Consider the following 60,948-nt stretch of genomic DNA (forward strand, 5'->3'; position numbering starts at 1 on the left):
CAGTACACCCCCGTCACATCACTGATACTTGAATGACTGACATAGGTAATTGCCTGGGCAATAAAATTAAATCTTTTTTGGTAAATAAAACTGAACTTGCATGGTAGCCAAATAAGCAAATGCAACCTGCTTAATAAATCCTGATGTTGCATATCTTAAGTTTCCCATATTATCTGAGCTTTAAAGAGATGTAATATATTTTTATCAAAACAGATATTTCTTCTTCATGGGTAAGACCTAGACATTTTGTAAAATTGTTTCTTGTAAAGTACAAGCTCTCAGATTCCCTAACTTACTTACTGGGGGAGGTAGGTATATTATCAGGTTTTGCTTCCATATGATTTAATGCAGTGAGAACAGTCTCTAAAGAAAATTCAAATACCAGATAGTAGTTTCACAAGACCATTATCTTTTGATTGCCAAACTTTAAAGTGTTTCCCAGACCGACTGATGAAGTAAATAATTGCTTATCCTCTATATTATTACTGCCACCCTGGATCTCTGTGGGGGACTAAAGGGAAACAGAATTTTCTTAGGGTGAATTTTATGAACAGAAAGATATTTGTCTAGTGCTTAGCCAAGAAAACTGAATCACTGAAGGAACTATTTACTCCTAATTTTTCTGTTATTGTTACAAAGCCTTTATTCCACTTTCTTCTTTTCTCCCCATTATCTTTCCTCAGGTTTCTTTAGAGAAAACAAAGAAACAATAAAAAGAAAAAAAAAAAAAAAAGAAAAGTTCAGGAACAAAATTAAAATTATAAAATGCAATCGACAGTTGAAGAAAAGAGTTGGTACAAACCCATATTTAAAACTTTCTCACATAATCTCTGGATATTTCTTGCATGGGAATTGAGAAAAAAAACTATGCCTTAAGTGTAGTAAAATAACAGTAGCCTGTTTCTCCTGCATGAAACATCCATTGCCCTTTACCTTACAGTCCAAATGAGTATCCATTGGCATGACAGTGTAACTGGGTACCTGGCCCTGCATAAAGATTCTTTCTGAGAGCTAACTGACCCTCAGAAGCCAGGTAAAGAATGTCAACAGACCTAATCTAGCACCATACCTGATTTAAAGGATGCACAAACAGGTTCAAGGGAGCATAAGAAAAGAAAGGAGATCCAAGAACAGTAGGTCTCAAGCATTTCAGATTAACCGTCAACAGTCAGAATTTCTCAGTGCTCACCATGTACTTATAATTGTATCTTTAACTGAAACCTCTCCAAGTGTTTGCATTTACTCTGGCCTTACACACTTATGGATGACATCTGACAACTGCAACCTTAGAAAAAGCTGTGCTCAGAATATAAAATGTTTAGTTGAGATTTTGGTTGTTGTTCTGAAGTTAATAATGAAAAAAATCCTGCCACAGATGTGAGAGCACATCCGCCTAATAAATTTAGGCTCATGTGCCATCTATGAATATGCTGAGAGCTGTATCAGGATCTAATAACAGACATTACTTGATGGACTTTTGTGTGAACTTAAGGCAATGGCTGAAGTACATGCTAACAGCAACTTAGACTCAACTTGACTCAGCTGAGTCAAGTTTACTCAGACCCACCACTGTATTCAGTCAGACACAACTTTGTGTGAACTCTGGTTAGAGACCAGATAAGGCATGAAACGCAGCTCATAAACTGACCTGAATGTGAGCTGGTCTGTGCAAAACAAGTTTACATATCCATTTGCTTGTAGCACAGTTATCAACAAACTAAATAATCTAACCCAAGGTAATGGAAAGATCATTTTAGTTTCATTCCCATAATTTTAGCCTTCCATCCAACAAGTATTCCACTTGTATGTTCACTGGGAACTGGAGTATATTCAGGCTATTGAAAAGACTATAGGGTTGTCAGTTATTGTAGGCCAGGATGATCTGTGAGTGTTGAATGACATGTTGGAATCAGTATTGCTTTAGTAAATGCTAGGTCTTTTTTATGTATGCTTTCTTTTTTTTGTCTTAGAAATGAGATGGAAAGATCATAAGAAATTACCTTCATCATGTTTTATGTAACTTGGTGTTTCAAATGAAAAACAAAGACTTCTAGGACTTAATTGAGATAATAGATCCAGAACAGATACCTTGACTACCATGGATTTTTAGGCTTGTTTGAACAAAAAGAATTAGTAGAAAGCGTTTACTTTTAATGCTGTATTCATAACTTCTTTTATAATATCTGTGGCAAAGCTGGATTATGTTTTGGTAAAATTTTATGCTCTGCATACAGTTGTTGTCAACATTAGTAAGGCCACATTTATTCCAACAATAGAATAATCATAACCAGCACTTCAAGTTTGGTTGGTTTTTTTTCTGAAGCATCAACTGGAAAGCAATCTCATACTTTTACTCCAGCAGAATCACTAGCCCACACCTGTGCATACAGCAGAGGAAGAACAGTAGTAACACTTCTCAGCTTTCAGTTGTCAGATCTGTTTTGCCAGTATTTTGCTGTTTCTTGTTTTATCTGTTTTTTTTATAATACATCTTGGTTCAAAACATATGCTATACTACACAGACATTGCATATAATCTGGGTACAGCTCTGACACCTTCTGAATTTGCAGTCATCTTACAATTTTTTTCTTTAGAACCATTCACTGGAGGTACAGAGTGGGTTTATGCTGTGCATTGTCCATTTCTTTTGACAGAAATAAATCAATATTTTTTTGCTTACTGAATTATCATAAGAAGCAGGTCAATCTCCAGTTTGCAAATCTACTTCCTAATATTAAGAAGCTGCTCATAATTTTCAATATCAACTTTTAGGTTTGCATTAGTATGTCAACTGACCAACTCCATATTTAGCTTTGTCTTAGGTAGTCTGGATAGTGTTTATGAGAGATACCAAAGGAGCACATTCATGTCAAAAGAGATATTAGATGCACAAAAAGAAGGTCCCATTAAACAGCCCTGAATGGTGTTCATTGCTTTGAAACACTTTGATGTCAGGAGCTGAAATAAGCTGCTTTCCACTCTGATTTATCAGCAATAACAACATTTGATGTAGCAAGCTCAAGTCACTTCCAGCTGGTTATGAGAAGAATAATGGTATGGCTGAAATTCTGGGACAAACTTCAGTAGCTGTAAAATTAGCATGCTGGAGAAAATGCAAATGCTGACAGTGCCTACACGTGCAACTGATGTGCACACTAAGTGGGATTTACAAATTAAGCTTGTTAGGCTCTAATTAGAGGTGTACACAGATTATTAGTCATTTTCTCATGGAAAATAAGCATCCCAGATGATGTAAATGCTAGCATGATGGAAGGCAGGTAAAGGAAACATTAAGCATCACAGAACATTGTCACATTGGGATGAAATACCACCACTGATGGCACAGTAGCCACACATGATCTTGGTCGTTGTGGTTTCACACATGGGAAGTGATTCTGCCCAGAGGAGTAGGTCTGTTCTGGGCTCTGTGGCTGGGTTTGTACCCTGCTCTTTATGAAAAGTAGCTACGAATAAGCCTGAGTGTCTGGGAATTCTTTTGTTGTGTGACTGAGTAGTGATGCCAGCTCCACCAATATGGCTCATCCTGTAGAAATGGCAGATTACAGATTGTATTAATAAAAGAGGACAACTTTTTCAAGAAATATCTTCATTTTTATCATTCCTCTAGGAAATTTTTCGGTCAGAGGAATCTTAAAAGCAGCAACAGGCAGAGCCAGAACCTCGAATCAGCCTAGGTCCCCAGTCACCTAAGACAACCGAAGGGGCATCTCAATGTTCTTCCTTTCACCTGAAAGCTTGCATAGTACAGTGTTTGGTCAAAACTTCAGTTATGCTGAGATTTTTTGTCAAAATGGGATCCCGGTTTTGTTTCTTCTCAGAAGCTTTTGTTTTTAATGTACTCAATTTGCAAGCGAAAGACACTTTATGCTATCTGCTAGTGCTACAGACATCCTAAAGTGAGTTCTGTAAGCCAGATTTTGTCATTATTTTCCCCCTGCGCAAGCCCATTGACTTCAAATTATGCCCTGAATAAGCTGAGTGCCGCTTGCAATTCATTCGATCCTTGTGGATTTCGTTTTAGAGGACTGAGGGGAGAAACAGAAAAAGCTCTGTGTTAGTGTCAGTCAGTATACATGACTCTTCAGTAACTTAAAGAAGCAAGATATATGAAGTGAGATATGTTTTCTTGACATCAGTTTTCAGTCAGTTTTCAGAACAAGTATTTTCAAGGGAAATTTTGGGCCTAATGCTGCATTATGCTTTGAAATTAGTACACTAAAATTATTTTAGTTGAACATAATTTTGTTTTAAATTGGATGGTTCATGAATAGTTTAATGAAACAAACCAAGCAAAGAAGCACACTCTTCTTGTTGCTTGTAATACTGTAAGTGGTATCATATTCATTTTCAGTAACTGTTGGTCTTCCAACATTAGATTTATCATTTCAGTAAATTTTTTCATGTGGTAATACTATCATAGTTTAACCTCAGTGACCTTCTTCTTTCTCTCCTGCATTACTAATTCATTTGGTCATTAGGTGGGAACAATCCTTTCAGATGAAAACACAGAAAACTGGAAAGATTTCCGTTAGGCTTTGCAGCCCTATGATCCTAAATGTACTGGCACTATTAACAGAAGTCATCTAAGAAAAGTCCTAGACTTGTGTTGTCCCTCTTTGTCAGATCCACAATTTATGAAGTAAGTTGATGATGTCTGCGTTCTAACAGATTTAATGTAACTTCTTTTCTTATCGTATCTTTCTTCTTGTCTTTTAATGTAGCAGCTATAGCTGAAGGCATTAAACATTTTGGTTTGCCTTAAGGATATAGAAAAGATTGGTGGAAAAGACCACTATTCCTCATATGATCAGCTTGTAAATCCCTTATTTATTTTCACAACAATTCCATGTTGGAAACTCTTGGGAGTTTGACAGTATTTCAGCATTTCAAAGGTGAAACAAGCCTTTTTTTACAAAGGAAGAACTGATGTGCTGAAGATCCAAGACATTATCAAATGTTATTTAGTATTTCCAAACGCAATGTAATAAAAAAAAATTTAAATTAATATTTTGTCTTTCCTCAGTAGACTATTGTTATAAAGAGCAAGGAATTAAAATTTAATATTGTCAACATGAAATTTCATTTTCAATAGCAGCAGGCTCCCCAAAGTGGGGAGTCATAAGAGCTACAAGCATGGGGAGCATTAGGTCAAAATATCTATGTCCAAAGAAGAGAGGATTGTAATCAGCATTTTACTGAAGTAACATTTCAGTCAGGTTATAATCAGGTCTAATCTACTCTCTCAGAAGCTCTAGTTTTCTCTGCATACAGCCAGTGACTTTCAGAAAGAAGGGGAATGCTTTCCTACCTTTGAAAACATAATAGGAAAATCAAAGAAATCAGGTCCAGTCTGACCCTTACAACCCAGTGTTCTGCTGATCGTTGTGTGTGAGCAGCAAACACAACAGCATCAATAGGAAATGGCTTTTGGAAAATAATCTTTGATCCTGAAATATGAATGAGCATGAGCATGATCAGTAAAACCAATTCTACTGTATGCATTTTTTTTTCTATAAATGTCTTAGAGAAAACTTTGGGTGCTGTATATTGGGTTCATAAAAGTCATGTTCCCAGCACAGCATGTTATAACTACATGCTTTCATCATCTGTCAGTTTTATAGCTCTGTGTTGTGTAGTATATAATTAGTGGTCATTGATCATAAACAAGTCATTATCCTTTGAATTACCTGGGACACAGCAATTGTACAATTTTCTAAATAATGTTTCTACCATTATCTGTGTCAATGAAATATCTGTACTCTAAGAAAAGTCAGGAATTATAGCCACTTTGAATTGAAAGTGATCTTTACTTGAAATTCTAAAAATTCCCTATAAAAACAATATAGAACAAGGTAATGAGAGGCAAACTGTTTAAATTTCAGTCATTCATCATTGTGGTCAATGGCTGCTTTGCTTTTGTTTTGAAAGGATGCAAGATAAACCTCGTGGATTAGTCTAGTGAAATGCTGAACACTGAGGTTGTATTCTAGCAAAGCCTAGGAAGAATACTTCTAGGGTTTCTGTTACAGTGAACACTGAGCACTGTATATTTGCATTATTGAATTGTGGCATTGTTGAAACATGCAGGTAACTGTGTTTAGCAAAGAGAGATGTGCAACAGCACAGATGGGTTAAGTTTGGAATTCTTTCATGGGAATAGCATCTAAAATATATATCTAAATGGTAAGATTTGTATTCCACTTTCAAAGACATTCAGGGATACAGAGTCTTGGATTGGCCATGTTCAGTCCATGAAAACAGTTTCACTCACGCCGTGTTATTAATCCTTCTCAAGCAAACATTTCTTAAAGGCACCTGTTTTTAGCAGTATCTTTCATCAGGGTCGTGTTCTAGAGAGTTGATGACCACAGTGGAGAGGAAATTAATTCTTATAGTAAGATGAAGAGAGAATTTATACTCAACCAGGCAATAGATGGCCCACTTGATTGGAGAGGTATTTGGGTTTAGGAAAAATGAGCAACAATATAGCTAATTAAGTTAGAATGGCTCATCCACAGATGAAGAGATAATTTGAAAAATCCTTTGTTGTAACCAACTTTTAGAGTTGCCATTCTACGATTTAGACTGACTCCTTAAAAACATGTTTTGACCTGCATCTGTTTACCAATCTACGTTTCTTTGTTTCAAATTTGGTATTAATATTTATATTTAATCTTATTTAAGACTATTCTAGGGAAATGTTGTGGATTATTCAGAGAAACAGTGGATGGCACTGTTCATTCGCTGCTTTAAAGTGGTAAGAAACACCAGCTTTTAAAAGGCTGCCTTTTAAAATAATAAGAAAAAAAAAAAGAAAGAAGTAATTGACTCCTCCAAATGCATATACACTGGGCTTAAGACTATTACATCTGTGCTGGCAATGTCATAACCAGATTGGGTTTTTAGAACAGGTGCTTTAAGGGATGCAGGGTTTTTGAGCAAAAGGTGATGAAGCGATTGAATTACATTCTGAATTCCAGTGGTTCAGCTACATCAGTCTTATTTATTTGAAATGATACTTCTGTTTTGGGGGGCTTCTACTATAATAGGACTTTTGCATTGATGTGACTCATCCTGAGGCACTTGAGGACAATACGGCTACCGCTGCAGCAGAATAGCTGGCATGCTTGTCCCAGATGGCTTCCTGTGAGATGACATTCAGACTGGGGAAAAGAGGGAACAATTTTTAAGGGCATTTGGAAGCCTTTTATGGTTTAGACTCACAAAGCAGATGTTGCTCTCTAGTGTTCACAGCCACCTTCTGTGTGAACGCTACACTTGTTTTAGCTGAGCAAAGCTTCACAATTACTAGAAAATGGAGACACTTTCCCCTCCCTCTCACCCCCTCCTGACACTTTCTCCCCTGCAGCATGTGGTGACATGGTGTGCATTAGATTTTTCAAAAGAAATGAAAGCTTTGATTTGTTTTTCTTTTCCTAACAAGGAAGACATTGAGGCATTTGATATGTTAAGCTGCAAGTGCTTTTTTACTACAGGTATTTTTTTAGTGTCATTCTAAACAGAACAGGAACTTGGAATAAGTAGAGTGCAGAGAATGGCATGCATCCCTAGCACAAGGACAGGAGCCTTCTGCTTTCATCCAGGAATGCTCCAAAGCTTTATGAACATGAATGAAATCCTGTAAGGCTGATCAGCTCAATGAGGTAGCAATATAGTGATGACAAGGGCTCTGATTCATGAGCTCTGGTAATTTATACAGGAATGATTTAAGAGGGTATTTTAACAGGCCCAGGGAACTACTAAGTCGACCTCTTCACTGGAAGTTACCCTCAGAGTAACAGAAAGGGCTGAACAGTGTGTTTGCTCCTGGGCTGCTAAGGTGCACATTCACAAGTAATAACTTAGGCCGCTAGTGACTTCATGTTATATTCAGTTATATTCATCTGCCAGGTAGCAACTTAAGAGCCTTCATTCATGATTTCTGACAGATTTCACTGTGCAGTGGCTGTGATTCTAGTTCCCTCTTCCATCAGTCCAGCTGAATTTGACAGGTCAGTGTCAGGTGAGCCAAGTTTCTTCCAAGTGTCCACGATATAATTCAAGCATTGATTACATAAGGTATTCACAAAGGCTAACTGTATGTAGGGAGAGGTTTGTGTCCTTAGACTCCTTCTAGAGTCAATGGAGCTCTTCCAGAATGATAGTGGGTTTAAGTTAGTTTCCTGCTTTTCTGTAAGCTACAAAGGAGCCTGGGAAAACTAGTTTTCAGTGCCTAAGGATAGCCTTCAGAAAAATGCCCTTAACTATATATGGAAAGGAACTGTATTACTTTGATTGTCATTGCCTTAAGACATTTGTATTAAGCGTTGTTCTCAACCCCCCCCATATTATTTCAAATTCTTATTTTATCCAGGTTATGCTATAAATACAAGGATAACTCTTCTGATGGAATCTTTCACAAAATGCTTTTTGATAACTTAAAAGCTGCTGCTCTTTCTGGTGACTTAAATGGTAGCAGCTCACATATATCAAAGGAAAAAAAAAAACAAAGAGAAGAAAAAAGACAAACAGAATCTTCAAAAAAGTACTGTTATTACAGACAATTTCCTATTTAATGCAAAGAAAAAATATGTATAGAAAGACTTTCAGATAGACTGAGGATACATGCTGGTTTTCTAATGGTAAGCACTGTTCTAGGCTGATCTCTCCTTTCAGAGAGATATATTCAAAATTGTACAACAATCAAAGCATTGCATCAAGAGAGCAAACACACATGGATCATTCATCAAAGAATCTAGGATGCAGGTAAAAATGGTTGAGCTCATATTACAGGCTCCACAAGGATTATATCTCACTGCACCATTCAAAAACTGGGGTTTTGCCCTCTAGATAACATCTGAAGAGTAAGCTTGTGACCCTCTGTAAAATCAGTGGGGCTCATTACTCAGGAGCCTAATTTGACTATTCTCAGAGGATCAGGAACTCAGGCACATCTGATGGCTGTGACTACTGCCTCCAACTGAACCAGTATCATTGATAGTGGCACCCAGGTTATGAAGATGTATGATTTACTGATTCTCCTCACTTTTTACTTTTGAATATATGTAAATGCATGCATAATCGGGGGGGGGGGGGAGAAACTTTTTGTAATGTGAGGTGTTTCTCTTAAAAAATATTTTTTTCTTGTATTTGCATGATAAACTACAAACTACATTTGTGGTCACACATGGGACACGTTTCCTTTCACTTGAACCTAGATAATTCTTTACTCTAGTATGTCCATGCTCACTGCCTGTCCTCCTCCACTTTTAGGCTGGTGTTCTGTTCCATGAAACAGAATGCCCTATGCAAAGCTCACATTTCTGTTAACAGCTCTCAAGACAGGAGCATGCCCTGTCTTGCCCCAGAGCCTCCTCAGACCTCTTTGTTTCCTCTTCGGTGATCTCACCTTTTTGTGTTTTTAAAGTCCTCATCTGAATCCCCTCCAGAACAACTCTAGGGATTGCCTTGTCTGTGCATTCACATGTCAGAACTGGCAGCTTATTCCTATGGCTCAGAAAGCCCATTTCTTTTGTCTCTCTTCTGTTGCCTCAGAGCATTGCCACAGGCTCTCCACACACCTCTCAAAAGAGGGCAGATGTTGCACGGACACCAAACATAGATATAAACAATGAACTCTGAGCTCTGATGCCGAGTATCAATTTCAGAACTGCTCTTAATACAACCTGCAGCAAAGCTCTCACAAAAATAATTTGTAGGCCCACCAGGACCTTCATGATTCTGTCATGAACACAGAGAAATTGCCAGTGGATATTTGGCATCTGAATCAGCAATAAGAGGCATAAAATGCCTGCCGAAGGACCCTGAGGAAGGACAGCTTGCATTCACCAAAATTCAGTTACCACTCTATCCAAGCCCTGCTTTAAATAGGCAAAACAGAGGAGGAGGAGGATGCTATCCATTTTCTGAAGGCCTCTCAGGCACTGCAACATCTTTCTGTCTCTCTTAGTGAGATCCTGGGGAGATATAACCTGCTGGGACATTTTATAAAAGACTACAATCTCCTTTACCTTCTTGCCAAGGTGACTATTGGCTATAAGGCCTTTAAACTGCTTTATGCACTGTGGTCAGTTGCTAGTGGCCAGTTTGTATCTATTAGAAGGAACTCAACTGTTTGGAAACGTTACCTGGCTACCTGCCAGCAATTCATGTGGGACAAGTTCTCAGCATATGGCTTGAGTTACTTTACTATGTCAGGCCCACACAGGAGGGAGACAATCCCTTGTTGCAGAAAGCTGCAAACATACCAAATCTGACCTTTCATTTATGCCATTTATTTACTACAAGAGCTATCGTTTTCGGCATTCTGACAAGCTTAAAACAGAACTTTTGGATGTTCAGCTTCTGAATTGGTTAGTATTTTCGAGCTATGTCAGATTAATTGCTCCTTCTGTAGCTATAATCAGTGCTTTACATCTCCCCAATTCCTCTTGTCCCAGTGATGTTCTGTGTTGGCCAAGTCAGTTCTGGTACTAACGCTTTCTAAGCCTTCTAGTCCAGAGTTCAAGACTTCTGCCCCTCCTGAAATTGCTGAAATGACACTTCAGTATCCTAATGAAACTTATTGTTACCGCTTTCCTGGTTATATAATGGCCGTGTGGCTCTCATTCTCTAGCGAGAATTTGTGATTAGTAATGAAGAAGAAAATAAGTCTCTAGGAAAGCAAGCCTGGTCTCTTTCTTACCAAAGTTATGATTTTGGACCAGTGATCTGCAGATGGAATCCTGTAAGCAATTTAACAGGTTGGGGTGGTTAAAGTGTTGCTACATGTGAAAGATCCTGTTCCACAATGGCATTCATCTTAATCCTCTGGACTTCTAGCAGACTGCATCTGTCTCTGAAACATTTTCCTAATTTGCTTTGTAAGACACAAGGAATTATCTAAGACTTATTTTTACTGAGGTTCAATTCCATTTCTACTGACAGACTATCAAAGCAGAGAGCTGGCAAGATGAAAAAAATGTAGATGATCCACCAGCATGGAATAGAGTCCTGTCCACAGGGGACATTACTCTGAACTCAAGATAAATCAGTGGTCTTTCTAATAAATATATCTCTGTCCCTAACATCTGCTGAGACACCATCTGGAGCTTTATCCATACCTTCAGCAAGCGTCCTGGCTGTTGAAGTAGACAGGTAAGGTTTGTCAGGCCTGAATGAAGAACTTTGCCACTCAGATCCAGTGAGATGGGAATGTGCAGGAAGTAGGGTTTGGTGTGTCACATAGTTGGTAAATGTACTGTGGCTTATTACCTGAAGGTAGAAAAATAACATAATTCTCATTGAGTACTTCAAGCTGGCAGCTGGGTAAGAGACAGTACATGGCTAGCCCAGTGAAGAACATACGCTGATTACTTGGCTATCTGGGAATGGATAGAAAAGGTAATGTCCCTCCCTTCCTAGCTAGGAGAATGAAGAGTCTCTCTCCTTTGCATGACTGTCAATTTCACAGAACTCGTAAGGGCTCTATCTGAAGACCCCCCACCCCTCTCAAGCTTGACTGAAATTGGTAGATGGACTCCAAATTTAGGGGGAAGGCTGACAGATGTGGATGAAAAGGCAGAGTGCATTACTCTTCTTTCCCTAAGAAACCAAGTTAAAAGTGGTGCTGGTTGGAGGGAAGTATAATTTGAAATATAAGCTTGCCTGAAATAAGGGTACATCTTGAGGATCCCTCGTGGCTCCAGTTTCTCTCAGCAGGCTTTGAACTCTTTGTGACTCTGTAATTACTGCCTGAAAGTAGGAATAGATTTCTCAGAAATATGTCAGTAACTCTCCCGTTCTTTTCCTTCCCTCTTTCTAAAGCTAGGTAGTGTGTTTGCTTTTCTGCATAAATTTGGGAGACAATTTTAGGCAGTTATTTAAGAACCAATACGAACACATTGTGATATTCTGTAGTTTGTTCTTCCCTTATTTTTTATTAGCATTCATTGTTTAAGCAATGAATACTAATATATTATGTATTATATGCATTATATACATACAGAATCATAGAACAGTTAGGGTTGGAAAGGACCTTAAGATCATCTAGTTCCAAGCCCCCTGCCATGAGCAGGGACACCTCACACTAAACCATGTCACCCAAGGCTCTGTCCAGCCTGGCCTTGAACACTGCCAGGGATGGAGCATTTACAACCTCCCTGGGCAAGCCATTCCAGTGCCTCACCACCCTTACAGTAAAGAACTTCTTCCTTATATCCAGTCTAAACTTCCCGTGTTTAAGTTTTAACTCATTACCCCTTGTCCTATCACTATAGTCCCTAATGAAGAGTCCCTCCCCAGCGTCCTTACAGGCCCCCTTCAGATACTGGAAGGCTGCCATGAGGTCTCCACGCAGCCTTCTCTTCTCCAGACTGAACAGCCCCAACTTTCTCAGCCTGTCTTCATACGGGAGGTGCTCCACTCCCTTGATCATCCTCGTGGCCCTTCTCTCAACTTGTTCCAACAGTTCCGTGTCCTTTTTATGTTGAGGACACCAGAACTGCACACAATACTCCAGGTGAGGTCTCACAAGAGCAGAGTAGAGGGGCAGGATCACCTCCTTCGACCTGCTGTTCACGCTCCTTTGGATGCAGCCCAGGATACGGTTGGCTTTCTGGGCTGCAAGCGCACACTGAAGCCAGCTCATGTTCATTTTCTCATCGACCAGAACCCCCAAGTCCTTCTCTGCAGGGCTGCTCTGAATCTCTTCTCTGCCCAACCTGTAGCTGTGCCTGGGATTGCTCTGACCCAGGTGTAGGACCTTGCACTTGGCATGGTTAAACTTCATGAGGTTGGCATCAGCCCACCTCGCAAGTGTGTCAAGGTCCCTCTGGATGGCATTCCTTCCCTCCAGCATATCAACCGAACCACACAGCTTGGTGCTACCAGCAAACTTGCTGAGGGTGCACTCAGTCCCACTGTCTATATATATATGTTATATATATATGATAATACTAATATATATATATGTTGTATGTTACTGTTCATCCAAGACCAATACAAAAAGAGGCTTTAGGTGCTTCATCATCCTAATTGAAATCTGTTAATATATTTCCTTTTCTGTTCAACAGAAAGATAATTTTTTTCTTGATCCCTCTTCTGTTACTGAAGCATCTCTTGAGTGATTTCTCACTACTCTTAATATTTTTTATACCGAATCTCACATTGTGTTGTGGCCTTTCAGATTTTGGATGTATATACTCACACTTCTCTCTTCTACTGTGACAGCATGTTTCACTGATGCACTGCCAGCTCTCCTTAAGTTATTTTCCCTTTTAGATCCATTTCCCATAAGACTTTAGTTCCTTGAAAAGGTAGAAATCTACCTTTTTTCACTATTCTATTACATTTCTTTTACAAGTGTCATAAACACTGTCATTCCATCAACATTCCTGCCTAAGCTGTATTTCACCTTTTCAAGAAGTTTCTCTGTGTTAATTAGGATAAAATTTAGAAAGACTTTCCCTTCACTAGATTTTGCAGCATCAACAGGATGACACATTCTGATAATCTGCCGGACAGCCTATGTTCTGCTGTAATCATTACCCAAACAATTACAACCAGCTTTCTCTTTTACCCTGGATGATTTTGCACTTTGTTTTGTTTTTTTTTTCTGCAGGCAAAAAACTCCAAATCTTCAAGAACTTCAAATCCAAATCCTGTTTTCCCTGTTGGGATATATATTAGGCATCTTACGATTGCAGCACATATTCTCAAGGGGTTTTATCAATAGAACTCAAATAGGGCTGAATTTATTGAAGTGTAAAAATCCAGGATCTTCCAAGAACCATAAGGATGTCCAGGTCCCTCTTTCTATACCATGTTTATTATATTCATGTACTGACAACCAGCACTTGATCCATTCTGTTTGGCTTTGTCTATTCTATGGCCCTGTAATGTATAACCCTATATCAAGTAATTTTAGGTCCTCAGCTGAGTGGATGTTAATACATTCCTGTGAGCTTTTATGTAAGCTCCTTCCTTCAATCTAGTCTAAGGCTTCCCTAGTATTTTATAAAGCTAGTAGATAAGGAGAGCTTTTTGTGAATAAACGCCTGACAGGGAAGATGGTCTTTTAGATGACATCCTTCAAGTAACCATTCATTTCCAGGACACAACCAGCCTTTGCTTCAGTCTTGAACTTCAATAAGGAGGGAGGATAAAAAGAACATTTGAGTTTATCTTCATCACCTGTCCTGTAATTACTTTTTCGTTTTCACAGGGTCATTCATGGCAAGCCCAGCGCTGATAGGCAGGAGAACACAATAATCAGTGCGATGGGACAGGTAAAGTTGGTGAAGTTTTGAAAACCTCTTGCATTCAGGCAAGATAACAGATATCAGAAGACCATGTGCCTTCAGCAGATGAGTCTATCTAAGAGCCTCAGAAGGGAGTTACCAGTCATTGTCATCTTTTGATCCTTTTGGGAAGGCTTAATATTCTGTGTGCTGCTCAGATCAAAGTAAAACTCCTTTCATTAGCATATTTTTAGAATAAGAGTTAAAATGCTAAGATTATCTTCAAGTTTAGGGAGAACTGTAAAACACACTTAGTAAATCTATAAAGTAAGACTGCTGAGTATTTCTGCATTTTGCATATATGGAAATACATCCTTTAAAATTTAATGAAAATAATTGTTCTAACTTTCATTTTCATGGGTTATAGTAAATCCATAGCAGATATAAAATAGGTACAAGTGGGATACATTACATGCCCTTTAATTTAAATTCTTTTCTGTCTTCAGAAATTATTAGATATTTAATTTTTATTTATTTTAATGTCTTATTGATGAAGGTTGTGGTATTTCAACAAGATGAATATATAGTCCATATCTATGGACTTTTTATAGGGCCCAAGAAAGAAAGGTATTTTTGCCATTCCTCCAAAGGGAAAAATTGTGGAAGCAATTTATTTGGAATCCAGAAAGAGAGAAAACATCTAAGAGATATTTTTCCTTTTAAAGTCAATGGAAAGATTTTCATTAACTTCTTTCATCTTAGCTTAGCCATCTCACATTAACTGAGGAGGTATTAAAGGACAATGGTGGCTCCTTAGCTGATGTAGAAACTTGGGCTCATTAGAAACTAAGCCTGTGATTTGGAGGTCAAGGATCTCTATTTTCAAACTAACAGTATCAGTCAATTTTTAGTTTTGGGTTGTCTAGGGGTTTTTCCCTTTTCTGTAAAGCAAGCAATACATAAGAAAGGTTTGCACAATATATAGAATCATAGAATAGTTAGGGTTGGAAGGGACCTTAAGATCTTCTAATTCCAACCCCCTGCCATGGGCAGGGACACCTTACACTAAACCTCTCACCCAAGGCTCTGTCCAGCCTGGCCTTGAACACTGCCAGGGATGGAGCATTCGCAACCTCCCTGGGCAACCCATTCCAGTGCCTCACCACCCTTACAGTGAAGAACTTCTTCCTTATATCCAATCTAAACTTCCCGTGTTTCAGTTTTAACTCATTACCCCTTGTCCTATCACTACAGTCCCTAATGAAGAGTCCCTCCCTGGCACCCTTCAGATACTGGAAGGCTGCTATGAGGTCTCCACGCAGCCTTCTCTTCTCCAGGCTGAACAGCCCCAACTTTCTCAGCCTGTCTTCATACGGGAGGTGCTCCACTCCCTTGATCATCCTTGTGCCTTTCCTCTGGACTTGTTCCAACAGTTCCATGTCCTTTCTATGTTGAGGACACCAGAACTGCACACAATACTCCAAGTGTGGTCTCACAAGAGCAGAGTAGAGGGGCAGGATCACCTCCTTCAACCTGCTGGTCACGCTCCTTTCGATGCAGCCCAGGATATGGTTGGCTTTCTGGGCTGCAGGCACACACTGCTGGCTCATGTTCATTTTCTCACTGACCAGCACCCCCAAGTCCTTCTCCACAGGCCTTGGAATATATCTCTTTCTACATGTAATTCATTATATATATTATATAATATGTTATATGTATAATAATAAATATTATATATATAATAGTATATACATATAATAATATATATAGGCCTTGGAATAACTATTTCTAACTTGACCAGCCTTTCACTTTGTTTTATGGCAAAGGAGTTTCTTCAATGTCTCTTGTTTGTCATTAAAGCAGTCTTCATTACTGCTGAATCAAATGTTTAAAACTACAAAAAATAAGTGACTTGTCTTCATGTACAATCTTTCAATTTTAGAATCAAGCAGATTGAAGATTAAACTAAAAAAATGCTCCCAGAATAGAACTGTTGATGAAGTAATTAGAAGGCTGAAGGACAGAGTGATACAACAAGCAGCAACTATTAAAGACAGTTTTTTTGCCTGTAACAAGCAATTACATGGGAAAATTAATAACACTGGCATGCAGAAGGTAAGGAAAGTGTTAGTTACTTTCCTCTCCCATAGTTTCCCAGAAAGATACTTCTTGTCTTGGCAATGTGCTTGCTCACATAGCTGGAGTTGAATCCTCTCGGATTGTTTCTGTTACTGATGAGCTAAGCAAGTATCATGCAGGTTGAATCCTCCAGAACTCATCATCAGTCACTGATGAGCTAAACAAGTCTTGTACAAGTTATTGTATGAGAAAGAATCTCAACTTGTCTTTAAAGATATAAAATTTTCATCCTGCAGCAGCACTACACCATGAAAGCTTCAACTGCTTCTAGTCGTTAAAAAGAACACGTATGAGTTGGGACTTGGTTTAATATCAACCAACAACACACCTCTTATGTGAAGTGAGTGGGCATACCTTAAAGAATCACCTAAGCCTTAACTCAGAGCCGGTAAACTGACTTTGAACCTCTGGAGTGGTAGCTGGTAGGAACTGGGTATAGGTAGGTGAAGAATAAGATTCTTAATAGATGCAGCATGATACTTCAGGGAGAATGACTGAAGCTAATTTTATACCATCGTTTAGAATGCTGAGCCTCAGCTTCCTCTGAACTGCTCTTGGACTGCAGTGTGGCTCGTAATCACGCTGGGTCTAGGGGGTACCCCTTGGGGTCCCCTGCTCTCTCCCTTGATCACTCTTGCTCTACTTTCAAAGAAACCTACAGTGATTGTTACAGGGAAATATCCTCCAGACATCCAGTAGCATTTCAGGGCATAGACTGGTCCCCAACAGGAGAGAGAAACTTTCTGTAGCTCTTACTTGAATTCAGTGAATTTGATCATGTTGCAAATTTCCAACACAATTATTTGATGTTAGGTAGTTTTTGAAACTGACTTAACTGATTTGGGTACAGCATCTCAGTGCTGAGAGGATCCACAATAATACAAATGTATTGAAATTGTATAGTTTTTACTTGCCAAGACTTCCAATTGAATTTTGTAGGTGCCTTTTTTGAGGTAGGGTTTTCTGAGGTATTCCCAGAGCACATTGCAGACTTGGTGGCTTATCTGAGTGCATGTTGTGCTTTGGATGCACTTGTGAGGTCACGGATTTGGGATTGTAGCTGTGATGCTGATGGCACTCAAAAGTACATTTGTTTCTTTTCACATTTCAAGCAAAATTCTTTGCTGAAAGTTGAGACTGGGCAGAAAAACAGACATAATGGCAGTAATATTTCCCTAGTCTTCCTCAGTGTGAGAGCTGCTGCTGAATAGTGTTATGACAGTAATGCATACTGTCATATGGTGCTGAAATAAAGTAAGAGTCAGCAAGGATTAAATCAGAACTGTACCTCTGAAAGTGGCCTGCATAGTCCCTTGAGAAAGTTTGTCCTAATCTGTTTTCACTTTGGTTCAGTAATAAACATAATCTCCCTTCCATGTACCATGGACTGTACAAGTTGTCACCAGCTACAACTGAGGGGCCGAATGAACTGACTGTAAGGAGATGACAAGCTGTTGTCTTCTATTCTCCCCTTCTCAACATAGACCCATGATGTATGCACTCCACATCACATGACAGGACGAACGCCTTTACTATAGAGCCTTCTACAAACACTATAGCTGCATTCAGGCACACATCTTTTTACCCTCAGGTGGATATCTTTCTGCAGCTGGTGCAGGAAGTGAAATTGCTTTGAAATGAAGGGGAGGGAAAGACAGAGGACAAAGCACATACAAAATTTTCCATTTTTCTTACTATTTTCTTGTTAACAATATTCTTATTAAGAATGTGTAAAGCTGCAACCCATCTTCCTATATAGATCTGACATCTGTGGCACTTACCTTTGGGATATTAGCTTTGGTTGCTGCAATTCACACTACAGTGTGATACCTAAGAGGCTTATACGTTGCCTGCAGCCAATGCACTAACATGCATTTTGTCAGCGTTAGGCAGAATAAACTCATTCTACCTGCTGCTTTTTCTTCTGCATTGGCTGTCTGTGTACAACTCACATTTAAGGTATTTGTATAGCACCAGAAGCTATTGAACAGTTAGTCTTTGTGATTTCATTATTCTTTTATTACACTACAGATGATGCATTTCTCAAGTTTTGGCAATGCACAAAAGATAAAATAATCACCATGTATCTGCAGCCAGGTATATGCATCACTGCATTGTGATGTTCTTGGACCCTGCAAGCTCAGCAGAGTCCAGCTGGGTGGAATATTGCCCTGCTGCTGCAGCTTATGATCATTCATAAAGGGCATGCTTCCCTGCTACAGTCTTCTTCTGCTCTGCCTTGTGCCGAGTGAAATAAGCCTAACCTGGCATGACTGAGGATGAGAGCTCTTTGCAGATAAGGAGGATTAAAAGGAATTCTTCATCAGAACTGAACTGACAGACAACCTATGTCTCTGGGAACTGATGGGCATATATGTTTGCAGACTGAAACTGAGTCTCCATCACTCATAGTCTGTAAAGATCTCTGCACCTTTTGCTAAAGAAAGGGTTTTTCCTCATCATCATATAGGTAGAATTCCAAGTTGGAGTTTTCATATTCTTCCTGCTTTAATTTCTGTGAAAATTCTACAAAGATGTACATCAATCCCTGCCCTGGGAGAATAGCTGCTTGTCATCCCAGATTTTATGGAGTCTCAGTGGTCGATAAAGAATATTTAGAAACGTGACAGGCATTGTGGAGAATCTACATTGTCTTCCAACTGTTGTTTCAGAAGGAAGTAGGATTCTCTGTATCACATCTGCCACCTGCATATAGAAGTTTCGGATATATTAGGTTATCGCAAATGATGCAGGCAATATGACATGTCCAAATGCATTTAGGTGGGTAGGTTGTGAGGTGTACTGAGGCGCCACTGAAGTTAAAGTGATCTACAGTGTTAGGCTCTTCTTTGGATCCTGACTTTGTAGCTGTAGGCAATGTCATTGCGCTCCTTATTGCGACTTTTTGACCTGCTACTCTGATCTACAGCTTCATTTATAGCAGCCAGGAAGCTACTGTACAACTGAGCAGAGTTGCTTGTCCTTAGAGGTGGAATAGGTTACTCAAACAGTAATAGTGTAGTGTGCCAGCAGTAAACATAAAAGCATACTTGATTTCTGATTTGTTATTTCAGGACAATCCATAGAAGTGGGAAAATCTATCTGCCCAACTTGGAACTGGATAAGCTCTGTTTATTTGTAAAATATTATGTTACAACAGCATTAAGGGCTGGGCAGAATGCACCCTTTCATTCCTGTGAAGGCTAATTGATCTTGCTGTTCCTGAACAACCAAAAAATGAAAACATAAAATCACCAGCGAACCTTTGCAGGGTTATACTAACACTGTTGGTTCTCTGTGTTCTTCTTTACAGCTTACAGCATAAGGACACCTTTTAGCTGCTTGCCTGTGGAATACCGAAGGTGTGAGGCAGGTGAGTGAAGGGGGATGCTGAACTCCACCTCCTTTACCAAAGAGTAACATAGTACTCTGGCTTCACTGTCTGGAACAGGGAGAGTAGGCACAGACCCTGCCTTTGCACTTTTGGACTGTCTAATTTTTATGATAGTTCAAAATCAGGAATATGGTAACTGAAGCTCTGTCAGGGGTCCAGAGGTAATATCCACAATTTGAGTGTGTGCCTTGGCTTTTGTGAAGGGTTATAGTATCTCCTCCATGTAAGGTTGTCATCAATCCTCATCCTTTAAATAAGACTTAGAAACTATGACTTTTGTGAGCCATTCAGCATAGGTCAGTGACCTAGTTGTTCAATTTAATATGACTTAATCTTGAATGCAGTTTTCACAGAGTTTTATCACTTTTTTCTCTAGATGAAAGTGCTAATAATTGAGACTGTAGCCACCAAAATTAGTATTATGACTAATTCTCTCCAGCTTTGATTAGATTTGTGCGGCCAGATTTCCTTATCGCTACTATTAAGCATTTGATCTGATGGTAAATACTTGTTCAACAGAACATAAAATGTACTTGCTTATTCAGAAGCTTTACATTCAGACAAAGGAATAATAATTTCCTAATTATTCTCACTTTTTTAACACTCCTTATGCTGTTCAGCTATTTAATGATTTTTTCTTTTAATCTGTACAATTAAATATAATGGCAAGAGGAACAGCTGTAGGAGCACTTGGAAAGTCAGGACAGAGTGGTGTAGGATAGTTACAAAGAAATACACCCAAATCAGGAGTTACAAAGCAGCTGAAGGAAATGAAAGGTTTGAAGAAGGCCCTCAGAAGCAGCAGGGGCTGCAACTACAACTGTTCAGGGAAACAGGAGGTGGGAGTAGAAGAAAACAAGGAACCCCTCCTCAGTTGACTGCCAGGTAATGGTAAGAGGACACAATGGAAGACTGCTGGTACTCTGTGGTGCTCCACCTCTTAGATACAGTGGGGTTAGAGGGTCTGCTAAAAAAACCCAGAAGGGAACATGGGAGCTCCCATGTGGGAAGATCAGAAAGTTCCTTGCCAAAATAGATTACCTAAAATGAATCCCCAAATCTGTTTTGAAGAGCAGCAATGAAGAATGAATTGTGCCTCCACCTTACTGCAGCTGTATGTGGTTCATGGGCCTGAATCCATTCTGCGGCATTTGTTGTCCAGCGGGTAGTTGTGGCAGGCTTCTGGGGAAAAGTGTTAGCAGCAAATTCTACAAACGACAGTTTTCCTCCAGTGTGCTAAATGAGCTAATGTCACTTTTTACTCTCCAGGTGAAGTTTAATCTTAGCCTGCCATTCGGTGGTTTTGCTTAAAATGTCTCAAAATATAGTCAAATTTTATTCCCTCTTTCAGTACAGAATTGAAGTTGTACAGAATAGATGGCTTACTATAAATGTAAGGAAGAGAGATCTATTTTCAGAGTAATTTCAAGTTCAGCCATAGGATAGAACACCCAGATATTAACTATTCAAAATGGTATATTAAGCAAGAAAATGTGCTATTTTATAACTTATTTTATTTCTCTTCTAACAGGTGTTGGAAGATCATGACATGCCAGTGGATGACAGTCAATTTAATCTACTAACAGAAAAGCTAGGGTTACCAGGTGGAGGGTTGAGTTATCTGGATTTTGTGGCAATACTGGAACATGAAGGATTTTTAACAGCATTAAAGCATGAAAAAAAACCTTTCCTGGAAGATCCAGAACTTTTCTCTTCCAAGGAAAGATTGCAAATGTAATTTGCTGATTGCTCTGTCTTGAGTAGATCCTTGTCCTCAGCATTTCTAACTCTTATTCACACTCTTGGAATTATGCTGTATCCTAGATTACAGTGGATGATTTTATAGTAGTGGTGTCCAGCAACTTTTTCTGTTGTGAGTAAAAAGCCAGAAGACAGCAATTAATCCTTTCAGGAAAGATAGATATGTTAGTAAGACATTAGTGATGAGTTTTAGTGGCAGTATATACAACTGGAGCTCTGTGGTGTGGTCTGGTTACTTATTGGTTTGTGGGTTTAATTTAAATTACTGCTTTTGAACGTTAAAGCTGTTAAGGGACATTGCTACTAGAGAACACTGAAATGTTGTTATCTATAATGTAATTGACATTTTTATTAGAGTATCAAGAATCCCAGTGAGAGAGCAAGGTTTGTTTCCATGTCCACCCACATAATGAGGATGTGGTCTTCAGTGATTTACTATTGTTGAGGAATGAATACCAAAGGAATATATTCATAATTTGGGAGTACAATTTTTTACTCAGCTACTTGCCTTACCCTATTTGTAATTTCACTGATTTCAAGGCACTGTAAGGGGTTTGATTTTCAACTCTTAAAAATGAAGCTGATGGAATATGAACTGATTGCATAGGGGGGAGCCCTGAGTGCAGACTAAAGCTAGTAAGTAATTATTCATTTCTCCTTTCTTTTATACTCATGTTTTAAGTCCAGATTTTACAGGTAAAATTCTGATGCCACTGAAGACAGTGGCAGTTTTGCCATTGGCTTCAAGGCCTATTTTAACTTCTATATTATGCCTCTTATTTTGACTCAGAGGTGCACATTTACCTTTCTCACACTGTTCCTATTATTTTCTGCTGCCATTATTTCTTTTAGAACTAAGACAAGAGAGAGAGCTGACTTGTGCCTGGCTGACATAATATTCATTTTTTTCTGTATTCAATCCTAGAAGCTTAGAAGCTTGTGAATATAGTCGGCTAATCATCTGTCCACCAAAATATGTGTGCCTTCATCCAATGGCCTAATAAAAGATGTTTAAAACAGGTTAACCTCAGGAGAAATGAGTGTGCCAGCTCTTTGATTTAAATCAAGAATCAACAGTATTTTGACTGTATTTAAAGTTTTTGCTTTTGCCAATTATGAGAATCACAGCTTTTCTTTTGACACATTACTATATCTCATAGCTGTAAAAGGAAGTGTGACCCACATTTAACATAAAGCAAGTCTCCAAAATCAGAAGGCAAAGAAAAAGCCTTGACTTCTATTTCCAGTGATTTGTGGTTCACTGGGGTGGAGGGTGGTCTGAGACCTGATTTTCTTCTTAAAAGCTTTAGTGGGAAGGCAACACGAGTACAAATTTTCTTGACTAGATTTCAATAGAAATTGAAATTTAAAAAAGGGAAGGACAGTGCATGTCTGTAGGGGGGAGTAGGACTTAAAGGGTAAAATCAGGAGAGATTGAAATGATGCAGTGAATACTATTTAGTGATTCTTCACAGTAGTTGCAAAGGCTCTTGTGTGTCACTATGTAAATCTTAAAAAGAGAATAATTTTTTCTTTAGAACAGGCCATTAGCTTTTTTTTTTAATCAATCAGCAGTAAGGTGTACTAAAATGTCAGTGTGTACATTTTTCCTTGCAAGTTTTTCCCATTTTAAAATCTGATGTCAATTTCTTCAGTACTCTATGGCTCATATGTTACAGAAAAAAATCTAAAATGCTCAAGAGGCTACAAAAGATGCTTAGTCTCTTTTCCCCCAGAAGCAAGACAAAATAGGTTCCTAGAGTATCACTGCACAATGAGCAGAAGGAATCAGATCTGTAACAGTGACCAAAATAGCTTTTCTATGGCCTAAAAGTAACTTAGCCCTTCAGGACTGGAAGTATATAATTGTCCTGCTGGGAAGCTGACTATCTCCCTTCCCTGATCCTGCTGGCCTTTGGGGTAAGAAACTTGTGACACTATGAAGCTGCTGTTTGTGCAGGGCTGAGTCTTGCCAGAACAGAACATCAGGCAAAACAGGTTCAGGGATGACGCTCTGTAAAGTCAGTGTGTTTTGATGGCAGATCTCCTGAAATAACTCGCATCGGTTCAGACTGGAGGAGGGCTTAGCCAGGATAGAATTGCTCCAGAGAATATGGTCTAGTGTGCAGCAGTTGTGCTGTAGAGTCAAAGATGTAACAAATTACTTTTGCTGACACTGTCTGCAATTCCTGTGTTCCCTGAGACAGAGGGGAGATATGACAGCAAGTCATGGCTTTCACAGGGCTCTTTTTCTCTTCCTCCAGTCTAATACCTCCCTTACTCAAAGCAGTCAGGCACCAGAGAAGGCTAAAGCAAAACAAAAAGGCCATGTCTTAAGCTGTGATTTCTTCAGTTGAGATTACCTTCTTTACCTTGTGCTGAGAAAACTATTGCAGCTGAGGCCATTATTGTAAATTCTGTGGACATCACTAATACTGCATACAGCTATTGGACTTCATCGTGTTTGGGCTGTAAAGAATACAAATGCAGGGTTTTTTTGTTTTATTTATGTTATACTACTGTGCTATTTTCAGATATTTTTAATATCATCTTTTTGATGTTTGCTATACTTTGATTTCATTATTGCAGATGCCGGTTTGAATGGGCCAGGAGCTGCGCTATATAACAGCCCAAGCCACAGAGTAAATGATGTTAAATTCACTACATGAGTGCTGAAGAATGTCTCAGTCAACTTAATGGTAAGCTGATGGAAGTCTATGGAGTAAATACATTGAGCCACAGTTTGCTTTTGGCAGTGAAGCTGGTTGTCATTTTGATACAAACATTTGCTGGTTTGGAGGAGCTGTCAGGAAAGTTCCTCTAAAATTATGCTGGATATCTTGTCTTCTGTTTTCTCAGAAACTTTCAGTTCAAATATATTCAGTTTTCAAGGCAAAAAGTTTGGTTTGTTTTGGGTTGTTTTTTTTCACTAATTGTCTTCTCTATAGCCTTCACCAGGAAAATAAGACCTTAGTTATTTTTTCCATTCTTTTGCGAGCATAGCTATTAAAGCTTCCACAATTAGAAAAGAATAACTGTGTTCTACTCAATCATGGAATGATCCACCTGTTCATGAGAATGATCTTTCAAGTTCTTAGTCCCTAAATTTTGCCACACAGTGATATTAATCAAGGTGGGGTTTTTTTGCAGTTTTTCTAAGTTTGCTCATTAGTTTCTGCAATTACCATTAGATTGTACTCCTTGAATTCCCATCGTGGGTACGTACAGAGTAAGAGAGATCACATTTTACAAAGCAGAGAAGACGCAGTCCTTACCCTTTTGCTCAGTCTATCCCATCCCTATTTCCTGGGAGAAGTGGAAAGATCAGCATTCAGGAATGGGATCCTCTGTGCAAACCAGCTTGGACACCCCTAGCGAAGCTGATCATATTGAGCAATACTACTTCAGATTTCTGAAGAACTACATCTTTTTTTTTTTTTTTTTATCACTTTGCAACTATTTTAATGGAAGAAACTTTGCAGCTGGTGCATCGATAGCTGTGAACTCTCTCTTCATTACAGGTTTTCTAAGGGTGCGCACAGGTTGAAATGAAGTACTTCTCAGTATAGTACTGATGGAAAGTGGAGGTTAATTTGCAAGTTTGCATGAGGGTGGCTTTTTGATGCTCTTACTTTTGCTTAGTTCTCTACGTGCTTGAGATGAAAGCAGAAAGACTGCAGTTTAACATGGACTTTCCCAAGTGTTTAGTAAGGCAGTATTATAAATGCTTTGTATTCTCAAATGGCATTAAAATATTTGCCTGTTGTCAAAACAAGTCTAGAACAAACATTTGTTATTTATGTTTAAAACCATGTAGTTTACATGTTAAATATATTTAGTTAAATATTCCTTGTTAGGACACCTATTCTGCCTTCCATAAGACAGACAGTACTCACGATGATATCAACATGCCTGACTTTCAGCAACTCTTGGGCAGCTTTCTGCTTCATCTTACAGATGAGGAATTCCTTTGCCTCCTTGGTGTGTCAGGAATGAACCTGACCTCCATGTTAAACTACCAAGAATGCTGTCAACTGTTCCACACCCAAGAAACTGTGGAGGAACCTCTTCAGCTCATGCCACCTCACAAGTAAGATAAAGTTGTGTAGTAATTAAAGTAATCTGAGAAATTAATATACTGTATGAAAATTTCTATTGGGTATAACTGAAAAAAAGATAGTAGTAAAATATGTCTTTATTAAGCTGAAGTTGGGTGGCTTTACCAAGCTCTCAGTGATTTCTGACTCCATTAAGCCAGATATTGAATCTACTACTGGGTTAAAATGCCTGAACTACCTCTGGGGACTGTTTAAGTCTGTAAGGTCAAACATGTATACTGGTTCTGGAGTTGGAGCCTTGGAGCTGAGTTAGCCTCCAAACTGGACAACTTGGCAGCACCTTCCAAGTAGCAGAACTGGGGACATGGTTTCAGAATCAGATGACTTTTTGGATCGAGGAGTAGCCAGGGTATTAGGTGTCTAGCACAATGTCTGTCAAATCTGAGACTAATGTTATCGGTGTACATTACAGTAGCCCCAAGCCTCATCGTCCAGACCTTTATACTGCCAGGGCACTGAGAGCAGACAGGCTCGGGGGGGTGCATAGAAGCACCAAGATACAGTGAATTGGGTGGAGGATAGAAGAAAAGTGCTGCAGCCTCCCTTCCTGTGAAAAGTGATCCTGCTTAAAATGTCTGGAACTTTAAAGTTTGAGCTCAACTTTAATGATAAACAGTGTTTAGGCACTAAAAAATTCATTATAAAAACTCAGTGTGAAATTCTGTTTAACTATGCAAACAGAGATAAATTCATAAAAATAATGACAAGATACAGCAGGACTGCAAAAAGCTCCCGATCAGCAACTCATCTCTGCTGTGTCAGTGAAGATGTGATATATATTGTCGTGGATTAAACCCTAGCCAGATAGCTTGTTCACTCACTCCCAGTGAGTGGTGCTGGGCTGAGAGCAACCGAGGCCCACCCCCGGGGCTCCCCCCAGGGCTCTCCCCTTCCCCGCTCCCAGAGGAATGGGGAGAAGGATCGAAAGAGTGCAACTCCTACAGGTTGAGACAAGAACAGTCCAGCAACCAATGTACAACACAAATCATCACCGCTACTACCAACGAAAACAATGATAAGAGAAAATAACAAGGGAAGAGAATACAATACCACCGGCCAAGAAACGAGTCCCACCCGGAAGCCCGTGTCCTTCCAGGTAACTCCCTCCCAGTTACTCCCCACCCCAGGCATGACGTGCTGTGGTATGGAATACCTCTTTGGCTAGCTTGGGTCAGGTGTCCTGTCTCTGCTTCCTCCCAGCTTCCCCTCCTCCCTGGCAGAGCATGAGGCTCACAAAGTCCTTGGCCAAACCAAAACATCATTGTTATCAGCTTTGTTCCCGAGCTGAAAGTCAAAACACTGCACTGTACCAGCTACCAAGAAGGAGAAAAATGACTGCTACTGCTGAATCCAGGACAATATACATAGGATTATTTCCCAGTTTTTATTAGTCTTTTACAGCATTGCTGTTGGCTCTGATGTTGGTAACATTTATCTGCTTGGTTTGTTTTTCTTTTTTCCTAAATTGGACAAGTTGGTGAATCAAGGATATCAGTCCAAAATAAGAAAGGAAACTGATGATGACTGAGTCCTGCTAACACTTGGAATCTGAGACCAATTACGGTTGCACTCTTACTTGTGTTTCGATTTGGACTTAGCAAAAAATTGAAACATTCTGAATACAGTTCCAGAATTTCCTCATTTCAAATACTATTACTTTTTCAGAAGTCCAGCAAAGAAAAAAGTGATTGATGCCTTAAGAGTGATTGCATTTCCCTGCAAAGTTTTTAGACTATTTTTGTTGATCAGTTGTTTAGGCTTATGGAATCTTCTCTCCAGCAGTGGGAGTGGGGAAAACTCAGAACGCCTATAAAAGAACAGTATGGCATTCATGTTTCTAAATCCAAAGGGAGCCTTCAGCAAAAGCTTTCAAGGCCCGGAGCCCTAGGAGCTCAGAAGTGCATGATTTTGCTGTGCTGAAGTTCTCCAGGACTTAAGTTCCTCTCTGCACATGCCAAGGGTGGTACAGGAACTCAATGGGTAGGTCAAATGTAGTTACCACATTTCGCCTGGTCTGCAGACCCTATATTCCTCTGCCTCTTATGTGACAATCTTTGTCAAGGAAACATATTCCTGGAGGGTGTCTGAACCAGGCTTTGAAGCCATTATGTCTGCACTGTTTCCTTGCAAAGCAATAGGTGGAGTAGAAACAGGTACTAGGATGTAGCATGATGAGGGCAGCTGTGTGTTAAGAGAAATAACGAGCCTTTCCTCAGTTTTCTAGCTGGAAGTGCTTTGAAAAGCTAAAGAGAATTGGGCACCAAAAGAAGGGCTGCTCTTCTCAGGTGAACGTAGGTGCACCATTGAGACGTAAGGTCCCCTTGATTCTCAAGAAGGCGTGTCCTTACATAGCACACGGTTTTAGTTAGCTTTCTGTGTACTGCAACAGCTATGCTGGCTCCTCATTTGAGGCACCCATATTCCTCTGCATGCTTGGACTCAATCAGAAGCACAAGGGCACCAAAAATTAGGCACTTGTAATGGTGGCTGGATTTGAAAATGTAGGTCTTACTCCCCAGACTCAAGCCATGCCTTGGTGACTCATAAAGATAGTTTTGATCTACATTATTGACGTAAATCAAGGATAATCTTGCTGGAGTCACTCCAGGATATAATTGTTTCAGAGATAATTAACATTTCCTTCTATGCGTGTAAATGATCCGTGCTGGCTCTTGAGCTTGAGGGAGAATTGAACAACATTGATTTGAAAATAAATAGGGAATTACAAAATTTAAAACATCTTCGCTAACCTGCAGCTAGGGAAATAAGGCAGTATTTAAAGAATTAAGTTTACACAGATGTGAAGTAACAGTCTTTAATGGGTATCTTAGAAACTAGGAAACAAAACCACCACTACTGTGAAGAACAAAAGGGAAGAAAACTTGTGGAGATTAAAGATCCCACTAAAGTAAAACATAGTTAGTTGTTATTATACTTTTTCTTTTCTGAGAAAAAGCTAGATGATAACGGATGCAGAGCTAGCTTGTGATCACGCTCATTACTACCTTGTTATCAAAGCAAGAACCAGATGGCATGACCTAGCAAGGGTAAGAAGAATGTTTTCTTTATATAAATAAGCAACACTAATAGTTTTCAGAACATTATGCAATGTTGATCTTCAGATTCTATAAATATTCAAACCCTTGCAAAATAGCTCATTAATGATAAAAACTTACTATGTGATTAAAAAAAATCAACAGTTTGAATAATATTCAAGTTTTGTTAACGATTCTGTTGTAGATGTATATTTCTAAAACTTTCTTCATATTTTACTATTGTTGGGTTTATTTAATGTTTCTATTGTAGAAGTAGTAATAATGGGCTTCATCTGAGGCCAGTTTGACTATGTGCTGTACACACACACCTACTCTTAAGCTGACACCCAGTGTTGTCCAGTACTGTGAATCATTGACTGCAATGCTTACACCACCCAAAAAAGACTCTCACTAAATTGTCCTATAAAAATTATATCCACCTTTTTATCTTCTTCAACTTGTTGAATAGTTGCAATATTTGGACAAAAGAGTAGCACAAGGGAAAAGGAATATAATTTTCATTAGATATTTGTGTAAATCTTAGAATCATAGACTCCTAGAGTGGGGATGCTGTTTTTATAGAATCACAGAATCATGGAATGGTTTTGGTTGGAAGGGACCTTAAAGATCATCGTCATGCCCTGCCATGGGCAGGGACACTTTCTACTAGACCAAGTTGCTCAAAGCCTTGAACACTGCCAGGAATGGGGCAGCCGCACCTTCTTTGGGAAACCTCTTCCAGTGTCTCACTACCCTCACAGTAAGGAATGTCCCCCTAATATGTAATCTAAATCTCCCCTCTGTCAGCTTAAAGCCATTCCCCTTTGTCTTATCACTGTGTGCCCTTGTAAAACGTCCCTCTCCAGATTTCTTGTAGCCCCCCTTTGGTTACTGAAAGGCTGCTATGAGGTAGGCCCGGTAGTCTCAGTTTGCAAGAGGAGTGTTAAGAAAAACAATAAACCCAGCCAACCAGCTAGAAACTAAAGCCAATTGAATTCATGTTAGGTATAGAACAAGCTGAGGAAAATATCTGAAGGTCTGCTATTTACCAGTGCCTTCATCCTCCATTGGCATGCTTCAGCAGTGGGCATACCCACAGCTGCATGCAAGCTTCTCACGATCATATCCCCTGTGTTTGTCATCAGTAAGAAACTTTGTGTGGCAAGCACATCACGTAAACATCTGTGATGACAATCCCAATTCAAGCTTTTGTGAATTGCACATCCATAGCAGAAAGCAGGAAACAGTAAAAATCAAATGAAAACACATTAAAAGATTAAACTCAGACATGCATGAGTTTCTGTATCTTTCTCAATTCCCATTATTCATTAAGCTTATAGAGAGATCAAACATTTTGTCAAACTTGTTGGTTGTTATTAGTGATGATTTATTTTACATTCCAGAGTTTCCAGGAATTTGACAGTGAAGGAAATGGCATTATATAGCCAAGGGACTTGAAGAAAGTCGTGCTCAGATTTGGCATTCCAATCACCCTGGAAGAATTTAAGCAGCTTTGGGCAAGGTATGACAACTCTAAATTATTAGCTCTTGCAATAATGCATCTTTTATAGGATTACAGAGCCTTTGGTGGTGCAGAGAATGACAATGGATTACACTGCATGAGAAATCTTTTGTGATGATTGTGACCTCAGGTCATGACACTGTTACAGGAAGCTATGTTTTATCATACTAAGCTCAAGGATACAGTTAGATCCATCAGTTTCCAATTAATCCAAACCTAGGTCTTTCTCTCTGCTTCAGTGTTACTGATCCTTTTAATTCAACACATATTTTATTCTTGGATGGCACTTTAGGTCACTGGTTGAATTAACTTGTTTTTCATCAATTTTGCTTATACACAAAAATGCTTACCTGAGTTTGTGATGGGGGAAAGTCAGTTCCAGGTGTCTTGGGTCAGGTTGGAGCTGCAGACAAAGCTTCTTCCATCAAGGAGGTGTGGACAGTCCACATTGCATACCTGTCTTAAGGCAGTGCTACCAGCTTCTCCTCTTCAGAGCACTAAATTTACTTCCAATATTTTCAACATAAATAAAAATGATTCAGTCAAAAGAAAAGTGCTACATACCAAAATACATAACAAAAGAAAGGTAATTTCATGCTGTGTAAAGATGGCAAGTAATATCATGAAATGTTTTTATAGACAAGTAATTTTTTGTGAAGTGGGGGAAAATACTTGTCTGCCTACAACAGAGGAGCTGTGCTATAAACTGTGTTTGAAATGGCATAGATGTCAGCTGTATGTGACATTATATGAAAAGCTACCTTCATTACAGGTCTGTTTAAAAAAATAATCCCTCTCTCAAACATACAGAACCTGAGTGTATTTCATTGGGGTTCCAAACTGCATTAACTAGGAAGATATTTTAGCATAGATTCATCTCCGAATTATTTTCTACCCCATTAGATTTTACTTTTTTTTTTTTCTTATTCCTGATGGATGCCATGGCACATTGAAGAGTATCCTTTTTATGCAGTTTTCTGCTGCACAACTTCACTCCCATCAGCCACTCCTTTTATAGAATAGCTAAAATCTCTTACGTGCCTGATATGTCTGTAACTTGAATAAAGGAATTAGAGTGAAGCTGTGTCTAAATTAGGCATTACCATGCATCAGAGCACTACTGGGGGAAAAACTGCAATGTAAAGAGCTTATGGAAGAGTTTATACCCAAGAAAATATGAAAAGTGTTTATGAAGCTAAACCTATATTTCTGAAGTATGATTACAGTTCTGAGTGTCTCAGACTTGTGTAACCAGTTTGAGACACTCGAGACTGTATTTTTAGGAGCCCAGTTCTCTGTATCTCAAGCCAGACACTGAAAGGCAGCAGTACTGAGAGCTGGAGAATAGTCCTGACAATTTGGTCGTCAGGGTAGTATTTTCAGAATCAACTCTGTGACCACAATGCATATGCTCTATCTTTCAAGTCTCATATAAAGAGACATACTCATTGATATACTCATTTTTGGTGTGGTATGGGGCCTCCATAAGGAAGGGAAGACAGTGAGATTTAAGCTGTTAAGTCACTTAAGGACATCTGTAATGCTTCTCTGTGAGGAACACATGAATATTTAAAAGGAATATTTTTTTCTTTCAAGGTGTGATACAGATGTAAAAGGATGTCTTACCAAGGATTTTTACAGAATCTGGGGACAGAGTTTGCACCCACTGACACAGGGCTCAGCAGACAACTATGACGTGTTGTCAGCAGACAGCACAGCAGACATCTATGGACATTTACAAGCCCAGTATACTAATCAACAGAAGAAGCAGTCAAAGCAGAAATAGCAAACTAAAGCTCTGCATGTAAAATAAATTAAAAAGCAGATCAAGTAATTTATTTATGAGCTTAGCATATAACTTTCCGTGTTTGTGTTCAGTTTGCTAAGATGACACAAGATTACTATGCTACAACTGTAAATAAAAACGAAAAAGACTCTGAAAAGCAGTCTCAGGAGGTACTGGACCAAGCTTATTCATAGTGTAACTCTCTTGATTTTGGCCAGGTAGACCTAGCTCAGTGTGTACTGTAAGACTTTTTCACAGATATTCTCCATGGCTCATATGACTTATTTTACAGACTTTATGGCAGCATCTATACTGACAAATCAGACCATACAGAGACATTCCCATACTCAGTCATCTATGCCGCTAGACTGCCAAAACAGTCATTGTCATGCTTTGCCGTGTCTCAGCTCATATTTTCCCTGATCACTCCGAGCACAGTTTGGGAGCAAGAGTATTTCAAGAACTGTTCCCAATAGGCAGTTTGCAGGCAGCTGCTCTCTTTCAGCATCTAGGAAGGTTCACAAGCAGAGATGTGCCAGCTGGCCTCTGTGCCCGGAGCAATCCCTGGCCTGTTTAATGATACCATCTCAGCTTGTGCTTCCAGATCTAACACTGCTATCGGCTCAGATTGAAGGAGAAGAGCAAAAGGAGTTTTGTCACTCGCATATTTCTTCTCAGACTGCTCCAGGCAATGTAGACTTAGACTTACCTAATTACAGGGGCTTTTTCTGCAGCTGGGTTGGGTGGGGGTGTAGGACACCTTGGTCCTATATCCTACCCTGTCCCTTGGATGAAGGCTAAGTAGCAACCACAGTTGGTTTCACATCCTTCTAACAGCTAGTTAAATTGTTAGTAAATGGCTTTGTAGATGCAGCAAAAACAAGCCTTAACAAGGGTGGATCCTGGCTTCACATGACAGAAATAATCATGTTGTTTCCAGGCAAGAGGACTCTCTCCCTCAAACAAAACCAACACTCACAAGATTAATAGGTCACTGCTTCCGAGAAAAGTATTTGACAAACATATGACAAAATTATATCCCACTCACAGTGAAGTCTAATGATCCATGCTTGCCTTTGTGAGTTAGTAGTGATTAGCCCACTGCTGCTATAGGATTCCTGTACCTGCCAGCAGACTGAAGCAGCAAGAGAATCCTCTGCCCCAGCACAGTGCTGTTTAAACTATTTTTCCAGGCTATGGATAGACACCACCTGGTTCCTTATGTTTTCTGCTTGTGCTTTCGCTCTTCTCCCGAACAGTGTCTTTATTTATTTTCTTGTTTGTTTATTTAGGAATATAAATCCTCAGGAGAAAAAAAACATGTACAAATGTACCCTCAAGAGCACAGATTTGCTTTCTTTTGTGCTTGGGAAGTGTCTGGAAGTTGTAGGAACTAATAAATTATTATTGATAAAAATTGTAATTCCCCATGACATTGTTGGTAAAGGTGATACACTCATAAACAAAGAGCAGCCTTGTCTTGCAGATAAAGAGGCAGCTTGGGAAATCATTGCACAAAAAAAAACCCTCACGAAACACAGGGAGAAGCCTGTGAGCTACTGCTTTTGCTTTTTTACCCTGCTTCTTTAAATTCTGGTTTTCAGTATCCCAAATAGGCTGAAGGAATCAAGAGCAAGACTGTCTTTTCTGCATCACAACTCACCCACCTGCATTGCATCTCTCTGGCATAAAGATGCACTTATGACACCCACAGGTACCAACAAGCTTTCCACAACAGAGATGTTTAGGCAGCTGCTGTGTTGTAGGCATTGCTTATTCCTGTATTTGTAACTGCCTGATGTGAAACTTAGGCCTGTCTCATACTGGGTTCTTCTGCTCCATTTGTTGTACCAACCAGTTATCTCTAGACTTACACTTGGATGAAGAGCTCTTTTGGTCAGGAACCTTCTATTTCTTTCCTAGAAACTTTCTTTTTTAGTGCAAGGCCAAGTACAAGGCAATGCTATAAATAAGAAGCAGCTCTGCAAGTTGGGAAGATGCTGCGCTGCAAGCAGAAATTATGCGGTGTGGCTCAAAGATGCAAATACTCATCCTGAAGCAGCTGGAGAGTAATTAAACAAATGGAGAAGACATGCTGGTTAAAAATAAAATAGTCATGATATGGCATGCTGGCAGGTCCACATCCTTTAGAATTACTTACTTTTAAGAACCTATCACAGCAACCACTATGTATAGAACTATGTATATGACAACTATACACACAAGTACATACATGCAAGTGCATAGCAATTGCTTAACGATAATTTGGAGGAAAACAGAAATTATCAGACTGAGTCAAGTATAACAATTCAGTTACCTGCTAGCAGCCAAAACCAAATGTTTCTGGTTGAGGTGGAGCAGCCTTCTAATAGGAATAGTGTGGAATATTCTACCCCCTGCACTGGGGCTGTCTCATCCTGGGCAATGATAGCATTTGGCTTAACTGTGCAGTTAGGACTTATATCCCTTTCAAAAATTATGTTCTAATTATTCGTTAGATTCTGCTTTTCGTGATTAATATATAGGACATCCAGTTCTCTTCTTAATCTAATGAAATTTCTGGCATCTGCAGCTTCCCCTGGGAATGAGTTCACAGCAATAGCTCGTGGTCTGCAAAACTATGTCTTGTTATCGATTATTGCCACCTCTCAGTTCTGCTGAATGTTCTGGTTTTGTCTCCCACACTTCCTCACCCACCTTCTGGCTGGTGGGAGCAGTCCTATGGTAGCAGTTCCTGTCTGGTTTTCTCTCTTGGAAAGCTGGAAGTGCAAGAAGAGTTGAATCCAGGCCTCGTGACTCCTCAGATTTCACATAAGGCCCTGGAAAGACATAAATGACTCTTAAACCGTAGTCATTGTCCACGTGGTGGCTGTGAAGGCAGAGATACAGTCGGCTGTCACCACATCAGGACAGCTGAGATACAGGAAGCACATGTGAGCACCATACCCTCCTACTGTAAAGGTCAGTGTAAGGAGAGCTTCTCTCGATCAGGAAAATGGATGCAGTGGCTGCAGAACCTAAGCATAGTGATCTACCTGGGTCTTGGCCCCCATTTCATTCTCAATGAGTTGGAAAACTGACTCCTTCCACCTGTTAAATTTGGACTGAGAGGAGGTATTCACCTGAGGTGTGAATTTGGTGGTTATAAGATCCACTTCAGCAGCACTGGGAACAGCACACACTCCCCCTTCTGTGATCTTGCTTAAGCCCTATTTACACAGTGGCTGCATCCAGCCTGTATCCTTTCTTCTGGCTTTCTGCAAGGGCTGTGAACCTTACCCTAAAAGCTTCAGAGCAGTTTCAGTGCCCTGTGATTACACACTGTGAGCCAGACAAAAGCTCCGGACATCTTACAATTCAAAACATACTGCTGTGCACTTCCTTTTTTTTTTTGTTTCCTTTTGCTTTTGTTGTAACTCACAGGAACAAATTGCCCAAATTAGAAACAGACATTGAACAGTAGCTCTCCAGCTCTTCAAGAAAAATACAAAACATTTGCAAGAAAATAGCATTTTTTTAGCCTTGTAGCTTGATATATGGTTTTAATCCTCATTTTCTCCATGCACATATTTACTGCTGTGATTGGAATAATTAATGCTTTGAAACCTTGTATCAGTCCAAAAATGTTGAATGCCTCAGTTTTCCAAAAATATGAATTTCAAAAACTGTTATTATACTTAAGACTTTACTTTCTTTGGGAAGATTTAAGCAGAATGTGATAGTAGTGATGAAGAGTGACACTAAAGGTAATATACAGTGGAGAAGGGTTCCAGAATTTTTCTGCTGTGAGGATACGATGTGGACCATATCACACCTTCAAGGCACACCCTTGAAAGATGAAACGAACAGTGCTCAATAGTCTTCTGGTGCTGGAGGAGATAGGTCTCTCACTGAAATCACAAAACTGCCTCTAGTGTTTTCAGCTGGTTTGGGGGTTTTTTGGCTGCTGTATCCTGCTTCTTAGGTGTGACTGTCTTGGCCTCTTGCTGAGCCTCAGCACACATCTTCCCCCACTATTGCAACTGCAAAGCCATGATTTTTAAACTGTGGCACATTACAGTAACTCAAAATAAGAGAAAACCTTCTGCCAGGGGATTTTAGATTTGTGTCTCTGCTGGAAAGTCCGTAGGCTTCTGAACATAATAAAAGTTAAAACTCAGAGATGTAATTAGCAGATGTTGGATCTCTAGGGTCTCACATCTAAGAGGAGGTTGAATGAGTCTAAGCTGGTTAGTAATTAGATACATAGAGACTGAAGACAGCAAAGGCAGCTTCAGTGCAATGGAAGCGCTCTTTGTCTGATGTGCACCCTCTGCAGAACAGTTCTATGCTCTTTCCAATACAAGCCTTGCTTTAAGTGTAAACCAAGTACCACAAGGTAACAGGAGAATAACGTGAAAAGGAGGAAGGAATTAACTAGAAAAAAAGATATTTGAAAGTAAGAGAAAAGGTGATAGCTCTTTAGGGGCTTTTAGAGACTCTAAAACACAGTGGCAATATTGCAGTTTCCCTGAAAAGATTCACATCATGCTTCAGAACCTATATACAGTGGCTAGATTAATCATAAAGAAGCTCACAACTATTTTCTGGAATATTACAGGAGTAGGAGCTATCAAAGTTTTTAATGGTATGAAACCAAGCCAGGGTGAGAGGGCAATCCATGCAGGTACAAAAAGTAAGTTGAAGGAGTATTGCACTCCTAAGGAACCTTGAACTTTTGAAAGGTTTCATATGAGAATGCAGAAGGCAGAGTCCTTTGAAGAATTTTTAGCTGATCTTAAAATAATGGATCAGTCAAGTAGGTATGCATTTTCAGAGATTCCATTTTAAGGGATCAGATAAGACATGCAGATGTGGTTAGGATATGGTTTAGGGGTGGACTTGGCAGTGTTAGGTTTATGGTTGGGTTTAGTGACCTTAAAGGTCTTTTCCAACCTAAACAATTCTATGATTCTATGATCAAAGATCCAAACACACAGACTGCTGTTTAGTCAAGCTAGGACAAAACTGGTGCTCGGTCAACGTTACCTCCAAACACACTGTAAAAATTTTGTCTTAGGAATATCTACATATAAAGAAAGACTGCTGAAACTGGGGGCATCTGCTGAGAATTTAAATCCTACTAAAGGATTGTATGGATTTAAATTGCAAAGTGAAGATAAATACTGCAATTTAAGTTTATAAGCAGAAAGAGCTAATATTTGGTCTAAAATATGCCTAGCCCTGGGCTTGGTTAAAGCAGTGAGTCTGATGAAGGAACATACAGGAGATCAGTACCCAGCAGTGTCAGAGATAAAGTAGCCACAGAATATAGAGCTGTATTTTCACAGCAGTGTGTGCTACTAGAAATATTCCACTGATTTTGAGAGAGAATCTCATAAAGGAGCTAGATTATGTAGGAGTAATGGTGGGAAGTTTAAAAATGGAAGAGCCATTTAGCAACAGCAAGATGAAAAGACAAGTCACTGATATTGTTCTTACATCCAATGTGGCTAAATATATGTTTCAGACAGACACTGTCTTATAAAGGATATTTTTAGGCAAAAGGACTGCATATGTTTTTACAAATATTAATATTTTTTACAAAAATTGCAAATTCAAGTTCTTCTGCTGTATCCAGCGAAACTTCCTTTCATGAGAGAAGTTAAGACCAAGCATTTTTAGACCACTGTACAGGAGATTTTGCCTTCAGAGACTTCATATAGGCTTAAAGCCCATTCTTGCGTTTTCACAGTAAAGTGTAGGAAAAGCCATTTGCTTGAAGCAGCTGTGGCTGTTTAAACAGATACTGAAGATACCAAGCAGAGAAAAAAACAGAAGGAAATCTGGAAAAAAAGTATCCGAGAGGGCCTGGGAAGTAGGATTAGACAGAAATGCAAATGTAAGGGGAGAAAATTAACATAAAAGACTAACTGCCAACAAGATAAACCAGAGACATTGCAAATATGCCATCCACAAAGGTAACAAGAGTGTCCAGAGTCCTGTTAGCATGTAAATGCTCTATGAGAATTCATACCACATGGGCAATATGTACAAGCCACTTTCGAGTTGCTACACAAAACGAACATACTGGGCAGTAAACCTGGAAAAAGAATTCCCAAATTAAAGGCATTAATAAAGACAGCTCTTGACCTTAGGTATATTGGCACTAGAAGGCAAAGACTTCAAAAGATGGCTTATAGGCAGTATTATTTAAAAAAATCATCAATGGAAATATGTGTCCTGTGTTTCTAGGGCACTTGTTGACACCATGATTCAAGGCATAAACCCAAAGAGCAGAGCTCTAGCTCTGCACTCAATTGTAAGAAATATTGCATATTTGTTTATTGATCTGTTATGGTCAGAGATGAGATGAACCACTTTGTAGGCAAAAGAAGAAACAGCTTCTAGAACATAAAAATAGTGTGACTTTTAGTGGGGTTTTTTAGGTAAAACCATTCAATTTGACAATAATGTTGAAGAAATAATTACTAATCAAAAACAACTAATCAAAAACATATTTTCTAGAACATTCAAGGAGTCTTCTCTTGAAAACAACACAGAGAATGACAGAACTCTTGGAAATACAATTATAAAAAAACTAATATCCTATTTTAGAAGAAAGTGGTGAAAGAAAGGTTTGTAAAGCTGTACAGAAGATGACACAGTGGAGAAAGTCATGAAGGTTACCACCTGTGGGTAGCAAGGGCATTGCATACCAAGCCTATATATACCAATCAGATCAGAGTCTTCTGTGTTTAGCAGCACACACTTCAAAGGCAAGAGCATAGTAGTGTCAATGTGTTAAGACCTGACAAGTCTCACAGAGAACAGGACACTCACAAAGCTGCTGAAAAATGTGAAAGACCGACCGTATGTTGGCTCATCTGAACCTGTTGTAAGTATCTGACCAGGGCATTTGGATTGAATTTAACATCAGAACTTGTTATGGCACACATTAATGCTCTATTTGTTTGGATATTGAGTCCCAGAACTTCTGTTTAGCCGTAGTGTCCTGGTCAGCAGCTCAGACATGAAATGATTTGTAAGGAATGGATAGCCTGATATTATGAATACAATGGTGAGCTGAGTGAAAACTGTTAAAAGACAATTCAAGCAACCTGTGCAGCTGAGAAGTGATCCATACTGTCACTGAACTTGAAAGAAATATCATTGAAAAATGGTTTCTTGCCACCTGAAACTTTCTTAAGCAGAGATTCTGGTACTCCCAATCTAGTCCATAACAGTATAAAGGGTCTGAAGCATATAATAAATTGCAAAGAATCCTCCTAAGTCATATCATAATTCAGATTTTTTTTTAATGTAGGTGATGATGTTTGCACACACAGTGGTGTTTCCTGGACCCTGAGGGCTGTGGGGAAATTACTCTTCGTTCATATGAGGTACAAAGTCCAAAAAGACAGATTCTTAGGAGAAACATTGACATGGAAAATGTATTGTTCTTGTAAAGGCTATACTGAACTTCAAGCTTCTTGAAAACAAGTGGAAACCCAAGGATTCTGCAATGATCTGAGAGGAAAGACAGCGTCAATAACTGGAGCTGAGAACAGACACCTCTGAGGAGATCCGTGAGAGTTTGTAAAGCTCTGAAAAGACTGAGTATTGCTAAAAGGCATATGAAATTTACTCTGTCCCATGTTGGTCTTATAACAACTGATTGCACATATTCATGCAATGGAGAAAATGTAAGGCTCAGATACTGACTGATTGATAGTGGCTTAACAGGGAGTGAAGTGAACTGGTCTGAGCTGTTAGATCCACAGATAGGCTCAATGAGAGGCTGAGGCAATGAATCATGAATGATTATCTGGGTTACACTGTTGAACTGTGCTATCACTGTAATAAGCCTTTTATACTACAAATGCTGACTCTCTAAAGAACCCAACCTCCACACTCTGAACCCTAGAGCTGTCAGAAAGAGCAATCCCAAAGCAAATGGAGTGTGGCTGTAGGTATTAACCCAGATCCAAACTTGTTATTTTTGCCATAAGGGTAGCATCTTGTAAGTGATGAATATATGTAGATAATTTATGTATACTTGGTACTCTACATCAAGACATAATTCACAACTATTCTCATTTACATCAATCTTAGGCCCCTTTGCTAGTTGAAGACATGCAGTAATGAGAGATGTTTATGCCTGCTTTGTCTTCTTGAGCCACAACGTGGAGAAACTTGGTTGAATCAAGAGGCAAAGAGGTGTATTGCTTGGGTTTCTAAGGTTTGATCAAGAGACCCCTGATGTCAGTGAAATATAAGTGACAAAATGAAGTGGGAAGAAGACTCAAGATTTTTGTACTTAGCTGTGGGCCAGGGCTAAATCACAATAGGCCTGAATTCAATTATGCATAAGAAACATAATTCAATTACTTGTAAGGTGCTGATCCAAAGTCCATGAGTCCACGGAAGCTCTGCACTTGTTCCCTTGGGCAGGGATCAGGCCCTGTGCTAGTTCAGGTTTTGGTCAGATCTAACCGGTTTTGTTGAAATACTTGTTCTTGCTACATCAAAGTTTCAGGAGCCTCAAACTGCAGAAAGTAAGCAGCTGAACCTTTACCATTTTAATGGCTGTATTAAACATTTTGTAACTCTGCTCAGGCCAGACTTTAAGAGAGAGAGCAATGGGTTGCACCTGCAGTTCTGAGCTGGGAGAGTGGGCAGTTAATCTCCCAAGAAGCATTTCTTTACAACAGGCGCTTGAGCCATGCAATTCTATGTGCAAATTAAATGGGAGGGGGAGGGAGTTGGGTTTGAGGTTTATTTGTGAACAATTTGGCAGTCTTTGAATAAATTATACAAACTTATCACACACAAATAAGCTCAAACTCTTTCTCTGCCCCTCCACCCCTATTTTGTATATTTGTATCCTTTTTCCCTGATTTAACAAAGAAGCTAAAATAAACATCTGCTCTCTTTCAGGGATGAATTTAGGGATTACTTCCAAGATTTCAAGAAGGCCTTTCATAAAGTAGATAGAAATAGAGATGGCTATGGCACACTATGTGACCTGCACAGGATACTACAAAAATTCAACTATTACCTTGATCACAATCACTTCAACAGAATTCTAAACAGGTTGGTATGATTATCTCCTAAGCACCTCTTTGGTCACACATAGCAAAACCTTGGCAGAACCAAGCTTCTATTTAGTGTTAAGAATATAAGAAGCTCTGTTAAAACCGATGGAGATACCAATATGTGTCAAACTGCACAGGCATGGAAAATCTTGATTAATTCTGCACGTAACAGGAGTGGAATGGCTTCTTACATAAGAAGTATGCTTTGAGTACTTGTATGTGTTTGCTGGTTTGTTCTATTTATTTAATTTCAATTTAGTAGAGCAGGTGTGTGAGACATATCCTGTTCAACACAGAATCAGAATTAATTCAGGTTATAAAATCGCAATAATCAAATAATCCAATGCTGTTGCTATGCAAGACTATGCTTTTAATTGTCTGTGTTAACATGAGTAAGAAGAAAAATCTTTTGTAGAGGCTGAAGAGCAAAAGGGACCTGCTCTAACATTAGGTACTGTGGTTCTTTGCACCAAAAAGCCCCCCCGAAGGTTATATGCCTGGCAGCACTGGGTTTTGTTCTCCAGAGCCTATGAGACCAGACTCTTTTTCTGACATAAAATTAGCAAAGTCTTTTCACAGTTCACCTTTAATTGGGTGATCAACTTTTTATGAATTGAAACCTTAATAAGAATCCGCTGCTTGTTTCTTTCTCAAAGACCTCTTGATGATAAACACCTCCATTCATTGTAATTTTGTGCAGATTATTCCTTTCTTGATCCAAAATAGTCTTTTCTAAATAATGCAGAGTAGATTAGCATATGCATTTAGTTTTATTACTAAAATTTTAATGCCCACTTGGCAATTTATTTCTCTGCTGAAATGGTGTTGATTATTTCCTTTTCCACACAGTCTCCAATATTGGAGCCAGCTTGACACGGGTAGTATGTGGGAGTGCTGTGCAGCTGCAAGATGCAAAATCAGGGCTCTTGAATATTTTTTTTTCTTACTAGCAGATATGGGGTCTATAGTTAATTTATTTTCCAGCCTATTTTATAAAGCTTCTCCTTTGTTTTACTGGCTCTCCCCATTAATTAGGCATTCTTGTAACTGGATATGTTGGTGATTGGTAGCTGAGGCATTGGTCCCCAGTGATTTACTGTGGAAACAGATGATAAAAGTACATTACAGTAACTCAGATTTAAACAAGAAAACCGAGGTTGCGTAGTGGGGCCATCTCCTCTGTCAAGTCTTGGGTTACTAGGACTTTCTTTGACCATAATTCTAATAAAACCTGAATACAAGACTAAAAATGTCCAGCCTTTCCCCTGCAGCATAGGAATTGTTTATGTAGTACATGTGTGAAAGCAATCTACAGTTCTTGCCATTGACTATGAAATTATTAAAGTCTATTAGAAACCTCTACATAGATGGTAACTCTAAGGTCAACCGGGAATAATTCCACAGGATTCAATGGTTCTGTACCAAAAAAAAACCCTAATATATACTGTGCTCTGGAGACACTGTTGTTCAGTGATAGAAAATTCCCCAGACTGACTTGCACTAGCTTTATACTGGCTTTATAAGCAAGAGCAGGGCAAGCCCCTGCTATTGAATCCCTTGTGGTGATGAACTCTACAGGCTCTTTAGGCAAGTTTGAAGTCCTTGTTTAAAATATACCAGATGTCTTCTCATGAAGTGGTCACAAGTCACAGGACATTGGAGGAAAGTAGCTTTTCATATAATGGTTAGTGCTACTCATCTTTTAGTGTTTCATCCTGAATAACTTTAATAACATTGTATTTTCTGTATATGTGAAACTTGCCTTAATTCTAGTCTTTTTATGGTGAAACATCTTTGAATTAAAATAATACAGTTTGGTAACAAAGTCCTTTGCAAAAACAATTTCCCAAATCATATGCAAGAGCTCATCATTCCCCACACTGATATTTGCTGCAAAAATATATTCACTGTTTTTACCTGGAGCTATCCATAGTCGGCTCTGCAGCCCCCTGAATTTCCAGTGTGAGAGAACATGAAATTCCCCAGCGTCTTTGATCCAGCAGATGTTTCAGCTGACAGGCAGAAATTCAACAAGTTGTGACTGCAGCCTGCAATGCCTGTGGGCTGGGCTCCCAGGTACAGCCTGACCATGAGCTATCAGAGGAGAAACCCTCCCAGGACACTGTGTGCCACAGGTCAATGGTGGCAGCAGCTGATGGGCCAAATGTAGCAGCCCCTTATGCGGCACAGTGGATGGGTGAGAGGGAAGGAAAGGCTTTCCATCGCAAACATAAGGAGAAGTATTGAATGGAGGCTGGTTTGGTTTCCCTCCATGTGGTAGAGAAATTGTGAGTGAGCATAGACCTGTGCTGGAACATCCATGAAACATACCATGAAGTGGTACTGGATGTCTTAGTTTGTGTCTGGTAACAGCTTACCAGACATAGAATGCGGTTTGGCTTCTTTCTGTCCGAATTGTAACAACCACAACGTATTGGGAGGCTTAGGTAGCACTTCAGCATCTGTGATTCGAAGTATTTTTGTAAAGTCAATGCCCAGAAAGTCAAGGGAAAATACCAGGACTTGGCACAACGAACATCTACTCCTTAACAGAGTCTGTTAGACTGTTTACACTGTGACGTGAAAAGGAGATTCAAGGGCAAGGTTGAGAGCCTACCGTGACCTCCAGCCACATTTGGAATGGTAAGTTCCTCAGCAGATTGTGATCAAAGAACTGTGCTGTGTTTAAAAACCCCCAAGTTAATGCTGATGGACTGGAAGGTTGGGTCCAGGCTAAAGCAGGGCTCCTCTTGAGCATCTGGAGATTAGCCTGGAGCTCCATGTGAGAGTATGGCTGCATTTAAATTACAGGATTGGTGTCTTAGACCTGAGAAAGAACTTGGGTTGTAACTAACAGGATTTATACACTGACAGCACAAGCATATCCTGAAGTGCTGCTGCAGTACAAATAATACTTCATAATAATTAATCAGCACAGACAACAGTGAGATAATTATTCAAAATCATTGATACCTCATTCTGTGTTTTTCCTTTAGCTTAGGAATCAGCATTCATGACAGCAAGCTCTCTTATTTTGATTTCCTAAGTGCAATTGATGATGGCAGAGCATCTAAAACCAACAGAGACAAAAGCAGGATACACCACCTGCAAGTTTTGCAGTGCTCAGCTTAGAACAGACCCTAATTAAGATAAAAGAAATAGTTGCATCATCTCATGATTTGTTGTACAAGGTAAGTTTCATGTGGTCACCACATCTTATTTAATGTCTATTTTTTCCTGCCTGGCTGGGGACTAACACAAAGACTTCAAAACTTTTCTGCTATTAATTGAGTGCTACCAGCACCCTCAGCCTATGTAGAAATAGCATCTTCTGACAACTGCAGACTTCTTGATTGTATTGTAGTAACTCCACAAAACAGGCATATCAAATCATGCCTAGAGATTTTGTGAAGGTAAGGATTAGAAATGAAAAATGAATAGCACATTATCAGGACCTTCATCTATTCCCCAAACCTCTTTTACTCTTTCAGTTGCCTCTAAGTTGTGTTCCAAGCATGTAAATTACCACATCTTTCAAACAGCTCTGTTAAGTTTCCTAAGCTGAGACTTATTATAAGTAGATATAATGTGCTACTGCAGACAGGCATTATGGTTTTATCAGACAAAAGGATCATGTAGCAACTGAGGGCAAAGACAAACGATCAGATGTGAGCGCATTATAGTGGCTGCAGAAGTTAGCACCTGTCAGCTGGGGCTCTGTAGCTGTCTGCATTTATGCTCTGGGCCACTTCTGATTCTGACACAGACAGATAAGGTGTATTAGCTGTCGAGCAGCAAGTTTCCTGGTTTTCCCACCTGTAAAATGAGAGCAACAAATATAACCACTTCTCTGCAGAATTTTGAAAGCCCTGAATGAAAAAATGCTGTATATTAAGTAGTCTTAGGCTGTTGTGTTGGAGTCTACTGAAATGCAGCAGCCTCTAGAGTAAATAATTCTTGATGCCACAGCAAGATTGTTTTCAAGCATAGGAAAGAAGAATCAAAAATACCTCGAAGGAAACATTGCTATTGCAAAGAACTGTAGAGCCATCTCATGTGCACTTGCAGTTTCAGGTCCAGTTTAAGCTTATGGATTTAGAGGCAGGCTTGTGCCTGCAAAAGTGGTCTCACTACCCCTGTATCTCCAACAATGTGGTCTTCCTGCCTGCCTTGTGTCAAAACCAGTGCTTGTCTTCCTGCCCAATGGCCTGGGCCAGGGAACTTCAACCTGACAAAAGCCTGATCAGTTGTGTGTGGCCATGGGGGAGTTGCTGCCTTCACAGGAGAGGGGAAGGGAACAGTGGCTGGGGGTAGAAATTCCCTGCCATCAGTGGCTGCATTTCCTAAATCTCAACCTGTAAACTCTGTCCTGCAGTTAAAGATAATACAGGCTTCCAGCAAAGACGTCACTAGTGAAGTCACATATACAAACACCCAAAATAGTAGTACCATGGGTGATGCTGGTTTTTGCACACTATTTGGAGACTTCTGTGATGTTTGTAAATTTGTAAATTTGCTGGAACCACATTCCTATTTCGGCCAGATAGATTAACTGTAGAACAGGATATTGAAATATTTACATAATCACTTTACATTTTTCACAGTAAGTGGGGAAGGGGGGGAAGCCTTCCTGTGCTCCATGTTATTGAAATAAGAAATAGATAAATTCAATAGCCCAGGTTAGTGTTAGCTACAGGTAACGGAAGATAATATCTGTCCTGTCATCCCTGGGTGTCGTGGGAATCATAGCATGGTTAGGGTTGGAAAGGACCTTAAGATACCTATTTCCAACCCATTTGCCACGGGCAGGGATGCCTGGAAATTTTAAAGGTCATAGTTTTGTCTGTTGAGGGTACGATTTAAAAATGGCCTTCAGCATGAACAAGTTGTCCATTTAGTTTTTAGGATACCAGTTGATAGTTACTATAATTTTAGGGATCAAGGGATTTTCTTCATGGAGAGCAGGGCTTTGTCTATGGTACTATGGAAAAGCAGAACTCTTTCTCATTTCCCCTACAAGAAAAAAATAAGGAAGTTCTCAATTTTCTTCTGAGCTATTTTTTGAGTAATAGTTGCTGCCATCTCTGTGGTGGGGGACTCGAACGACACAAAGTTATAATTTGTTAGGAAGAGGCAGACCTGAAAGCACAGTTCCCAGAGTCCAGCTAGTTGAATAAAATAACCCAGAACATCACATCCCATCCATGACATTCTATAAATGAAAGTCATTCTACTTTGAAGTTTAAGAATTCAGGTGTGTCTCTGTCAGTATAATAATTTCCCACGCAGTTTCACCACAAAGATCAAACTTTCATGTTAAGAAGTTACAGAATCCTCTTTAGTATCCAAAGGATTCCTTTCCAATGACCTTTGGATATGGTAGCATTTGTTTTGCCAATAGACACAGTTCAGGTTCAATAAATACACATTTTTAAACCCATTATTTAGAATAGTTCTAATGGTAAAACAGAAATTGCTGTATTACACCAATGTGCAATAGTATTAGCAAACTAATAGGACTTTCACCTGAAGTTTAGAAAGGTATAATATTCCTTTTCATTTATGGAATCAGTGATTTATATGTGCAGCATCATAAGGGGCAGAATAAAACAAGGGGGCACAGTGAGTCAGTAGCAGAATACGAGGGGATATGACCCACACCTTTTCTAGACGTTTGTATTTCTGCCACTTATTTGAACTACTCTTTTGTATGCCTCCTGCTGCAACTGTGCTAAACCAAGTCTGTTTCCCCTGAGAAACCTTTGGAAAACCCCTGTGAAGAATAGGTTGGATGTTCTGAGCAAGGAAGGACAAGAATAGAGCAAGTGATCTTTCAGGATGAGGTGAAACTGATAAGAATGAAGGCCTATCCAGTTCTTTACAGAGTAGAAAACAAACTTGTCCCACCAGGGACAATGAGCTGAGGGGAGAACAAAAGGCAAATTGAACATGCTCAGGTGAGCTTAATTAAAAATACCTTAATTTAAATTATTTAAGGCAGTCCTCTTGTTTTTGTTTCTTTCCTTTCTTGTCTTAACCACTGCCTTTTCTGAAAAGTTTGGGTACTTGTTAGAATGCCTTTTTGCTTTTACTGCAGGTTGTTGTTCATTTCCATATTTATATTTACATGTGGCACAGAAATACAGGCTATTTTTGTCTTATTTGAACAATTGCATCTCAATTTTTAACGAAAGGAAAGCTTCAAACTAAGTAAGGCTCTGAGAAATGTGTTTTATTTCTCCGTGTATAAAATACCTGCAAGTAAAGGGCATGTGGGTCTCAGGTATTTCCATGTGAAGTGCTAAGTAGTTGCTAAAAAAGACTTCTCTTCTGAAATGTCTACGTTTGCTTAAATAATTTGAATTCTTGCTTCTCAGGCATTTCCTCTATTTGATAAAGAAGGTACTGAAGTAATTAAAACACTAGAATTTCAGCAAGTACTTGACCATTTCTGTTTTAAATTATCAGACACAGCAGTTCAGGCACCTTCTCAAGTACCTTACTTTTGTGAGGACTTCATAGTAGACTGGAAAGTTTTCCTAAAAAATATGAACCATCTCACAGAGATAAGAAGAGCTATCAAGCTATAATATATTTCTTTAAAATATAGATTTAAAAAACTGACTAACTAAGCATGCACAATTCATACATATTTCTGTTAAACTCCATGAAGCCCTTATCTCCAACAAACTGCTCTAAGGAGTTATATCTTACACTCAGGTAGATTTAGGTCTGTACATGGGGCAAGCTGAAAGTATGCAGCCATACTGCCCCAGCTGAACAGTGCAGGACATGAGATATCCAAATATGCCCAGTTATCCCTGAACTGACTAGATGGACTGGCAGTGGCAGGATAGAAACATGAGTAGAGTAGGAAGCCCACCAGGTTCTTGGTGCAAATAATAATAGCAGTGTAGATGTAGCAGGAAGGTCAAATACAGAGATCAGTCAAGTACAGAGCAAACCTTGACTTCAGTCATGGAGAGTCTTCTGATGCTCTGAATATGCATGTTGCAACAACTCAAATTGGAGTTGCTGTTTCTCTGTGGCAGAGGTTTGTGTCCACAGTGCCTATCTTGGAGTCATTCACTTGGTACAGACTGCAGGGACATATCCTTCAGCCCATAATTTTATCCTTTTATCAGTGCAGCAATCCTTACTGTATCTGTAAATACCAGGAGCATTATCAAAAGTGTAAATAAACTTCTCTGTCCAATTTTAATTTCATAGTCCTTCCTTTTCCTCTGGCTTTTCCCCTCTTAGTCTGGCTTACCAGTGGCAAGAGGGTGTAAGTACATCTGAGGGTGCAGGAGTCCAAACGATATTACCTTACAGCTCATATCTGAACTTGGCTAAGGATGTGAAAGCTGGTTGCTAGCTGGATAAAAACCACTTCTAATAAAAAAAAAAAAAAAAACGAAAACCAAAACCCACATTAATTTGCATCTTATATTCTGAGAAGTAACTATGTTTCATTTTCAAAAGTATATGCTCAAAGCACAAATAAAATGAGAAAAATAATAATCATCATCCAATGGAAAACCGTATAAAAAGCCTACCACTTTATTGCCATGGCAATAATAGAATGTTGTGCTAAACAAATCTGTATGGAGCTGTATGGTGATTAAGTCTTGTGTCATAAAGTCGAAACTGGAAAACCAGTGAGATCTGCTGCAGCCTTTTCATGTCCCAGGTCCAAGTCTGTCAGGCTTCAAATAATTGCAGGACTTGGGTGACTCATGGGAGGAGAAGGAGGAGGAGGAAGGACCACAGATTTCGAATAAAGAGGAGGAACCATGAACAGCTCCAAATGTATGTAATGTGTTATAGGTTTCTGTAGCTGGTTAGAGACTTTATCTATACATGTCAGTTACCAATAGGCATAGCTTCACCAAAGTGCTTATTATAAGTGTAGCTTCAGTAAAAATTTTATAAGGGTGCTTAAATGGATTTTATTCTCTGTAAATTTAGCATTAATATTTATAGTAGTGCAACTGTTACTTTGTCCTTAGTGGCAGGGCTACATTTAATTATAGTTATTTAAAAAATAGTTGGGGGGGATTTTTAAACATTTATATTTTCAGCTTATTAAAATTAAAATGCAGTCTTAACAGATATAATAGATTACATGGTTCTGAAGTGTGAAACAGTGGATTACTTTGTATAGGTTAGAAAATGCAGCATTTCCCCCTTTCTTGCTTTTATGCTGGTACAAATTCAGTAAGTTTCAACTGAGTCATATCAGCACAAAGACCAATTGTATAAAGTATCTATATAATTATTCTAAGAATGTATTTGTGTGCTGTAATATTGACCTGCCAGGAAGCTTCCGTGTTAACTTTAGAATAAGTAGCTGCTTTTGTTAGGGAAGGGTTTGCTGTAACATCTTCTTATCCTCCAAGTAGGTGCTAAGCCTCCTTAATAACTTGTCAAGCTGCACAGTTCCTAGGATCAAGTTCTGCAAGAGTGTATGTTTAACATGAAGTCTCTTTAACAGTTAGTCCTCCAAGACCCCAAATACCTTCCAACTCAACTTAGCAAAAAAATTAGATGCTTGGTCCATGACAGGCCTGGAGCCTGTACTGCTTTTTCAGTATCAAGCATTCATCTTGAGCAGTTTTCTGTGCTGGTTTAGAGGTAGAAGGGATAAATCCATCATTAAAATCCTAAATTAATCCACAAGGGAACATTTTTGAAAAGACAAAACAAATACGAACCAGGTTCACAGTGCTGGTTCAGCTTCCAGATGCTCTCAAATCTCATGTTTTCATTTTGGGTTCAACCCAAAATTTCCCACGCCTTTGCAATTTCATCCCACCCTGGGTTCACACATATTCCTGGGCTCCTGTGCAGGTTGCGAGAGAAGGGTGGTTGTTAAATTATTCACTTCATTCAAACACACTGCAATTTTGGCCTGTAAAGTATGTATCTGAATTAATGAGGTATGCAACTCATCCAGGCACATTAGGAAAACTGATCATTACGCTATACAATTTGATCACTGAACTATATTAAAAAGTAACAAGTAAAGTATGGAGCTTGATCATTAAAGTATGGAAAATTTACTGAACTAGTAAAGTATGAGCCTGGGATGACTTTTGTCTCAAATGGCACCTCATAAATAAAACCCACAACCACAGAGGCAAACATTCACATACCCAAAAGCTACATAGGTTTAAGTTGTATTTTTCCTAGAAAACAGCTGAATAAGGGGACATGAAAAAATTCTTGTGGAAATTATTTCTGGATGTTTTATGCATCATGTGGATCTTTTGATGGCTTTGACATATGTTGATGAGCTTTACATTCTGATTAACTCTCTAAAATACACACTACAGCATCTGTATATGAGCAGGATGTTCACTGCAATACGGCTCTATAGAGCTTTAGGGCTCCACTGTACAAAAATAGAATTAAAGATGCGAAGTATTTTAAGCAATATGACTGCAGCTTAATATTCAAGTAAGAAAAATCCCACACTTATGGCACTTAGCTTGGATGTTGCTAACCAACTGCAGAAGAGCAAAGGAAGGAGACAGAGAGGACATTGTCTTAGATGGGATGCTACTAACCACAGGTGGACTCTATGAGGATGTTTGTAAAAGCCCAGACCCCAGAGCTAGGAATATGCATCGTGAACTTTTGGCTGGCCTGCCAGTCTTGTGATTAATAAGGCCTGAATGGTGCTCTTCTCCATTAAAGTAAGTGGCTAATGCATTCTGGCCTGCTGAAAGCCACAGATGGGAATCAGACTCCCCCAAAAGAAAATGTAGTTATCGGTCCTTCCCCACTGTGAGCTATTTCAGATGCAGAAAGGGAAAAAGTAGAGAATGTGTAAAAAGCAATAGTTCAGGTCATGCTGGTCAGGTCTAGAACAGCAAGATATTCATATAGCATCAGCACAGCTGCCTGTAGGGGGGAATATATGGGGAAAGGATGGATTATAATCAATGTCAAACAATTTGTTGTTTAGCCTTCCTGGAGCTGAGGCCACTGAGTGATTTGCTGCAAGCTTAGTAAACCTTTACCTGTCAAGTCCAGCAGGGAGGAGAAAGAGGGCAAGGCAGGTTGAGGTGATGGCAAGGAGAAGAGACAGATTACCACTTGTACCTGTTTAAGAGCAGAAACTGAGCTAACTAGGGGTTTGCTGACACGTGTGTCTCAGCTGACAAAGGGAATGAGTAGAAACGTATTTAGCAAAGTTTTTTTCTTGTTTTTTTTTTGTATTTTTTTTAAGTGATTTAATCTGAAATTATGAAATTTGGAAATCAGATTCTTTGCAGAAAAATTTGCAGAACATTTCAGTATCAAATCAGGCATTTGATTTAGCTTCATCCTGAACTTTTTGTTTTCAAACTAAATTCTCCATTTTTGTTTGTACTTCCTCTTTTGAGTTCCTCTGCAGTCTCATGCTGCTGAATGCTTTCATCACCAGCTGAGTGCATTTTGTTTCCAGCCACTTCCATCTAATCAACCTGCCTGAAAAACTGCAGGCTTGTTTGTTCATCCTTGGTGTTCTTCCTGCCAGAGAGAGCATCCTGCTTCTCCTTGGACCAGTACCCATGAGAGGATCCCCTCAAGTATAGCAAGTTCATATATCTCTCTACAGAGCTAAAGCCACTTTCTTTCACATTGCTCTCAGCAGTAGTTGCTACAACCCCTTCCTTATAAAAACAGGTTCCTTGTGATCTTAGAAACTATTCTTATATCTACAGAGGGGACAGCACTGACACAGCTTGCCAGTTCCACAAATGGAGAGTGGCTGCACTGTGGCTCCCCAAGCACTGATTTGTTTGCAAGTGATGGAATGCACAGTGCAGCTCTGTAGTATATCTGTTGTAACCATAAAGTTTTAGAGCTCAAAAACCCTATGCAACAGAAAAGTTACATCCTTGGTCTTTCCACAACCCTGTTTTCTAAATCCAACAGTGTTACTAAGCCAGCCCTTGTGCACTGTGTTCAGGCAGTTGAAGTTCACTTTGCTGCCACGATCTACCTGTGATATTGCAGCAGGACTACATAATGACCTCCTCTACAGAGGTGGTACTTTTCCTTGTCTTGAGAGTGGGTATTTTACAGGTTTATTCATTACTCATTGTCCTCATATGTTGAACCTCTTGGCCTTCCTGTGCTGGGCCACTGATGCAATCAGACAACTGACTGTCATCCGTCATGATCCACTGCACCAGCATCAAAGATTGCAGGCCTGCTGATTATGTCCCTACTCCCAGTCAGCAGTGCCACAAACTTTGTCTGAGCTCATGTAGAACAGCTGTGCTCCAGAGAAATATCCCCTCTAGGATGCCTGCATGTTTGCATCTATTTCTGAATATTACACTTGCTTCAGGCTGAGAAATGTTAAAGCTTCCCTTACACCATAATTTAACTCCATGTTCCTCTTTATCCATAGCAAAACTGGTTTGAAAATTCACCTTCCTTGCCCTGCTCTCCTGTGCAGTGCCCTGCCCAAGACTATAGCATGCTGTCCCTTATTGTGCTAGGGTATCTGATTTGGACTCTTTCCTCAATGATGAGTTGAAGAAAAGATTCTAATGGAATTTTAAAATGGCAGATTCTTCTTTGGGAAACCTTTTGCTCTATATTTACTAAAAGTAGAGGAAAAGGGGAAAGAAGTACTATTAGACCATCAGCTGTACTGCTGATGAGCTAAACACTGTTGGGAAGACAGAGGAGCAGAGAAGTCTCACTGTGGCTACTGCTTCTTTAATAAGTTCTATCTAGGCTTAATATATTATACTCATTTAATACAATAGTTATTTTAATTACATTTAGAGGAATGTGGCTTTTCTTTTTTTCTAGACAAGGCAGAGATTGGCATGTGGGCCCCCTTTGACTTGTGTCAATCATATTGTCAAACCATTTTATACCATTATGTATTCTAAACACTACCAAGGGTATTTTATCCTACAAATGTGACCCCAAAACTTGAATCTGTTTGTTGCAAACACCTGGTCAAAAGGAAAATGGTACACTACAGCATGACCCTCAATGGAGTTTTCATATTTTGTTTATAATTGGGTTTATTGTTGCAAGCTCTTGTTACACACCAGCTATCAAATCTTCAGCAGGCATAAATCAGCACTCAGGTTAATGGAGCTAGACTGATCACTGCCAGATGAGGATACAGTTCTACTTGTAACCCAGGGATAAAATATAAGCTTTTCTATAGTGCTGAGAGCTAGAACAGGCTGGCTGGTTATTACTGGTTATAACCAGGAATTCACCAGTGCATTTCCACCCCAGCCCATGTTCTGACAACTAACTGCTTCTTCCACACATCTTTAGGGAAGAGCATTTATGGAAAACAACTTGAAGATATATATTGTTAGGATAAAGACCCATGGGCCAAGCTCAGAAGCCTCTAAAACTGTGTAAACTGTCAAAAGGATGATTCCTTCTGGCAAAGGTCATTCCTGCCTACCCTTGTTTTCCCTTTTTCAGGGAAAGATACAAGGGCTTTCTTGTGTAAGCTATTTCCCAAGACCTTTTCTCTCTGAGCCTCCACAGAAAGGGATGGAGGTCAGACTTGTGGCAGGCAGGGAGAAGGACTAGAGAAACTGTAATTTTTCTTGATGTACTGATTTACTTTCTAATTAAGAATTCCTCTTAATAGAAAAATCTTCCAGAAACAGGAAGGAGCTGCAGGAATGGAGCTTCACTAAGCAGGTGTGGGTGGCAGAGCCTTCTTTTATTACTAATCAGCATAGTTATACCATTTATAGAAAAGGACATGAGGCTCTGAAAGAACTTTCTAAAGAACAAAAATACAGCCCTGCTTTGAAAAGCAAGCGAGCTACATAGAGTAGCCCATAAGAAAAGCCTCCTAATAATGCCTCCCCTTTCTTGGTGAAAGCAGGAGGTGAAAGTAGATTTACATGGTCCTCCCAGGGCACCTCAAATTCTGTTAGGAAGAGGAAGAAAGCCTGTACAGAGCTGAGCAGGACAGCCCTGTAATCCAGACTTCACAGCCTAGGGCAGCAGCTGACATTTGGCCATAGCGTGGGACAGGTACTGCTCAGAGGCCATGTGGTAGTCTGAGAAGCTGTGAAGCAGGACCAGAGTCCTGGCCCTTGAATACTAAAGTGATACACGTACAGAGCTGGATGGGAGTTCCATGGGTGGAGCACATGGAACCAAGTATCAGGAAACCACTAAAAGAGAAATAACCACTTTTCTATACAACAGAAAGTCTTCTATAAATGATCTGTAAGTGTATGCTAGGGCATGTGCTACACAGCTCTGAGGCAGCTTCATTCCAGGTCCCTTTCACTCAGGAGGTTAAGTCAGACACAGCAAAGCTAAGAAATGTACCCTCACTGTGTATACAGTTAATTTCAAATGAAGAAATAACACTTTAATGTCCAGATGCCCAGTCCAGAGTGTGAGATTTTAGGTTCCAGCTCCATTATTTCAGCTAAAGGTGATTCTTTTAACAGCAGATGATAGTGTCATAGATACACACTGGATGTACTAACTGCATGTTGTAGATGAATGTAATACAATAGCTGAATATAAAAGCTTTCCTGTTTTTCAATGTGTGGTTTGCAAGAAGAACAAGTGATTTATTTTTTTATTGGCTCTCTAACCATTCTAAGATCAAAGAGCATTAGGTCTTATGAAATAAACAAAAACCTCTTGAAATTAAATAAATTAAGAAAGCTTGCACTTACAAAATATGTTTCTTTAAAAGGTTGCAGGGTAGTAAGACTTTCCCTGAGCCTTTGGCTTCATTAGGATAATTAAAACCAGCAGTACAGTGCTTTCTAGTTGCAGTAATATTAGGCAGGCAGAAGGTGCGCCCTGCACTGGACTATGCCTGGCAGTCTTCATTTCCTGACTATGGCACAGTCTGGCTTCTGCCTCTGCAGCCGCAATTCCACTTCTCATATTTCTTCCCTTAGTAATAATGCAGCCGCAATGCCTGTCCCACACGTATGTTTTATGTAAAGCATGGTTAATATTGAAAGTGTTATTTGCATCTGAAGATAGTGGAGTCTTTTCTGACTAGGAGGCAGGTTTCTTGCAGTTCTGTAAGAAACATATTCTCTTTTCCATCCAGTTATAATGATCATGTGAGACGTGACAACGGAACAGGAGTGCAGGACCAAAAGCCATCTGTTTCTTTTTTGGTATTTCATATTGCATGGAGCAAGAAAGTGGCAAAGCTTAAATGCTTAAACATGGCGGTATAAAACATGATAGTAACATTTAACAGGCTGTAAAGAAATGTCTGAACCAAAACCAGATTTTCTTTTTTGGTTGGTTTTACCACGACATCTTACCACAGCTATAGTAAAACTGGCTGCTACTTGTGCTTGTGAAAACTTTGCTTTCAAGACATTTTACATATTTAGTTTAGGCAGAGCAGTGGGTGGAAAGCCAGCTTCCACTCCTGAAAATAAGTAGTTTCATCTTCAAAATTCTGAAACTGCCTATTATTATTATTATTATTATTATGCACTGTGCCATTCTTTAGATTAATTTTATAAGTAAAACTTGGTTTGACTTTAAAAACTGCAGTTTACTGCTAATTCTGGAGGTAGAATGTAAATGCTGAATAGACTTTGCTGATATTTAACTTTATTAAATGTAGCCTTTTGCATGCACGGCTAGGCTTTTGACATTCTCAGGTATGTCCATACCAAAGCCTAGCAGCATTTTACTCTGCATTTTTTTCCAGCCAACTGTGTTTTGTCATTTTTATTTCTGCTTGCCATATGACTTTCTCCTGTATTTACCCAAAGTGTGCTTTTCCCTCCCCGTGCAGAATGCATAATGGAAATTTAATCAGTAATAAGCTCCAGTGGTAAAGTTTAAAAAACATACACTGCTGTTAGATTTGAAATCAAGACACTGAAAAAAAGGGTTTGCACACACCTTGCGCTAGCATTAACACTGTTGCACCCAGCCCTTTCCCTGCTTTTCTCTCACACATTCTGTGCCTTTGCAGCCTTCAACTGCATCATTTAGCTGTAGTACCCCTACTGTGGATGACCAGATTAAAAAGTACCGCCATAAATATTCCTAGAACTTAAAAAGGAAAGGAACATAATTGCCCTCTCTTTCATCTCAGGACTGAAGTGCCTTTTCAATCAAAGAGATTTCCACTGCTTGCTAAAGACTATTCAGATGAGAAGAATACGTTTGGAATATTTGGGCTAGTTAGCCCTCACTTCCCTTTTTTCTGTATTAACAGAATAACCCTCTTTGTATGATCACCCAATTTTTTTAGACCCTTGTAAAAGTTTAGGTCAGTCTTGGAATCCTGTGCTTTTGTTGGCCTGTCACCAGCTGGATCACATTTGTAGTCTATTTTTCCCCTTAACTACTTGCATAGCCCTCTTTCTTTTTTCTGGTGCAAGCCAGAATTCCTGGAAGCAGTTTTTACTGCCTGCAGGATCTCGAAGGCCGCCTTCTCCATGGGCTCTTTGACTGGCTGAATGCCACACCACAATTTATAATTTATTCAGTGGATCCATTAGTGATTCTCTGTGTATGTTTTTTGTCTAGACTGAGGAAGGGCAAAAAGTCACTCCTCCTTAATCTGCTTGGGAGCTGTCAGAGAGAGGCATCTTCTCACAGATACAAGAAGTAGTGACTGCTGGCTTTAACACAATTGCACAGGAGTTTAAAGATATTTACTCTGCAAAAGATACTACAGTATATCAAAAAAGGAGTTCTGGGCTATATGTAACCAACATTTTCAGCAGCTGACTGAAGAACAAGTAAGAAACCTATATTATTTTGTCTTGTTAATTTAAGTGTACAACTGGGTAAATTGGCTGTGGCTAGAGACATGTGTTTGTATACTGTTGTGTATAGGCAAGTAGTTTAAAATTTTGCATGAAATGAAAATGTTTTAAGGCTATCATTCCAGGAACATTTGTTGCTACATTTGTGGGAGATTATTTTTTTCCTTATCTCTGAGTATGGCTATGTACTATAATAATCGCAGGCTTTCTAAAGCAAAGTCAGGAAGATGCTATTGCTAATAACGAAGGTGTGAATTTAAAGCACAGTAGTTCTCTTTCACTAGGTCTGTATCTGTATATTTGCTATTTCAAAAGTTTCTTTTTAAAAAAAATTAAATTAATATACTTCCAGTTGATGGGGGAAAAAAGCCTTCTCAGTATGGAATAAAAGGTATTTCCATGGGGAGCTCATTCCTTTAATGCAAATTCCTTTTTTCTCAGTAGCTATTTTGAACTGCTTGGACAAAGAAAGGGACAAGCATTTGACATTTCCTGGCCACCTTTCAGCCACTTTTCTGGGTAAAAGATTCCACCAGATTAGTGTTAGCAGAGTTTATGTAACCCTGAATTTAGCTTGAATGACTGAAGTCATGGCATGAATCTGCCAGTACAAATTGTCTTATTAGCCTAATGCTAGTCTCAGGGCAACCTGAGAGGCCAGTCTTTCATAACATTCTGCTTCTGCTGAATTTAGAATGAAAAGAACCATATTTTTATCTTTGTTAATGCTGGTTCAGTGTGTTTTTTCCTAGTCCAAAGATGAGGTGAGTAATAAAACAGAGGGAACCTTGACTAAAAGATTTCAGATTTTACTTAGCAGCATTCTAACCTTCATGATCATGATTGCATCAATGCCATTTGGCAACAAACTCGTATGCATGTCTGCACTACAGAAAGATATTTTGGTACTTTGCTCATTACAGGTATACCCTCTAGCCCAGCATTTTTTACTATAAATTGCAGACAGGAGCAGGGCCTGCTTGTGATTGCAACAAAGAGATTGCACAGTCTTCCATGTTATCAGGTGCTGCTGCACATGTGTAAAGTTGCAGACGAAAGCACTCTAAAAATTAAAATATATCTTCCATTTCCTTCTTGAAAATAACAGAAAACCCCAAATGTCCTATGTGCTCTATTCCTGCATACTCTATTCCTCACCACACTTCTCGTGAGCAGCTAAGTGCAAGTGCTTCATTTGAACCTGAAGCCTCAACACCAGTTGAAAGCAGAAGTGAAAATGTGGTGATACTCTTTCCTCATTCCTGTGAACCACTGACCAGAAGTACTGGGGTGAGCTCGCAGGGGAGCCCTGGCCAAGGCAGGAGAGCACGCACCTTCCTGGGATGTGAAAAATATCTTTGTTTTTTCTTATTTGCTTTTTTTTTTTGGAAGCATAAGGCAGGCATCTCCAGCTGAAAAGTCCTCCAGACTAGATCCTGTCTACACTCAAGAAGCAGCAAAGGGACACAGGAGCTATTTTATACTTTAAAGAACCTCAGGCAAGTGAATAAAAAAAAAATCTCGATAGAAACTGTCATCCATAATAGCAACGAGAAACAGGCCTGAGGAGCTTCATTTATATAAACAGCAGCCTTTGTGTGAGTGAGACTCAAGCCCTGTATTTCCAGAGATATTTTGATTTTGACAGGCTTCTCAAAGATATGCCTACGTATATCTATATGAAGATGCCCCAGGAGCGCCTTCCAATCTGGGTACAGGTTTCGCCACTGCTAATCCAAACCCCTGCCATTCTGGCTGTTGTCACTGCTTAGAGTTGTTACAAAAGTGTTTCTAAAGTCACAGCCTGGATGACTTCACAGAAAACATCTTCTTTTATTCTTTCCTGGATGATCGCCACTTACTGTTTGCTATTAGCAAGGCTCAGCTGCGGTCTACATCAAGTAGTGAGTGAAGAATTTTTTCCTGAAGTCTGGGTTCTTGGTCTTCTTGGTCTTTCAGAATTTCTGATACTGTGACCTTTTTCATAAAAGGCTAATGATGGTAAAAACTCTGCAAGCAAGGTGTTGATTAATATCTCACCAGCTGGCACCCCCTTTTTATCACAGGCGCTTTTTTTGCTTGAACTCCCTTGACTTGCTTGAACTATCGGCAATCCCCCAAATGGCTAAACTTTGTTGGGTGTTAAAATCATTTCTATAGCTAATCCAGCTCATCAGGGTATTGTTCTATTTAATTGAAGTTTGTAATACACTTTGAGATCCCTGTATGAAGTGCAAAGTATAATCAGAAGCGCAAAATAGAATTGTTTATAATTCATAATGTGGTAGCAGCCAGGCCAATGGGGGAAAGTTGAAAGGAAATTCAAAATGTATCCTTTGCCCTTTGAAGTTTGACTGCAACTTGGCACATGCATCAAAGAGGTGACTAGTTTCCTTTAGGGTTTAAGTCTTTGCCAAAAAAGATCAAATCAAAAGGAATCTGAGGTTCCCAATTAGATTTATATTAAAAATCAATAATGAAGACCCTATAAAGGCATACTGATGACTCTTGAAACACAAAATGAGTGCAACTTATTTAAGGGCAGGCTGTGCTAATCCTTGCTTTGATTAGTAGCTTATATCATGAGTAGTCCCATTTAATTCAGTGCAGCTACTTACTGAATAAATTGCTGTTCAGCAGGAAATCAACTCAGCTGATTCCATAGGATTCCATACAAAACCCAGAAGGTGGGGTACCTGCCCTGTGCCAGGCCAAGTAGCCACATGAACCTCCATGGGCAGCAGAAACAAGGGTATCAGCAGCTGCCCCCAGGTCTTCTGTAGGCTGGCTGTACATCATAACTATATGTGATTCTCAAGGCTGTAAAGATTTCCTGCTATGTTCTTTCATGCTGATTCATTTTTTCCCTCAGGGTGGAATAATTTGTTGATGCAAATACAATAACTGAGGAACCTTAATGGCCTCCTGAGATGGTGATATAAACTTAGGTGCACCTGATAGCGTGAGAAATTTGCCTCAGTGGTACTTAACCAGGATATAGGTGCATCATGTATTTGATTTACATCTCATGTTAAAGCGCTATCCTTCTATACTGCAGCTCAATCACTGTGTCTAATCACAGGGTTTAGTAGTTGAAACAGCACACTAAGGGCCCAATTCAATTAAAAAATGTCCTGCAGAAATCCTTTTTTTTTTCATTGTTTTTCCAGCATTGTGTGGGCTTCTGCAGAGAAGCTTTGATTTTATTTTTTTTTTAATAAGATGAGCCCTAGGATTCCTTATATTCCAAAGCATCCTCACACTTTTTTAATACATGTTTTGTCATATTATTAGCACATAAAGGGATTCTGGTTTTGTAAAACTAGAATTTACAAAAGCCATCTTTTTCTTCATTATTAGTTTGAGAATCTTTGGAACACCTTGGATGTCTGTGATAGTGGACAGTTGAAATAACAGGACTTTTTTGAAGAAGTTCAGCTCTGAACTTCTAACAATACCATCAAGCACTCCCTGCAGCTTCTACCAAGTCAGCTACTACCTGTGCAGTGCATGATCCACACATGTCTTCTCAGGCTGAACGTCCCAAGACATCATCTTCTCCAGTGCAAAACAGCATGTGTTTTTTCTGTGAATTTTCTGGATTTTCTGGATTGTGAATAGGTTGAAAATAATATCTGTGGAACTCAGTGAAAGTATTCTTATTGATTTTCCATGAAATCAGACACAAGCACCTGCCAATTAGCAAACAAGGTAATTTGCAAAACTGTGTTACAATGACGAAAATTGGGCTAGACAGTAACTCTACAGAAGTCAAAGGATAGGTGTCAATGTTTACTAATAGCATTCCCTGCTGTTACCATATGCATATCCATCAGTGCTGTGCAGCTAATAAAATTTCTGTCTTTAAGCACAATCAGATTTCTGAGAACAAAGAAAATCCAAACTCCAAGTGCCCAATAGCTGCAAAAGCAGCATACAAAAAATGTAGACAGCTTATCTGTGATCATCTGACAAAGCTAGGCAGGATTGGCAGTTGCAGTTTTCCTAAGATGTTTGCTGGCCTGTCCTAAAACATTCTGGTGGTCTTGCCTGCTTTCTGGTAGTTACCAAACAATAGCTGT

General features: G+C 39.3%; 1 long non-coding RNA gene across 1 annotated transcript; it reads left to right on the forward strand.

Moving 5' to 3' along the window:
* The first annotated feature begins 41,182 nt into the window (after positions 1–41,182).
* Positions 41,183–60,338, forward strand: LOC130607376 (uncharacterized). Its single transcript, XR_008974257.1, has 4 exons — positions 41,183–41,258; positions 44,090–44,284; positions 56,625–56,839; positions 60,227–60,338. It is a non-coding gene; the product is annotated as an uncharacterized LOC130607376 (long non-coding RNA).
* The last annotated feature ends 610 nt before the right edge of the window (positions 60,339–60,948 follow it).

This window comes from Pezoporus wallicus, unplaced genomic scaffold, assembly GCF_028554395.1.
Source record: "Pezoporus wallicus isolate ANWC-B61680 ecotype Strahan unplaced genomic scaffold, APGP_CSIRO_Pwel_v1 scaffold_3294, whole genome shotgun sequence".
NCBI lineage: Eukaryota > Metazoa > Chordata > Aves > Psittaciformes > Psittacidae > Pezoporus > Pezoporus wallicus.